Raw genomic sequence first — 72,089 nt, 5'->3', positions numbered from 1 at the left:
AAGAGCACCCCGTCACAGAGCTGTGGAGAGGACTGAATGAAAAGCAAAATACAGGCATGGCTCAGGGTGTGGCCTGGCACACAGTAGGTGCCACCTATTTACCATTATGTGTTTATTCTGAGATGCATGAGAAGAAAAAAGCCACCTGAACAGTGATTTCACAGACATGGGTATGGACAAGACTTAAGTGTTGATGTGCCTCTTTTTGAGGTAGATCTGAATACAGATATCACGCATGACCCCTTGCAGGAGAGACCTGCTCCTCACCTTTGTACACGGTAGACACACCAATCCTAAGTACAGACTTGTTCACGAGATATACTTCCTGACTCGCTAGGGGCTTTCTCTGTAAGAACTGACAGTTCTCCTGTAACCTATCTGTTGTATATACCTGTTTCTTGTGTTTGGAAATTCTTGAGCAAGAAGGAAGAGATGGAGAAAGCAATCTTCGCTAGGGATAAGCTCAGATGGCAAAATGCCAACCATCTGTGCATGAGAAGAAAAGCCCCATATCAAGCTTCAAATTGGTTTTAAGAAGTCATGACTTTCTTTACACAGCAAATCTGTGATCAATTTTACACAAAATATGGATTCGCAGTCACTTATTCAGAAATCGGGATGTATATTCCCCACAGGTTAGCCCACAATGGCCTATTCAATCCCAAATTGGACTCACATTACAAATGAACAGCATATGCACGAATTCAGGGTGCTGGGAACAGAGTGATGCTGCAAGAGGCACAAGACAGAGGCCAGTCCCTCCCTCCCCAACCCCGACCCCTTTCACGCGGTACAGCTGGTGCTAGGCAAATTTGAAAATAACACATAAATTCATCTTTGCCACACAGCCACCCACTTTTCTATACTTGTTTTATACTCTCTCTCCTCGAGTCCTTCTCAGCATTAGGCACTTCAAAGTCCCACTACGGTTGCTGGGTAAGTAGGAGGGTTAGCCTGACAAAGGAGATAGAGTGAGAAAATAGTATTCTAGGAGCTAAAAATAGCCTGTGTGAAAGGTATAGACTCCTGGAATATAATGACGTGTTTGGAGATCTACAAGGGGTTTCATGTAACTAGAACAGAAAGTACTCCAGGCTTCAGTGTTACTTCTCTTCCCCCCTAACCCTGATTTATTTTTTCTTTTTTTCTTATCCTCATCAAAACTTCATTTCACTCAATGTAGCTTCTCCCAACTAGGTTAAGGAAAGAAGATAATCTCACTGAACTACCTGTTAATACAATGCAAATGACTTAGAGCACACAGATTCTTTCAAGGGCTCACATCTTTAACTTGTGTATTTCTACAAGTGTACACACGTACACACACCACAGCACAGGTATTCTTTATTTTCTGATAATTTTCTTCAAGCTCTCCCATTATTCTACAGGCAGCTGTAATTTTTAAAGAATCCCTATTAAAGGGATGAATCTTTAAAGATTATTTAATTGGTACCTTTTCAGACAGTGCAATAATTGGGGGGAAAAATAAGCCTTTCTACAAACACACCACTGAGCTGCAGAGGACGGAAAAAAATCAACAGGCAAATTTCCTGTCTTTCCCACCAGTGCCCTTAAACCATTTCTGCTTTTCACTGCTTCCTCCTTTTCTTGCATTTCTGCATCTATAGACTCTAGCAGTGAGGCAGGGACACGTTGCTACCTGCAAGCAGCCAGAGCATCCAAAAAATGTGGGTGGCCTGCAAGTCCTTCTTGTCCTCCCAAGTATCTGACAAGAGAAGAGGTTCAGAGACCTACTGGCCCAACGTGCCATACACACACCTTTGAGTTTTTCCAGGAAGGCCCATGGTTTGTATCAGGGGTCAGACTTTTTCTATAAAAGGCCAAAGAGTAAGTATTTTAGGCTTTGCAAGCCATGTGGTCTCTGTCACAACTACTCATTTCTGCAAGTGCAGTGCGCAAGCAGCCATTGACCATACATAACCAAAGGAGCATGACTGTGTCCCAGTAAAACTTTATTTCCAAAAACAGGCAGCAGGCCAGATTTGGCACACAGGCCACAGTTTGCCAACCCCTGGATTGTACTGAACCACCTCTATGATAATACTGGCTTCACAGCCAACATGCTCATAAAAGAAGGCCACATATCATTTGGCTTTGTCCTATGAGCCATAAACTGTGTTAAACAATTTAGGATCCATACATTCACTGTACACACACACACACACACACACACACACACACACACACACACACACACACACACACACCTTACCATGAATTTTTCTTGCTTTTTATTTTTAATACATTTTTGCCATTTTATAATTTAAAAGAAAATGGGAAATAAGATAACACAATTCATAACACCAACTACGTAATTCTGTGTCAAGTCCTTATTTCTTTATGTGTATTTATCATCAGTGAACATTCATAATAATAACCAAAGGCTGCTGCTTCTTTTAGTTGACAATGACTAAATATGACTTTTTAATAATATTTACACCAGAAATCAGTACTAGTACTGACAGGATAAGAAGTGCAGATGTTTTAGGGTCAAAAAGAATGCCAACAGTTATAGCAGGAGATGACACAATGGCCTCAAGGGGCAAGAGTGAGGCTAAATGTCAGGCCTGTAGAGATAAGAACTACATGAAGCTCCTTTGGGCTGGGATCTCCAAATGCTCTCATCTTCCTCATAGCTCAATGTCATTTGCCTCTCCTACCAGTCCTCTGATTTAAAAATAAGTGACATTTCAAGGCAAAAAAAGAAAAAGACTGGTGACTTTAGGACCCTGAAGTCCCAAGGAACCAGGGATTAATTATGGATGTGAAGGCCACACTTTGGACAATAATCATGGTAAGAAGTGAGTTGAGCAGACACCTAGCAGCATAGTTACTCTGAAGAAAAAGTACTGACACACAGGAAACAAACCGACCAGTGAAGAGAAGATAATACTGATCAGCTTGCAGATCTGACCCCTCTTCTCTCAATGCCGGTTCATGTCTCCACGGGGATTTCCACTGTTTCCTCTCCTAGATTTCTGTTTAAACCCCACTACTTCTCGCATTCTCCTTTTCCCCTTCCCTGGTTGCTCCCAACTCCTTCTCCTCCAAATGACTCACATCTACCCCATCCTAATGCTCGGGCATCACCTCCTCTGCAAAACTGTCCTTGCAGCCAGGCTTCATGCAGCTTGTCTCCGCTCCTACATGCCACAGCAGACTGTGGATATGCCTCCTAGCCTCACTACCACTGTCCATCTTACCTATGCACAGCAGCTAACAATCCAGCAGCATCTTGTGCACACAACCCAGTCTGTCTCATGTATCCATGTAGCTGAAGGTGTGTGTGTCACATACGCGAATGTCAGTTAATAGCAAGAATAGGTGTCTGTGTGTGTGTGTGCCCATGCACGAAGGGGGAGTGAGTACTGCTGGATTAGAGCACTGAGCCCTAAAACCAAGAGCAGGACTTTGATTTCAGGTGTCCTCCCCTTGTTTTAATCCCTATTTTAATTTTTCAACTAATATCTGTCTGTATGTAAGTAATATCTAGAGTTGTGTTAAGGGTTAACAGCATTAACAGCTAAATGCATTTCTGAACTCTGTAGCTCTGAGGTTTGCCAGCCTGTCAGTTTTTAACTTTCCTATGTGAGTGAGAGACTGAATTAAGCCTCAGCCTGCCAGCATTTCCTGCCTGAGAGACAAAGTTGCTCCCTAGCCCGCATTGCAAAAGCCCCCTAACCACATCCCCCAACTCCGTGACCCAGTTTGCCCACCTGGTGAAGCCTCCCTACCCAAAGCCCCTTACTCACCTTTAACCACCTGGTAAAGACCCCAATTTAGATAACCCTGCCTGGATACAGACAAAGAGCCAAGAGAAAGGCTTGCTGCTTGCTCAAGAAAGGTATATAACTCCAGTTCTGCCTGCATTCGGGGCTCAGGTTTTTGGAATGGTAGTTCCCAAGAATGACGGCATAATAAATCATCTGACTTCTCCATTTCTCTGAGTGTTTCCATTTCCCATGGCGACTTCTTCCACAACAAAACCACAATAAAATCCCACTGTGCACCTATTAGAATGTCTAAGTAAAAATGAATGAAAATCTCAAGGGCTGGCAAGGATGTGGAGCAGCAGAAACTCTAAAACATCACTGGTGGGAAAGCCACATGGCTCAGCTGCACTGGAAAGAAGTTTAAGGTTCTTATATGAAGGTCACCACAGGCTCACCACAGGACTCAGCGATCACACCCCTAGTCTTTACCCTAAATAAAAAAAAGCTTGGGCAGCTGCACCAGCATGAGGGGGTGATGGTTGGGGTCTACTCTGACCCCCTGTCTGCTGAGCTGTGGCACCGACCCCAACGCCCACGATAAAATGAGATGAATAACCATAATTCCCCAACAAAGCCATGCGACTTCAGGCTATGCACATATGCAAAAAGTTAAGTAAATCCCAAGCTGCAAAATAAAATAAAATAAATGAATTAAAAAAATAAAAGTTTAGGGGTTCCAGTCAAGATGGTGGAGTAGTCAGTTCCTGGTGTTTCTCTCTCCCACAGAGTGACCAATTTGCAGCTTTTGAGGAGACTGGCAGAGGACACGAAATCTGTGCTGGATCAGACAGGAGTTGCACGCTGCGGGACCCCAGTTCAGGTTGCTCCCCATTCCATAGAGAGACTCTAAAGCTTCTGAGCCCACACGTCCTGAGTCTGCCGGCCAGGGAAGGCAGACAAGGCTAGGGAGGGACTTCTGGCGCAGGCTGGTCCAGCTGCCCTGAGAGACAGCCTTAGGGCTCCCAGACTTTAAGCCAGCTGAGCCGGTGAAGGCAAGCAGGGCAGGAATTCCAGCTTAGACCATCCCTATCTCTGAGTGACTTGAGAGACTCTGGGCTTCCATGCCCCAAGCCAGCTGAGCCAGTGAAGGCAGGAGGGGTGGGACTCCTGATCCAGGTCATCCCATCTCCGTGAGTGACTCAAGAGGCTCCCGGCTCCCATGCCCCAAGCCACACGACCCAGTGAATGCAGGTGGGGTGGGACTTCCGGCCAGGCCATCACATCTCTGTGAGTGACAAGAGAGGCTCCAGGCTCCCACATGCTGAGCCAGACAAGCTGGTGAAGGCAGGCGGGGTAGGACTTCCAGCCCAGGCCATCCAGTCTCCCTGAGTGAACTGAGAGGCTCCGGGCTCCCATGCCCTGAACCAGATGAGCCGGTGAAGGCAGGTGGCATGGGACTTCCAGCCCAGGACATCTGGTCTCTGTGAGTGACTTGAGAGGCTCCAGACTCCCATGCCCCCAGCCAGAAGAACCAGTGAAAGCAGGTGGGGCAGGACTTCCGGCCCAGGCCATCCGGTCACTGTGAGTGACTCCAGAGGCTCTGGGCTCCCATGCCCTGAGCTCACCCAGCCAGTGCAGGCAGGTGGGGCAGGGCTTCTGGTCCAGGCTAGCTTCTACTGTCCAGAAGCAGCAGTCCCTTCAGAATACAAGCCAGACATCAGTGTGAAATGAGTGGACTGTGATACCCCCAGCCACAATGACAACATACCAAAGGAAAGAAACTAGAAATATGAAAAATCAAGAAGGTACATTGCCACCAAAGGAAATTAATAACTTTCAAATGCTAGATCCCATAGAACAGGAAGTCTTTGAAATGACAGACAAGGAATTTAGAGTAACTATTCTAAGGAAACTAAATGAGATACAAGAAAACTCAGTGAACAACACAATGAAATGAGAAAAAATATACAGGATCTGAAAGAAAAAACGTACAAAGAAATCAATTCCTTGAAAAGGAATGTAGCTGAGCTTGTGGAGCTGAAGGATTCATACAACGAAATAAAAAACACAACAGAAAGTTTAACCAGCAGACTTGAACAAGCAGAAAAGAGAATTTCTGACTTTGATGACTGGCTGTTTGAATTATCACAAGCAGACCAGTAAAAAGAAAAAAGAATTTTAAAAATTGAAGAAAAGTTAAGAGAGACAACTGACAACCTTAAGCGCTCAAATATCTGAATCATGGGTATTCCAGAAGGGGAGGGAAAAAGAAATGGCATTGAAAACATATTCAATGAGATAACAGCAGAAAACTTATCATATATAGGGAAAGTCACAGATCCCCAGATTCGGAAAGCCCAAAGATCAGCAAACACATTCAACCCCAAAAGGTCCTATCCAAGACATGTGATAATCAAACTGACAAAATTCAAAGACAGAGAGAATCTTAAAAGCTGCAAGAGGGAAGTGGCAAGTCACCTATAAGGGAGCCCTAATCAGAATAACATCAGACTTTTCACCAGAAACTCTAAAAGCCTGAAAAGAATGGGATGATATATTCAAAATACTAAAGGACAAAAGTTGCCAGCCAAGAATACTTTACCCAGCAAGGCTATTCTTCCGAAATGAAGGACAAATAGTATACTTCTCAGACAAATAAAAACTGTGGGAGTTCACTACCACAAGACCAGCCCTACAAGAAATTCTCAAGGAAGTACTGGGTTTGATACCTCAAAAACAACCATCACTGCCATGAATACATAAGAAAGAACGATACTTACCAGCAAAACAAAAATGCTAACAAAAGAAAAAAAAAAGTTTATCTATCACCCCAAGAAACCAACAAACATGGAAGACAAAATTTGAAAAAAAGGAACAAAAGATACTTAAGACATCTAAACAGAAATCAGTATAATACTAGGAGTAAATCAACACCTTTCAATAATAACTCTGAATGTAAAGGGACTAAATTCCCCATTCAAAAGACACAGACTGACTGACTAGATTAAAAAGATGGACCCAATGATATGCTGTCTCCAAGAGACTCACTTGACCTGTAAAGACACACATAGACTAAGAGTAAAGGATGCAAAAAGATATACCATGCAAATAGAAATGGATAGTTTTGCCATTTCTTAGAAAAATGTCATTGGAATTTTGATGGGGATTGCATTGAATCTGTAGATCACTTTGGGTAATATGGAAATTTTCACAATGTTAATTCTTCCAATCAAAGAGCATGGATATCTTTCCATCTTCTTCTGTCTGCTTTAATCTCTCTCAACAGTGGTTTGTAGTTCTCTTCGTAGAGATTTTTCACATCCTTGGTCAGCTTTATTCCTAAATATTTTATTTTTTTGGTGGCTATTTTAAATGGGCTAGCTTTCTTGATTACTTTTTCTACATGTTCACTGGTGGAGTATAGAAATGCTACTGATTTTTGTGTGTTGATTTTCTGTCCTGAAACTATGCTGAAATCATTTATCATCTCTAGGAGTTTTTTTCCTAGAAGCTTTAGGCTGTTCAATATATAGGATCATATCATCTGCAAAAAGGGATGACTTGACTTCATCCTTTCCAAGCTGGATGCTCTTTATTTCCTTCTCTTCTCTGATTGCTCTGGCTAGTACTTCCAACGGTGTGTTGAATAGGAGTGATGAGAGTGGGCATCCCTTTCAGGATGATATTGGCAGTGGGCTTATCATATATGGTTTTAATTATGTTGAGATACTTTCTAGCTACGCCTAACTTGTAGAGAGTCTTTACCATGAAAAGATGTTGAATTTTGTCAAATGCTTTTTCAGCATCAATAGAGATGATCATGTGGTTTTTGTCTTTGCTTTTATTAACGTGGTGTATCCCATTCATTGATTTGTGTATATTGAACCAACCTTGCCTCCCTGGGATGAATCCCACTTGATCATAGTGGATGATTTTGTGCATGTGTTGCTGTATTCTGTTAGCTGGTATTTTATTGAGGATTTTTGCATCTGTATTCATCAAGGATATTGGCCCGTAGTTTTCTATTTTTGATGCATCTTTGTCTGGTTTTGGTATCAGGGTGATATTTGCCTGATAGAATGAGTTTGGGAGAATGGCCTCTGTTTCAATCTTTTGGAACAGTTTGTAGAGAGTTGGTATCAGTTCTTCTTTGAAGGTTTAGTAGAACTCTGCAGTGAATCCATCTGGTCCTGGGTTTTTCCTTGTTGGGAGCCTTCTGATAACAGCTTCAATCTCTTTTATTGTTATTGGTCTGCTCAGATTTTCTATATCTTCTTGGCTCCGTTTTGGTAGTTTGCATGTGTCCAGAAATTTATCCATTTCCTCCAGATTTTCAAATTTGTTATCAGATAGTTGTTTATAGTAGTCTCTAATGATTCCTTATATTTCTGAGGTATCAGTTGTAATATCATCTTTTTCATTTCTAATTTTTGTTATTTGGGTTTTCTCTCTTCTTAGTTAGCCTTGCTAAAGGTTTGTCAATTTTATCTTTTCAAACACCAACTTTTTGTTTCATTGATCTTTTGTATAATTTTTCAGGTGTCTATTTCATGTAGTTCTGCTCTGATCTTAATTATTTCTTTCCATCTACTAACTTTCGGTTTGGATTGTTCCTTTTTTTCTAATTCTTTAAGGTGAAGTGTTAGGTTTATTTGCCATCTTTCCATTCTTCTGAAGTAAGCATTTAACGTGATAAATATCACCCTTAGTACTGCTTTTGCAGTATCCCACAGGTTTTGTTATGTTGTGTCATTTTTATTAGTTTCAAGAAATTTTTGGATTTCCCGTTTAATTTCTTGCACCCATATATCATTAAGTGGAATGTTTTTTAATTTCCATGTGTTTGTATAGTTTCCTGAGTTTCATTTGGTATTGATTTCTAATTTTAATCCATTGTAATTGGAAAAAATACATGGAATAATTCCAATTTTTTGAATCTGTTGAGACTTGCTTTGTGACCTAACATGTGGTCTATCCTGGAGAATGTTCCATGTGCTGATGAGAAGAATGAATATTCTGAGGTTGTAGGGTGGAATATTCTGTACATATTTGGCAAATCCAATTGATCTAAAGTATTGTTTAGATCTTGTGTTTCTGTGTTGGTATTTTGCCTAAATGATCTGTTCAATACTGAGAGCGGGGTTTTCAGGTACCCTACTATTATGGTGTTAGTGTCTGTTCCTTTCTTTAGATCTAATAGTGTTTGCTTTATAAATCTGGCTGCTCTGACATTAGGTGCATATATATTTATGATATATGTTCTTGATGGATAGGTCCTTTTATCATTATATATTGGCCATCTTTATCACTTTTAATGGTTTTTGCTTTAAAGTCTATTTTATCTGATATAAGAATAGCTACTCCAGCTCGTTGGACCACACATAGCCAAAGCAATCCTGAGGCAAAAAAAAAAAAAAAATCTGGCGGCATAACAGTATGACTTTAAACTATATTACAAAGCTATAATAACCAAAACAGTATGGTACTGGCATAAAAATACACACACAGACCAATGGAATAGAACAGAGAACCCAGAAATCAATCCATACCCCTACAGCCATCTGATCTTTGACAAAGGCAGCAAAGCTACATACTGGGGAAGAGACTGCCTTTTCAACAAGTAGTGCTGGGAAAAGTGGATACTCATACATAGGAGAATGAAACTAGACCCATATCTTTCACCATATACCAAAGTCAACTCAAAATGGATTAAAGAATTAAATATACATCCTGAAACAATAAAACTCTTTAAAGAAAACATAGAAGAAACACTCCAGGAAGTAGGAGTGGGCACAGGATTCATTAATATGACCCCAAAAGCACAGGCAACTAAAAGTAAAATAAACAAATGGGATTATATCAAACTAAAAAGCTTCCGCACAGCAAAAGAAACAATTAACAGAGTAAAAAGACAACCAATAGAGTGGGAGAAAATATTTGCAATATATACATCTGACAAAGGATTAATATCCAAAATATACAAGGAACTCAAACAACTTTACAGGAAAAAACCAAATAACCCAATTAAAAAATGGGCAAAGGAGCTGAATAGGCATTTCTCAAAGGAAGATATACAAATGACCAACAGACACCTGAAAAAATGCTCAATAGCACTCAACATCTGGGAAATGCAAATCAAAACCACACTGAGATACCATCTCACTCCAGTTAGGATAGGTAACATCCAAAAGACTGAGAATGATAAGTGCTGAAGAGGTTGCAGAGAAAAAAGAACTCTCATCCACTGTTGGTGGGGCTGCAAAATAGTGTAGCCTTTATGGAAAATGATACAGAGGTTCCTCAAACAATTACAGATAGATCTACCATATGATCCAGTGTTCCACTGCTAGGAATATACCCACAGGAATGGAAATCATCATGCCAAAGGGATAACTGTACTCCAATATTTATTGCAGCTCTATATACAATAGCCAAAAGCTGGAAACAGCCTAAATGTCCATCATCTGATGAGTGGATAAGGACACTGTAGTACATGTAATAATGGAACACTACTCTGCTTAAAAGAAAAAAAATGAAATACTACCATTCACAACAACATGGATGGACTTAGAGAAAACTATATTAAGTGAAACAAGTCAGGCACAGAAAGAGAAATACCACATGTTCTCACTTATTTGTGGGAGCTAAAAATAAATAAATAAATAAACACACAAACAAATAAAGGGTAGGGGTGGGGGGAAGAAGACACAATAACCACAAAAATTCCTTGAACAATTTAAATCAAGTGAACAGATATGATGGGGGGGAGGGAGTGGCAGGGAATGGGTAAAGGGGCATGAAAATTAAGTACAATGTATTTTCAGAAGTAAAATAAAATTAAATTTAAAAAGAATATATATATAAATTTTAAAAACTAACAAACTGAAATGAAAATCCTATGAATTCTTCACTCTCATGTGGTCTCCAATAATAAAATACAATTTTAAAAAAAAGTTCATGTCCACACAGACACCTGTACACAAATGCTTACAGAGGCCTCAGTCATAATAGGCAAAACTAGAAGCAACCTAAATATGGTGTAAGAAATGAATGGATAAAATTCTGTTATACACTATGTAATGAAATACGACTCAAAGAAAAATAGACCTGATAAGTACACACACACGCACACTCACACATGGATCTCCCAGTGTTAGTAGAAATGTTTAAATGTACAATTCGGCATTGTCAGCTACAGGCAGGATGCTGTGCACCAGATCTCTAGAACTTATTCCTCTACCGTAATCAAAATGTCATACCTTTCCCACAGCAGTGCCCTATTTACCCATCCCCTACCCCTAACTACCACCATTCCACTCTTTGCTTTGATGAGTATGACTAGTTTAGGCATATGTCAGCGGGATCCTGCAGTATTTGTTGTTTTGTGACTGGTTTATTTCACTCAGCATGACGTCCTCAAGTTTGATCCATGCTGTTGCAAATGGCAGGTTTTCCTTCTTTTTGAAGGTTGAACCATATTCCATGGTACAGATAAAACCCGTTTTCACCATTTCTTACAAGGCTTTGCATGACCCACCAGCCATGCCCCAGCATGGCCACACCAACATGCCCGTTTCCTGGCCTGTCTCACTGCACCAGCCTCCCTGGCCCTTCTGTGCCAGGGTCTTCACACACCACACACGGCCTGATTGCTCTTCCCCTGACAACTTCAAAGATGTCACCGATCCCCCAATCTGCATTTGATTTATGACCTCCTACATCCCCCATCTACAAAACATTTTCTGTGATCTGTAACTTATTCACGTTTGAGATTAAAAAATTTCTCCCCCAGTTTGACTGCTGGTTCCCTGAGAGTAGGAACTGAGACTATTTTGCTCATTTCTGTGTCCCCAATGCCTAGTGCAGAGCCAAGCCTCAATGCACATTGGTCAAATAATATGCAGAAGCGTAACATCAATGACTGAATGAATCTCAGTTAGGCAACATTCAAGTGACCTTCAGAAAATTATTCTACCCAAGTCTGTGTTTTTCTCTAAAAAATGGGGATAATATACATCTTGCGGGCTTGTTGTAAAGATTAGAGCTAACAAATACACACAAAGAACGCAACTTTGAATTTGATACAGAGTAGACAGTTGCACAAATATCAAAAGAAAGAAAAATGGAGCTCTTGTGGAACATGGTCTTCACTCTTCCCGAATGCTGGCTCAAGGTTACTCCCTGGAGCAAAGTTGGGAAACCTCTGAATTAGCCCAGCCCCCTCACTTTATAGTTAGGAAACTCTAAGTTAGAAATAAAATGATTCTTCTTCCAAACTACCTCTCCAGTCCCAACTCTAATTCTGACCAACCAGCTACCACTCTGGTTGAGATTCTGTCCTGAAGACCAAAAGGAGAAAGCTGTAGCCTCTGTGGTCAAGTACAGAGGCTAAAGTGGGTCTGAGGCCTGACACATGAGCCCTGGCCCACACAGAGCCAGATGTCCTCTACATTTGGAGCATCACTACCTCCACACTCCTGCAACCTCTGCTCTTGCTGACCTTGAGTGAAGGGTGGGGCTAGAATGAGCATCAGGTCTAGGCTGAGTTCTGCTTCCTGACAGGACTGTTGTTATGGGCTGAATTGTGTTCCCTGTGAGGGTTAATTTTAGGTGTCAGCTTGACTGGATTAAGAAATACCTAGACAGCTGGTAAAGTGTTATTTCTGGGTGTGTCTGTGAGAGTGTTTCTGCAGGAGATTGGCGTGTGAGCTGGTGACCTGAGTGGGGAAGATCTGCCCTCATTGTGGGTAAGCACCATCCAATCTGCTTGGGGCCCAGATAGAACAAAGAAGGCAGAAGAAAGTGATTTCCTTTCTCTCTTCTAGAGCTGGGACATGCTTCTTCTCCTGCCCTTGCATATCACAACTCCAGGCTCTCTATCCTTTGGACTCTCTGATATACCCACAGTCCCTCAGGTTCTAAGGCCTTCAACCTTGGACTGAGAGTTGTACCATCATCTTCCCTGGTTCTGAGGCTCTCAGACTTGGACTCAGCCGTGCTACTGGAATGCCAAGGCCTCCAGCTTGCAGATGGCCTGTCATGGTACTTAGCCCCCATAATCACATGAGCCAATTCCCCTAATAAACGCCCTATCAAACCTATCTATCTATCTATCTATCTAGTCTATAGCTATTGGTTTTGTCTCTCTGGTAAATTCTGACTAATACCCCCCCAAGGAAGATATGCTGAAGTTGTAACCTCAGTACCTGTGTATGTGACCTTATTTGGAAATATAGCCATTGCAAATGTAATTAGTTAAGATGAGTCACACTGAAGGAGGGTGGGCTCTTAATCCAATATGATTGCTGTTCTTACAAGAAGAGACACAGAGACACACAGGGAAGACAGTCAATGTGACAACAGACAGAGACTGAGATGCTGCTGCTGCAAGCCAAAAACCCCAAGGACGGCCAGCCACCACTAAAAGCTAGGAAGGGGCAAGGAAGGAGTCTCCTCTGCAGATTTCAGAGGGAGCATGGCCTGTTCAATGCCTTGACTTTGGACATTTCGCCTCTAGAACTGAGATAACACATTTCTGCTAATTTAAGCCCTCCCTCCCCGCCCCGTGTGGGGTGCTTTGTTATGGCAGCCCCAGGAACTTAATCCACCTATGTTGCATGAGAGGGCTTCACAGGGGAGACCAGTGAGACTGTGATCAAGTTCAGAGCTTAATGTGGGACTATTTTCCAGCTTCACTAATCACAGTTCACACTCAAGGTATTTGTCACATGAGCTGCCTGTGCTATTATTTACAATGTATTTTTTTAGTTGTCTCACTTTTTAATGTTAAACAAATATATTTTAAAAGAAAGCTTTATACCCTTACTGTACATCAATCCTGGAGAGAATGTCTTGGTGGTTAATGGACTCATATATTATTAGAAAGACTGGGCAAAATGATAATACACTAAATTTGAAAAGTAAATCAAATAATCTTAAAAGAAATATTGTAGACAGCTATGTTAGAAAAAAAAAATGTTCCAACAGCAGCAACAGAAAAAAAAAGTTCCAACAGCAACAGAAACAGCATTTTTCCAACATAAAGCTTGTGCACACCCCTGGGGCCCAGATTTTGATCTCTAACACCATTCTCCAACTAAAATAAAAAAAGACCCTGTGAGGGTTGATTGCATGTTTTGGTGCAAGGGAAAAAAATGTCAGACAAGTAATATTAAGTATTAAAAACAGTGATTCAAAGAAAGGGTCAATTTAATAGAATATACATCACCCTTGTTATTTTTAATAATGGAATAGTGTTGCTATTTATGACTGTCTTGTTTCTTTGGTAAACACATGTCTATTTATCAGATACAGATGTGGACCAGCATGAGCAGAAAGGAGTGACTTGAAACCAGTGAGTCAGCTAAAAGAATCCCACTATAAAAAGCAACAGTGCTATGAACAAGAATGCTTGGATGGCAAGTGGAAAGTGCCACAACCATTGTAAGTGTGCTGACCTCACACAGTAATCAAGTAAAGAATATCCAGTCATGTTCCTGGACAACAAACTGGCCAAATGTCCTTAAAGGAAGAAACCAACTTTAGACTTTCTCCTTTTCTCAAAGAATGAAACCTTTGGATAACTCTATTAGTTATAAAGAGATGCTAATAAGACATATGCCCATGAGCTTCCCATTATGCTAACAGATCAGAGTAATGAATCATCATTAATGGACAATAAGGAGAGGCCATGTACAAAACTTAAAGACCACTTCATTCTTGGGAAAGGCACTAAGTCTCAAAAGTTAGTATCATTAGGGAAGGCAGAACATAGAAGTCCCAGGGTATCACAAGCACAGCTTCTTTGTAACAAAAAGAAACTCACTCTGACCACCAGTGGCTCAGGTTTGAATCAGCTTGGTCTGTACAACTATGTCCTGACCAAAAATCAATAATAGGTCACCACACAAAACCTGCCATCTCCAGGTGGGGTCAAGACAATATTCTCTTACTTGGGGTCTGGTAAAATTTCCAAAATTCCAGAGAGGCATAAAATATCAGTAACTGACCTCACAGTTGCTGAAACCTTAGGACAATGTAACTAATGTAACATTGGGAATGTGCAAGAATAAGAGTGAGGATCAAAAAGAAAACAAAGACGTGGTATCAACAACATTGTAACCGCTTTTGGTGTAAGGCCATTCATATGTTTTGTGATCGTTTATTTTTTTGTGAAACTATTTTGCATTTTGGGTCTCAGAACATTAAAGGGAATTAATATGTTAGAACTGAGAATTTAATTAAATGCCTAAAAGTGCTGGGTTAAGTTTGTAATGTTGGTTTTTACTGATTGGGAAATTTTTAATAAATTACTTATTAATTGTAAGTAAGTAGAAATATTTAGGGCAATGTTAACTATTTAAGATCTCAAAGAATGCTAATTATCTAATAAATTCTTAAGGTTAATAATTGGGATATTGCCTAAATTATGATTGATAGTGTGTAATCCTCTTGCACAAGTTCCCCTCAGACACTAAGAAATCCATCAGCACTGAAAATGGAAAACCAGAACTTTTCTAACACAGTAAAATAAATTCAGAGATGTCACAAAAATAAATGCTCATCTCTGCACCAGCTACAATCATCTGGCGAACCACACTTTGGGAAACACCCGCTACGCAGAAAGTTCCAGAACCTAAAACCGAATTAGGAGCTTTGACCTACGTCTTTAAATTTCTAGGCTGGAAGCGCCTCTTTCTGGAAGCTCCTAATGGATCCCTGAATTGGAGCCTAGGTCAGAGGTACAGAGTTATCCCCCAAACTCAGAAGCTTAAACGTTTAGCTCACAGTTTCTGAGGGAGGCAGTCTGGAGTGGCGCAGGTGTCTGGTTCTGGGTCGGCGAGTCTCACGAGGTGGCGGTCCAGTGCAGGCTGGGGCCGGGGTCACTCGGAGCTCAGCCTGGTGGCCGTGCTTCCTCACTGGCGGCTGTGGGGAGGCCTCAGAGCTTCATCGGCTGGGCCTCGCGCAGGGGCGTCCATCATGGCGGCCTCCCTCCGCCAAAGCGAGTGCGAAACGAGACCCGGCAGGCGGCGCCGCAGTGCCTCTCCACGGCCTCGTCTCGGAATCCTCCGCCTCTTCCCCACGGGGCGTTTGTGGTAGGGAGTGAGTCTCTCAGTCCGGCCGCACTCAAGGAGAGGGGACTGCGACTCCCCGTCTGGCAGGGAGGGGTACCAGGGAATTCCTGTACCTCTTTCTTTTGACAGTCCCGCAGCTCTCCCCGAGCAGGGGCTGGGGCGGAAGCCGGGGCTGTCCCCCTGCGCGTGGGACACAGGCGACTGCAGCCCGCTCCCGCGCTCAGACTTCCGTCAGAGAGCGCGTGCCGTCCGGGGCCGGGACGCTGTGTCCCGGCAGCCCTTATACGCCATCAGCTGGAGTGAAGACAGCGAAAGCGCCAGGCTGCCTGCCAGTGGCCTGCATTGTCACTTCTGCTCCTTTAGAACAGGTCCAGACCTCTCGCGTTTTATTCTTTCTCTCTCTGTCAGGACCGAGACCAGTGTGGAGGGGCCGCATCTGAGGACAGCACCCGCTCGTGCGCAGGCCGGGGGAGGCTTTCTGGAACGAGGCGGGAGGCCTTTCTGAGTTGGGGTCTCTTCTGCTGCCACCTGCCTTCCCACGAAAGCGGGATGGAGGCTGTGTCCCGGCCTCCGGGACCTCACTGCGTGGGAAGAAAGGCCAAGTTGCCGGGGACCCTCCCGCTGCCAGGTACGGGTGTCCTCGAGGAAGGGGGCGGGAGACTGGAGCACGAGAGAGCGACGGCGTCCCCGGCCGGGCTGCCACCCCGGTGTCCGGTGGGCCAGGCGGCGGGAGCCCGCGGCCCTGGTGAGCACGGGGACCGGCAGGGGTGTCCTGGCTGCCGCAGACGGAGGCCGGCTGGTGAACGCTGGCTGACTGCCCAGCACCCGGGCTTCTGGCCACTCGGGGCTGGGGGAGGCAGAGGCCGCAGGGAGGACGGCCACCTCACTTCTCTCCAGCCGGGCACGGTGGGGGCTGGGTCCGCTTAAGTTGGCCGGAGGGAAATGAAATGCAGCTTCCTGCACCCCGGAGTTTGTAGCTGGTCGCCCGGCTGGGCGGAGGGAGGGACGCCTGCAGCGGGAGCCGGAGGGCGGCACGGGGGCAGGGGTGGAGTGGCTTCCACGGGGGATCGCGGGGGGCGACGCCGTGAAGGGGGACTGTGCAGGGCGGTGAGGTGACAGGTCACACGAGGGAGGCCGACAGAAGGGCCGGCTTTGTCTCAAGGCGATGGGAAGCTGGGGTAGGGGTGACAGGGTCACGTGGGTTTCTATAGATCACTCCGGGGAGGACGAGCGGGGTGGGGGCGGGCTGGCTCAGACACTAGGGAGAGCAGTCTGCCCGCCACGCAGACAGAGAAGTGGGCTGCAAGTGTTGCCTCGGGGGCATGGAGGGCCGGGGTGGCTCTGAGAGGTGTTGAGGTCTCCTGCCCAACTGTGGGAGAACGGGGTGTCTCATACGGAGCAGGGGGAAGGGCCCCCAGGGGACAGAGAAAGCAAACCCAGCAGCAGCCCTGATGGGGCCTGAGCCCTGCGCCTTCCAGATGGCTCCTGCCCTTTTTAAAGGAGGGAAGCCATGACCGTTTCTCTGCATTTGATGAAAAGGAGAGGGAGGGTGTGGAGACCGACACATCTGCAGGTACAGTTTATCATGCCTGTGAAGTAGGAAATAAAGCCACTGTTGCAGCATAGGTAGCTAGAGCGTGGAGAAAAGTCTTGGAGTATTTGCCACGGGGACTAGAAAAGGAGAGACGGATACCATGAGTTTATAGCAGCAAGAATGTGCCCATTTGTGTATTTTTTTTTCCTAGCGGCTTTCAGCAGTTTGGGTGTATCAAAGAAAGCAGATGGATGGGTTTCTTCATCTGTTTCTTTATGTTTAACGGGGGGTTCTGGTAGGCAGAATACAGTTGGCTCCTGCTTTTTTATCCAATCTGACAGTCGCTGACTTTTAATTGGTGTGTTTAGCCCATTTACATTTTAATGTGATTATTGATGTGGTTGATTTAAATCTATCATCTTGCTCTTTGTTTTCTATTTGTCCCATCTGCTCTTTGTTACACTTTTTTTCTTTTCTGCCTTCTTTTGGACTAATTGAGTCTCTTTCATGATTCCATTCCATCTCCTTTGATGGCTTAGTAACCATAACTTGTGTTATTTCAGCTGTTGCTGTAGAGTTTACATGCACATCTTTAACTTCTCACTGTCTACCTTGAAGGGCTTTTTGTGCCACTTCAGCTGTGGTAGAGGACTTTTGTAGCACACTTCCGTTTCCCCCTCCCTGTATTGTCATCATACTTTTACTTCTGCATGTGTTATAAACCACATGCCACACTGTTTTTTAAGTTTAAACAGTCAATTATCTTTTAAGGACATTTACATAAGAAAACATGTCTTTTATCTTTATCCATGTAATTTGTCTTTCCAGTACATATATGTGGATTTCCATTTGAGATCATTTTTCATTTCTTGTATCATGGGCCTTCTGGTGATGAATTCTTTCAACTTTTGTATGTTGGAAAGTTTCTTTATTTTACCTTTACTTTGGAAAGTATTTTTGCTGGGTATAGAATTCTAGGTTGATAGTTTTTATTTCATTTAGTACTTTAAATTATTATTACTAGTTGCTGGTTTACTATGTGTCAAAGAGAAGTCTGATGTAATTCTTGTCTTTCTCTGCACACAATGTGTCTTTTCTCTGTCGACTTGTAAGGTTTTCTCTTTGTTATTGGTTTTAAGCTATTTGATTATGATGTACCTTGAAGTTCTTCATGTTTCTTGTGCTTAAAGTTTATGGAGCTACCTGGATCTGTAGGTTTTTAATTTCTGGAAGAAAGTGAGCCAAGATGCCGGGTACGATTCAGGCTTTATTAAAGAAAGAAATCTGCTGAGCTGTGCTCAGAATGGCAGGCAGCCCAGAACTGCCCTGAAAATGGGGGACAGCCCCAACTATGGGTTTGCGAGAGTTTATATTAGGTTTTGGGAGTGAAATGTCCAGTGGGGAGGGACCATTAGGTTGATGTAACTGGGTGGAGAACAGCGCTGATGCAGAAGCCAGAAAGTTGTTTTGAAGTCAGGAAGCTTCTCAAAGGGAAGTGGGGAGGGGCTTGGTGCTGGAGTGGAAGACGAGGCTGGCGGCTATTTTGTGCTGTGCTTATTGTGTGCACAATGGGGCCAGCCACCTCCAAAATCCAATTTCCATCCAGTTTGGAAAATTTTGGCCATTTTTATTTCTCAAATATTTTTTTCTGTTCCTTTTCTTCCCCATTTTATGGAGGCTACAACCATTCACTCATATTATGTTTATTTTTTTCAATCTTTTTTGCTTTTTTATTTTGGATAGTTTCTCTGGATGTCTTCAAGTTCACTACTTTTTCTTCTGAAAAATCTAACCTGCTGTTAGTATCATCTAGTATGTGAGGGATCTTCAAAAAGTTCATGGAAAGATTCATGTTATCTTTTAATTCTATTTTTCCATGAACTTTTTGAAGTACCCCTGTATTTTTTCTCTCAGGCTTTGCAGTTTTCATCTCTTGAAATTCTATTTGGGTCCTTTTTCATATCTTCCATGTCTTTGCTAAATATGCTAAGTCTTTCTTCTAAGTTCTACTACTACTTCCTCTTTTCCCTTTTTTTTTTTTTTGCATTGTTTCATTTTATTCCTCTGACTTCTTGATTATCTGGAATACAGTTATAAAATAACTGACAATGTGCTCATTTACTAATTCTATCACCTGTTATTTCTGGGTCAGTTTCAATTGATTTTTCTACTTATTATGTGTCATATTTTCCTGCTTCTTCATGTGCCTGGTAATTTTGGATTGGATGCCAAACAGTGTGAATTTTACTTTCTCAGGTGCAGGATATTTTTGTATTCATATAAATATCTTGAATTTTGTTCTGTGGTACAGTTAAGTTTTTTGGAACAGTTTGATCCCTCATATATTTCTTTGTTAAGCAGCACCACATCTGTCTTTAGCCTAGAGATAATTTTTCCCCAGTTACTGAGTCAAAACCCTCCTGGGTTCTCTATTCAAGGGTAACAGGAACTAATGTAGCTTGTGTGAACTTTGATTATTGTTTAATCTTTTTGGGTGGTTCTCTCTTGGCCTCAGGTAATTTCCTTACATGCTTATCTGATCAGCACTTAGCTGAAGATTTTAGGAGGACACTCTGAAGATCTTAGCACTCTTTCTCTATGCAGCTCTCTCATCTCTGATATGTGCTCTGCAAACCTTAGCCATCTTGGCCTTTTTGAATTCTCAACTCCATCTCCTCAAATAACGGAGACCACTGGGCTCCACCTGGATTCCTTCTCCCTATACCCATGGTCTGGAAATTCTCTCCAGGTTGTAAGCTAGGGGCCATCCTAGGAGTCACCTAATTTCTTTTCTGTTTCTTGGTGATCAGTACCCTCTGTTGCCTCCATGTCCGGTATCTTGAACACCATTTTAAAAAATATATTTTCCCAACTTTTCAGTTGTTTCAGTTAGGAAGGTAAATCTGGTCTTTGTTACCCTAGCTTGTCTGGGATTGGAAGTCCTGGGTGGATATCTCTAAGCTGACTATTCATAGGGTGGATATGATGGAACTGTAAGGTGTCAAGGGCATTGAGGGTTTTGGGAAAACTGTGGTTGAAGTGACACATTGTGGGGCTTTTGCTGTACTTTGAAAAAGGTAAGAAGGGGGCAGCACTCAGAGAATGGACTGGAGACTTTCAACATTCAAAGAACAAGGATGGCAGGAATAAGGCTAAGAAAAAGATAGCAGTTGAAGAGGTTGGGGTCAGATTTTGGCATGTTTATTTAAGATTCAGAGGTGAGGCATTTCAAGGTGACAAGTTGCAGGGTACGGCCATCAGCTCAAGTGGAGTATAAAGGATGGTTGTTGAAATTGAGTAAGAATTTGGAATGTGGAAGAATGAGTTATCTCTGCTTAGAGTTTCAGAAGGAGCTGTTTTCCTCTGGGGTTTGGGGAAAGAGAATCTCCTGTTAATCAAGACTGTGTTTTGTTTTTTTTTTTAAAAGATGACCGGTAAGGAGATCTTAACCCTTGACTTGTCAGCACCACACTCTCCAAAGTGAGCTAAATGGCCATCATTATATAGGGATCCAAACGTGTGGCCATGGTGTTATCAGCACCACACTCTCCCAAGTGAGCCACTGGCCAGCTGGCCCTAGACTGTGTTAATCAAGTTTATTTACAACTGAATAAAGTTTCCTGAGGGCATACTACAAATCACTGGGAGTACTGTCAGCAGCAGAAGCTGGTAGGATAAAAATGCATGGTAGTATAGAGAGGACAGCATATGAGAGGAGCCTTGATTGACAGGCCAAGCACCCCAGGGATAAGATTTGCTATGCTCCAGCTAACCAGCCTGCATGAGATGAGGTGCCAGCTGATGTGGGGGGTCTGAGGTTGGCAGGCAGGAGGTAGCCCACCTCCTAGAGGGCTCCGATGATTCTCACATGCTGGTATTTCTGCCCTTTTGCAGTCTCCTTCCACAACGAATGGGGCTGTGACAATGACAGAGTATGACTTCCAAGGCTAGGTTATGAAAGAAATTGTGACCTCGGCCTTGCTCCTTTTCAGATCACTGGGAGAAGCCAGCATCATGCTGTGAGGAAACTTAAGCAACTTGTGGACAGGCCACATGGGGAGGGACTGAGGCCCCCTGCCAGCCAGCACCACTCTGCCAGGCACATGAGTGAGCCACCTCTCTAGCCCCAGTCCAGCCCTGACTCAGCATTTTGATGGCCACCTCATGAGTAATCTTCCAGCTAGAATCATCCAGCTAAACCACTCCTGAATTTCTGGCCCATAGAAACTGAATGATATAATAAAGGTTTATTGTTGTTTTAAGCATCTAAATTTTGGGGCAATTCGTTATTCAGCAGTAGTGCAAAAAATTGCATATTTTGCAATTAGATGCCTTAATAACACCTAAAACCAGGCATGCATTTGTATCCAGTGAGCAGAGGCTGGAAGGACTCCAAGGAGAGTGCTGGTGGGAAGGCACGCTTGTTATCCTGAACTGCTGGTCACGTTGTGGGCCTGGGTCAGCAGCTTCTGAGTGCAGAAACTGTGCAGCTGCTGCTTCATCTGTGCCCTCCACATCTTGCACCGAGTGACTCCTGAAGCTCCCCTAACTGAAAATATAGAGAGTGTTACAAAGCCCCCATAGTACCTAAATGAGATGCCGTTACAAAGCTGTCCTTGAGGAGGACCATGTCAGGGAGCTAGGGGCAGAAGTATCTGGCATTTATAGCACTTACAGGCATTGAAGTGTCTGGGAGGTCCAGGATGCCTCTACACAGGGGAACCCAGAGTACTGAAAGAAGGTGGAGAAGGTCTCTTCACCAAGAGGTGGGCTTCTATTGTTTGCCTGGGACAGAGACTTTCTATGTGTGCTAGAAGTAACACATCTCAACCATGCACCAAGGCTCATGGGAAATCAGAAAAAGCCTCTAAATGTCCCTTCTCTTCTAGCACTATTTCTGCTAACAGGTGAAACCAAGGGAAAGAAAGAAAAAAATCCAAGAGATTCAAAAGTCTAGAGGAAACCATTGGGTTCAATGAGAGATGAGAGAAAATATTCTCTTTTTGACTTCAGATCAAGATGGTGGAATAGACAGTCCCTGGCATCTCCCTCTCCCCAAATCAACCAATTTATAACTGTTAAAAAGCAATGATTTCCAAGATCGTGCATCTAGAGCTCAGGGGAAGAGGAGGAGAGACCTATGGAGTTCATGAAGGCAGGAGAAGCCACAGAGAGAAAGAAAGGACCACTCTGACAATTTTGAGCCCCAGCCATTTCAAGCCTGGCCCTGGTGAGCACACGGAGCAGGAGCTGGCAAAAGCCACAGCTGTGCCCATATATGAAGTTACTTGGAGTGGCAGGGGAGAAGAGGGCCTTGGTGACCCCCAGGGCAGCAAGACCATGGACAGGGTTTCTGTGGACCCACATAGGAGCAAGAGGCCACAGACAACTGAAAAAAGCAGCCACTCACAGGCCTGTGAATCATCCCAAGGAACCAGTGCATGTCCTAACCCATGGGAAGGGTTTTGGAGTGTGGGTGCGGGGGAGACAGGCCCAACAGGGGAACATTGGGGCACATCCTGGACAGCTGATCTGCCACACAATAAGTGCAGGCCCACTCAGTGGAGACTGGTCAGGAACATAGAACTGCAAGGTGTGCAGTTTGCTGAAAACACTCAAGCTCAAACCAGAGTTTCCACACAACCCAGGTGTACCAGACCTCACAAGACCTGTAAGTGCTTACAAGGTCAACAATTAAAACCTGAGCTGCACAAAAAGCTTTCCTCAGGGAATAAGCAGCAAAGCAGCAATTTAGCTCAATCACAGGGCTCAAGTGCTGGTTCCCACAGGAAGTTCCCCCATTTTAGAAGTAAGCAAAGGACAACAAATTAGTTCCAGTGCAGAGTTTAAGAGGTGGGAATAGCGAATAATCTAAGACATAACTGGAAGAAAGAACAAAGTACCCACGGATCATAGACAAAGTTGTGAAATTAACCAGTAAAGGTCTAACACCCATAAGACCTACAAGGACTGGAAGCCCCCCCAGCTCCCAAGCCAGGGTGGAGGGAGGGCAAGGGCCTTAGCAATGCTCCCCTGATGTTTGCATCCAGCCTAGCAATGGCTACCAGGCCACTGCTGGAAGTAGCCCAGTGTCTCAAGCTGGGGTGGTGGGTTGCTGAGGGCCTCAGCCACGCAACCCCGACATTTGCATCTAGCCCAGCGATGGCCACCAGGATGCTGCTGGAAGCACCCTGAGCTCCTGAGCTGGGGTGGTGGGGGGCCGAGGACCTCAGCCACAGCCATCTGATGTCTGCATCCAGCCTAGCGATGACCACTGAGCCACTGCCAGAAGCCCCCAGGGCTCCCCTGCTGGCATGGGGGGGTGCCAAGGCCCTTGGCCACACCCCCTTTCCTCTTTCTCTCACCCTATCTCCCTCCCCTTTCCCCTTCCTCCCCCCTAACTGCTCTGCAATGTCTTCGAATGTAAAAAAAAAAATAAAAACAAACAAAACAATGTGAGATGGTGGTTTGAAGATGCAGGATTGACTGCATTATGGGTCGTGTCATTAAACTCACAAATATCATGACACTTCAACACCATGCTAAGATGACTTCTCTTTTCACCAGGTTGAGGGAATGGCACCCAGAGCCGTGGTATCATGGAGGGGAGCCTGGGCTCCACCACATGGCCCTTGTCAAGGCCTAGCTCGCCCACAGTGGGTGTAGCTGGCCGTGTGTACTTCCCCCTACTCTTCCATCCTGGAGAAATCATTTTGAAAAAGCACAGACAAAAATAATAGCCTTTTAATCTTTCAGGAGCTCATCAAAGAGAGTTAGGTGGGGATGGTGAAAGGGCGTTCCCCAGAGGAGCCTAAGTGTGAGGCACTGATTGTAGATCCGAGGCTCAGCCCCAGCCAGCTCTTCCCGAGGGTGGGGAGAGCCCCATGCACTTTCAGGAGGGGACTGGGGAAGTACATGACAATCAGGGTGTATGGATGCTCAGAGTACATACAGCATGGTAGCGGAGGTCTAAGATGCAGATATTAACTTCAGTCTTCTTGGTGGACAACCTCTGTTCTTGTCCTTGGTCACCAAGATCCCCAGATCAGGCAGGAATGACACCCTCAAGCCTCCTCACTTTCCAGTGGGTGATGGGTGCAGCCTCCCTGTCTCAGCACGAGAGGACTTTTCTACACCTGTCTGTCGTAATATGGGCCAGGGATACGCTGTTGCTGTCTCTCCACCTCCTGTAGGCTCTGATGGCATCTGGTAGCTGCTTGCTGGTATGACTTCAGAGAAGTCATTTATTTTCTCTAACCTGAGTGTCATCTTCAGTGGGATTCATAATTATAGCAAGATCACATTGAGGGGAGGACCTGCACCACATGGGAAAGTGCCTTTTCCAGCATCTGGCACAGAACTGCTGTTCAACAGAGGTTTGTCTCCATCAGCTATTGGTAATCACTGAACAGAGCCTGAAACTCAGTTTAAGTCTAAGTAAGTCCACAGCACACCTGCCTCTTGTTCAGAAGTCAATGCCCTCAGGCAGCACAAAGCAGGCCACCTGGCCCGTGACCTTCCTCTGCCCGGTGATCTTCCCTCTGGAAGGCGCAGTCTTGCTCAGCTCTGTGTCCTGCTGAAATGCACTCCTCTGATTCTATAGCCCTTAAAAAAAGTGTTCTCAGCAAATTTGAAGTTTGAATGATGCATGGAGAGGACATACTACCCCCAATGTCTGAAGTGGAACAGCGAAAGGAAGAGGTTGTTCCTAGACCGAAAGTCCCTGCCCTGGTGCCTCGCCCAGCCTGCCCTGCAAGGTCACACAATTCACGTGCATGGAGGCCCCCATGGCATGTCCTCAGCACTGGGGGCAGGTGACCATGACGGGCTTGGAGCTCTCACCAAATAAATTCTCTCTCAGAAATCCAACTCCACTGCTCCAGACAAACAGGCCCAGGTGCACTCTCTGCCCCAGTGGTCTGGTGTGACAGGTGCCGGCTGTGCCACCCACGTGCTGGGACACCAGGAACACACGACTGCTCACGGGTCACCGTTTATTGAGTTGAGAATTCACACAAGGTAACATCATACAGTAAATCATTTCCAGGGCTTAATAAAAATGATTGTCACTCACTGTGCTTCACAAAAATTTCTTTTAATGAATAAATAATTTGATGAAATCAAAAATATTTACAATATAAACACATGGAAAAGCTTTGGATCTGTGAATCTGATTGTTTTGCATTTTGGAACTGAGTCTTCCCAAGCTTTTCCTCTGGAAACAATACAAATCTGATAGAAACAACAACTTATACAACATATCTTTGTTCATTACATGTTTATCTGTTAGTCCTGGAAAGCTACATAAGCTTGTATTATGCAATGTGTTACAGTACAATTATTAACTAAAATAATATATTATCATAATGCCAAGTAGCATTCTCCACGGAACAAAAACATACACTCAGCTGTAACAATAACAAAAGGTCACGGGCCACAAAATAATACCCCAAAGGTACAAACTCCTTCATAAGAATATAGTTGTGCTCTTCAATTTCCCAGCCGTCTACGCTGCTCTAACAAGCCGGTGACCAGGAGTACAGTATTTGACAACCGTATGCTGTGTGTGTGTCAGGCAGCAGCACTACTGGGAACTGGGCAGTGCAAGCAGTTTTATAAACATTTTCTTGGGCTCTTAAAAAGAGCCAATTATGCAAAGCAGAATAAGCATATTGAGAAGTCTTCATCTCATCCGCACAAATACCATGGAACGTCTTGGCTTTGTGGTATGAAAGCACTTGTTTGCGGAGCTGTTTACGCCATCAGCCAGAATTCAAGTATTCCAGGGCCACCTCATAGCAGAACTTGTACTGATCCTGGAAAACAGGCAGAATGTCAGCTCTATAATATCTGAATGCTGTTTCTATTCAAGCAATTATGCCAGATGAAGGTCTTAATTGGAAGAAATCAAACTGATAAGGATTTGAGTTAGAAATGAATCGGAAAGTCACAGTTCTGAACCACAGACATATTCACTGGAGATGCTCTGTTGCAAGGCCTGGTAAAAGGCATTTTGATATTTATGCTTATTAGGATCCCTGGAAAGTTCTAGACAACTGGAACACATATAGATGTTTGTCCATGCACAGAGGTTTACTGTATATCAACATCCTGAGCTTTGTGTGGCAAAATCAAGGGTGGAAGGAAAGATAACGGGGCCTTGAGGAGAGGCCTTCGTGATCTGCTCTTCCAGGACCCTCGGTGCCCGGGTGAGGCTTCACTCTAGCCCAGCTCTGCCTTTGATTTTCAGTGAACAGGATATCCTCAATTTCTGTTTTTTTTTTTTTTTTGAAACAGTTGATTGTACATATCTGTGGGGCACAGAGTTGAACATCAATACCTGTGTGCAATATGTGATGCTCAAATCAGGATTTCCTTGATCTCATGAGTGTAGTAAGCATCTTTTGAGTGTTAAGCCCCTTGACCTGGTGAGGAGGACAGGCAAGCAACCCAGTGATGACACGAGGCAGAATGCCCCAGCGTGTGTGGGGGGCAGAAGAGGACAGAGCAGATCCTCTTACGGAGGACAGGAGCAGGGAGACAGAATCTTCCCCAGAGGACAGAACAGAGGTGTGGTGCTGGGGTAGGTGTCTATATGCCTTGGTTTGCCCTGGATGGTCCCAGTTTCTGCCTGATGTCCTGGCATAATTATTAGTAGCATCCTCTTTTACTCTCAAAAGTGTCCCTGTTTAGCTGGTAAAGTATATGGTCATCCTAACTGTGGTTAAACAGGCATTCCAGGGACAGGCAATGAGACAAGGTGAGGCAGAGAAGGGAAAATGTTCGAAATCCTCTGGGAACCATAGACCAGTTCTTCATCGGGCAGTGAATTCATTTTCCTCGGGCACAGCCCCATGTGAGGTCCTGGTCTAGGTGGGGTCTCAGGTGGCAGGGGAGGGCCCTCTGCACCTGTGTGTTTGCAGTGTGCAGATGGACCCGAACCTGGGTGCAGCCGCTGAACAAGCAGAGGGACATGAGGCTTGAGGATGCCTGCGTCCGCCCCTGGCAGGAGCTCAGGCTGGCACAGGGCTCAGCAACTCTAGGCTGTCCCCCAGCTTCTGTAAGAGACTGACTTTCACGGTGTGTGAGGTTCAGCACCACCGCTTCCGTGGCCACAACCAGGGAAATGCACCTTGTATTTTGGGTTTTGCCAAATGAATTAAAAGTTAATTTCTACTTTTTTAAATATGTACTTCCTAATCAGTCATTGAAACTTCCTGTTCTTCACCTGCATTCTCTTCTCTAAATACACTAATAGTCCAACCTATTTGTATAAGTACCGCGCGCTAACCGATTGCGCCACTGGAGCTCAGGTCCAACCTATTTGAAGCAAGAGCCATGGTTTATTCCTCTTCATAGCACAGAACCTGACATGTTGTTGAGAGGCAAATGTTGGCTGCACATATAAATGTTGAAAACCACAGGTTTAGCAGCATTTGATTCCTCTCAATAAACATTTAAGGTGGGAGACTGTGGATATTAAGATGCATTCTCAGTCCTCTGGGAGCTTACAATGTAGAGGTGGACATAAAGTAAACAGATCACTTCAATGTATGGAAGGTGCCACAAGGTTAAAAGTCAAGGGCAGCAACGCCCACTAGGAAGGCTAAAATAAAAAGACCACAGCAATTATTGGTGAGCACGTGGGGAAATCAGAATGCTCATACACTGCTCATGGGAATGTGAAATAGTGCAGCCACTGTGCAAAACAGTCTGACAGTTCCACAATAAATTAAACATAGTTACCATATGACCCAGCACTATGCTAGAGAAGAGAAATGAAAACTCATGTCTACATGAAAACTTGTAAATAAGTGTTTGTAGTGCATTATTCATAACAGCCAAAAAGGGTAAACAACTCAAATGTCCATCAATTGACAATGGATAAACAAAATGTAGTATAGCCATACAGTGGAATATTATTTGGCTATAAAAAGAACGAAGTACTAAAACGTTCTACAAAATGGATGAATCTGAAAACATGGATGAATTATGTAAGTGAAAGAAGTCAGATGCAAAAGGTCACACATTGCATGACTCCCTTTATATGACATGTTCAGAATATGCAAATCTATAAAGACCAAAAGTAGATTGATGGTTGCTAAGGACTTGTAGAAGGGGTCATGGGAAGTGACCACTAATAGCTATGGGGTTTCTTTTGGAGGGGGTGGAAATGTTATAACTATAGATTGTGGGACGGTTGTGTAAGTCTGTGAATATACTGAAAATCACTGAACTGTATACTTTAAAAGGGCAAATTTGTTAGTATGTGAATTATATCTCAATAAAGCTGTTATAAAAAAAATCACTCGCAGAAACATACTGCTGATTCCATGCTGTGCCTTCTACCTCTATGTCAGCCAAAGGTTCAGTTTATATACAAAACATGAATCCAGCTGCTCTCGATCGCACTTGCTTCCTGAGGAGTCAGGGTGTGAGTGCCCCACACCGAGCACTAGGGGTCTAAGGGCCTACTCACCAGCCCTGAGATGCTGGCCAGTCAGTGCCCCCTGTTATAAAACAAGGGGTTGGGTCATCTCTGAAGTTCCCTTCCAGCTTTGTCAATCTAGAATTCGATTTCAGTACTTGGTTTGCTTTTAAAGCAGTGACATAGGAGAGAACTGTTCTTTACACTCTCTCATCTTGCAAGCAACACGTATTCTAACCAGTCTACCATTTTTCTCAACTAGACCACAGGTCAATATGTGTAGTTGTTTTTTTTCTTTTTTTTGTCTTTGTCTTTTTCGTGACCGGTACTCAGCCAGTGAGTACACCGGCCATTCCTATATAGGATCCGAACCCGCGGCGGGAGCGTCGCCAAGCTCCCAGCGCCGCACTCTCCCGAGTATGCCACGGGCTGGGCTCGTTTTTTTCTTTTTAATTCATGAAGTGAAAAAGTTTTTACTTGCCTTAGGCAAAGTTATATTTCTGATTCACATTCCAATATTTATTTCAGGATTTGATACTTTTATTTTCGGAATATTTAAAAGAAGTAATTTGAATTTCAAAATTCTAAAATGCCATGTTGTCAGATCACCAGTCTGACATATTGGCTACAGAGTGCTCCAGTAATTTCTTCTGTTTTTGTGACTCACAGGGACAATTTTTTCCCAATCCCTTACCGCATAAAAATGATTTTGTACAAGCTTAATTGTGCAATTAATTTCAGTGACTACTCAGAACCATCCTTTTAACATAGTAAAATGCATTTGGTGGGGAAACGTGGCTGCTGGCCTCAGGCCACAACACAGGCTAGAAACTCAGAAGGGATTTTAGGCTTCGCTGCTAAGGAGCTGCTGCCTGAAAGTCACCAAAGTTCCCTGTCTCAGGCATGACTGTAATTTTCAAAATGAATTCTCCCTCTCTCATCTTATCCTTCTGAAGCAAGCTGCCAATCCCCGTAGATTCTGTGATGACTGGTTTTTGAATCAGAAAAATAAGGGGAAGGACAAGGAAGACCATAATTGCTGTGTCCCCTCCCCCAAGCACCTGGGTAAATGCCTGAAATCTTCTTACGTCAGCAACTGACTACACTTGATCACCAGGTACAGTTCTGTCTTCTGCAGTTTCCTCTCTTAGCTCACTGGCTTTTGAATGGTATAATTAAGCCACATGAGCTATCCCTGTGCTTCAGGGGAAAGAAGACGTTTATGCCTTGGTCCTGAGTGCTCCCAATTTGAGTGACATCAGCTGGCTTCAGGCATGAAGGGCTGTGAGCAGAGACTCAGGAGAGGAGCCCAGCCCGATCCTCACATGCTTGTGCAGGACCCTAAGAGGGCAACCCACTATTCCTCTTCAAGACCTCTGACACTGTCCCCACTGGGCCACGCTTCTTGTCCCTACGAAGGGGAAGACAGTAAAATCTGAAAGGGAACTTAAAACTGAGTTTATACTTGAAAAGTCCCTAGCTCACTCAGCGAGGGAGTCATGAGGCCAGAATAGCAGCAGGCAGCTTTAGGAGCCTCCCCCAAAGGGCTCCTTTGTCAGCGGAACTCGGGGGCCTGGCAGTCAGTGTGGGCACTTCAAACGCGCCACATCAAGTGCCTAAGAAGATTCAAAGAGAACAGTTACCCACCTACCTGGGGCAAAGCTTCCCTCCCTGAGGCACCTGCTTTTTGAAACTAAGACAAGTTTCACAATTTTGGCTGGATCCTGCAATGACAGATTCTCCAGGCTGGAAAAATCCTTCTGATTGATGCCCTGCAAGGAGGGCATCAGTCAGAAGTGGTCCCCACTTCTTGGGTCAATGTTCCCAACCAGGTCATGAGGTGACCTGCCACTCTGTGCCAAGGAGACCAGTAACTTCACATCACCACTCAACGAGACAGATGTAGTCTGACACTGAAGGAATTGGTCCTTTCATCTGTATCTTCAAAAAATGCACGTGGAACTTCCTTCAGCAAATCCCCATGCAAAGCCCATGTCCAGTTCCCTATCCAGCAGCCGACAGCGTGTAGCTGCAGCCTGCTCTAGGCTGGAGAGAGCAGCAGGGGAGCTGAGGCTGGATATGGGTCTGGCTGCAGAGAAGGAGGGTCCAGTCATTCAGCCAGTATTTACTGGGCATCTCCTTGGAGCCAGGCACTCTGCTGGTGCCAAGGGTGGGAGGCAGGCTGGGCACCTGGGCCCTGCCTCAAGGAGGCCAGAGTCTGAGGGCAGGGGATGGAATGGGGCATTAACAAGGACTACTCCAAACCCTTGCTCAAGATTTCAGGAAGACTGACCATGGGAGAATTTGAAGTGCCAGGAGTGTGGATGGCAGGGCTGCTCTGGAACCTGAATTCACCTTGGATCCCCACCTGACTCCTCCACCTCCACCCCAGCATGTGCTGAGTACACACGCATGCACACACACACCGCAGCCCATCAAAAAGCCTGTGAATTCCACACACTTTCACAGGTGGAGCTGTAGAGGGGATCACATCAGTTAGTGGACTGTGTTGTCTGCACAACGGGGAGAACCGTAGGCCCCACACCACGTGCCATTTTGGAGGTGAATACATTGTCCAGTACATCATTTTCTGTATAATGAAGAAGGAAGTAAGGCCCAATCCGGGCAGCCAGCTCTAAGTTACGGAATGGGGGACCTGGAAAGTGTGAGCTTGAGAGAACGGAGGCCTGGGTGTGGAGGGGGTGGAGAGGGGTGCAGGCAGGCTGGGGACACCACCCAGGAAGGGAGGAAGGGGAGGCCTGCTGACCCCTCTGCTGAGCTGCTCAGCCAGCCCCCAGGCTTGGCTCCACACCCAGAGCCTCCGGCTTTGGGGGTCTGGGGCACAGCTATCGATTCTAGTTAGATCCTAAATTCCTAACCTCAGGTACATGTGAGGATCACCTGCGGGCTTTAACCTTCTGCTGTTGAAGCCAAGCTCCAGATCAACCAGGTCAGAGTGGCTGCTGGGCCTAGGGGTCGGAACTGTTTTAAAGCTCCCAGGTGACTTCACTGTGCAGCCAAGTTTGAGAACCACTGAGGAGGACACGGTTTACTGACGTCACCAGGCCCATGGTGGTGGGAGGGCTATTCTCAAAGGGGTCTGAGATTAAGCCGCATACTGGTTGGGTCCTTTCTCCGGACATGAGAGGCCACACTGGTTTGTGACCCTTTACCCTGGATTTCTCCTGGAACTCTGCGGGCTTGCCAGGCAGCCAATAGCAAATCAACCCAGTGAGGATTTCTGAACGTAACGTTCATATGGGGCCCTTCCCGCCTTCGGACTCCGACACATTCTGTGATTACATATTTGCCTACATTCTATCTGGAATTTTCATCTGACGGCTTTGTGTAAGCTGCTGAATTCTTCCCTTTGTCTTTTCTACCCATGACAAACCCTAAGAGCCCTGTTGGAGTGTACCCTCTAGGCTGTTAAGACAGCTTGTGGGGGGATCCCTGTGGGCTGGTCAGAATCTATGGTGTGGAGCTGGGATCGTGATTCACACCTGGCTTGTGCTAGTTACAAATTGAGGACTTCCAGCCCTCTGAAGTCCACTTGTTGCAAAGTGTATCGACCCATGGAAAATATGTGGATGGAATTACAACTCTAGACCAGTGTCCTCATCTGTGAGGGCGTGACAGCAGCGATTTCCCACTTCTGTGAAGGTGACTCACTGTGAGGTCACTCGCGGGATCATGTTCTGTAAACAGAACAGCCCTGTAGGCACCTACGATCAAGCAGCATTTTTTTTTTATGTTACTTTTTAAAAAAACAACAGCTTTATTGAGATATATTTCACATACCATAAAATTAACCCTTTCAAAGGCTACCATTGTTAAAATTCACGAGGACATTGTTTTGGACTGGCTTCCTGCACTAGGCACAGCAGACCAGACCAGAATGGAGTCACTCATGCCAAGGGATATGTAATCAAATGGAACTTTCAAACGGGCCAGTTTTCCACAAAAGAGGAGATTCACAGTAACCAGTCAAAGGGGCTGGTTTTCCTGAGCCGGCACGATAGGGAAGTCCCGTCTGGTTTAACCCTACAAGGGTGGTAGCTGAAAAGACAGAGCTGCTTTTTGTTCTGTTTCTGCCTCTGCTCTGCCTATAAAGCCCATCCCCTCTGCTCGGCTCATTGGAACACCCATTCTACTTTATAGAATGACATACTGCCCAATTCCAGGATTGCTAAGAAAGGCCAATTAGATCTTTAATTTGTTGCAATTTTGTCTTTTGACACAGTAGGGTGGTTTTCAGTATATTTATAGAGCTGTACACAATCTGATTAGAACATTTTCATCACCCAAAAAGAAACCCTGTGCCTATTAGCAGTCAGTCCCTCTGCCCCTGCCCTGGCCCCTGTCAGCCACTAATCTTCCTGTCTCCATGGAACTGCCTGTTCTGAACATCTCATGTGCATGGAATTGTACAATATGTGGCCTTCTGGGACTGGCTTAATATTCTTATCCCCTCTTTACAGATGAGGAAAACTGAGGTTCAGGAAGGACTCAGGCTTTGCATCCCTGACGAGTTATGAGCTCTGTGAGGGAGAAACCGTGTCTCCTACTTCTTCTGCTCCCACTACACACCCCACAAAGTACTGCGCACAGAGCAGAGGCTGGGAGGTAAGTGTTGAATGGAGTTAAGAGAAGACACTGTTGATCATCCCAGTGAGATGTTAGTAGGTAGAATTTTACTATCTTAGAGATCAGACCAGACTTTCTCTTAGATGGGAAATGGTCTTTTCTTGTGAAAATACCATGGTAAGTGAGCTTTAGGGGAAGCCAAGATGTCCAAGGGCATGTGCTTGGCAGAAATTTGTTTAGCTCCTGAGAAGGAGACACAGGAAGAGAAGGCGTGGGCTGTAGTGATGGGCTGTTGGGACAAAAAAGGGAGAAGGAGAGGGGACCCAGCAGCATGGAAAAGGCGGAGGTAGAAGAAGCCAAAGCCTGAGCAAATCAGCCTGCAGGAGGGTGGTGACAGGACACTACAATAGGGCAATGTCACCCCATGTTTTGTTTCAAGCATGCCTTACTTTGCAGGCTGTGCCCTTTATGAATGAACGTTTCGAGGGAGTGTGTTGTTGTCTGGCGGATGCAGACTTTCTGGTCTGGGTGTCCACAGAGCAGAGTCAGGAGTCAAAGGTGACCATGAGGCTGTGCATGCCCATGCCTGAACTTCTCTCTGGGGATTTGGGCTCATCGTATTTGGATTACAGGAGTTGGGAGGCCCCAGCTGACACGTAGTTCAAAAACAGATGGTTATTTAAGGTGTGCATCTGCCCGAAGAGGCAGCTTTGCCAGACTTGCCGAGAGCACTGGGGGATGATGAGGCCAGGTGGTCACTTCCTAGGCAAGGCTAGGCTGGCAGAGGGGAGCCTTCCAAAGTTTCTGCCACCTCCCAGGGGATGCTGTGTTTCTCTAGGCAAGTTCTGTCCCCAAAGGCTGTTTCTCTGTTGAGTCAGAGCCCTGGGAACTTCAAAAGCCAAGTGAGGAAGATGAAGGGGAAAGGACGGCTGCTGGCGTGAAGCAGCGCGGTCCTGCGGCATCACAGCTCCAAAGGCTCTCAGGCACTGGGGACGCCACCCGAATCGAACCAGGCAAGTTGCAGGGAATCTCAGACTGTGCCGGCCTTGTCTGCCCTCTGGAGACCCAGTTCTCTGATGGGGACTTGAGGCTGGTTGAAGAGATGTATAACCTAGAAGCTGGGCTGAAAAAGTGTCAGGAAAAAATGTGGCTACCTCACTGGATAAAAAAAACAATCTAGTCTCGGGTTATAAATTATTTTGTCTCCTGGCAATCTCCTGGCTTTTCTCCAGAGCCCCCAAAACTAAAAATTTGAAGAAATAAATCTTTACGGTCTACTGGGTCTCCCTTGAGAGTGCCATGCTTCAAAATATGTGGATGAATTTTCAAATTCGGAAGCAGTTTAGAAAAATCAGAGCTGTAAAGGGAGAGGCACAGAGACGCAGGCCCCTCTCTGTGCACTCATCCCATACTGGCAGGGCCAGCTCAGAGGCGCGCCCAGGCTTTGTGACACACAGCACTCTGAAGACACGGCTGAGACAACTCAGCGCCCACTCTTTCCAGCTGCTGAGACGGCGTCCTGTGCTTAGGACAGACTCAGGTCTCACGTGGACTGTTATGCCCAAGTTAATTAATTCCCTCGGCCAACATCTACATGTATGATACCAACTAAACAGAAATCGTACTTACAGGCGAAACAACAAGACCTCCTATTCAATTCTGGAAGGAAGCTTCAAACCTACTGACAAGAGAGCACTGTGACATTTTTTCTCTGGTCACCATATATTATCTATTATTCTGCTAACAGTCACCGTGACAGACTTATCAGACAGTTTTCTTAGAAAATTGCAAAACTTTCCTACGTTTCTCATCCACTGACCTTATCCTAGAACTGTGCTGATATTTGGAGGTCGGGTATGCAGACGCTCCTTTCCGCATTAGAACTGCAGGTCACTAGAGAAGCGTCTGCACTGTCAGAACAGTGGGCGGTGGCCACGAGCCCCCTTCTGGTTCAATCACCTAAGTCTCCATTCATCGCATGAAGACCCACTCCTCTCCTGTAGTCTGCTCCACTGATTTGGAAAGAGCCCTATTGTTTCTGCCCATAAAAATTCGTGAGTGGTAAAAGCCGCAGCCAGAGCCATTAGAGGAAAGGCCTGGAAGGGTCTATATCTAATCTGCTTCATTCAGGCTGTAGGGAGAGGAAAATGACACTTTTTATCAAGGTCAGCACTGCCTAAATGCCAACCACAGTGTGGAAGCCGCACACCTGTGCTGACTCAGTGAGGTCAAATACCAAACGAAGTCACAGGATTTTAACTGATGCATTCATTTCCATCCTCTGCCAGCCTTCTTATCTGTCCTTAACTCAGGCCACCACTGACAGCCACCGCATGATTCTTTTCTCAACTGCCCCCAACCCAGAAGATGGAGAATTCCATGGTGACAGAACTCTTACCCATGCACGTGGGTCCCAGGGAGGAAGACAGTTTGCAGCGGGTTCTAGCTAAGCCCACACACCCAACACACCAGTCGGCCTTTCAGCCCATCCACAGGAAACCTGCCACTACAGGCAGGACGCCCGGAGCCTCACATCAGCGCCAGCTGTCAGCCTCCTCCTTCTCTGCTCTGACAGGCCACTGAGGCGTCATGCCCTGTAGACACCTGCAGTATCAATAACCACCTCTCTCCCCTTTGCAGTTTCCAAAACACTTCCACACTGGGTCACCTCAGTAAACTAATATTTCCCCTCGTTTACAAAACTAAAACCCAAGGAAGTTAAGCGATATGCCCAAGGACACTTACATTGCAAAGTACATGTGTTTGAGGTCACCTAACTTGAATTAGTAGCAGAGCTGAGACTAGAATTCGGGTTCTCATGGGCTTTCTGTAGGGCAGGAGTTTGGGGAGCACGGTCCTTTTTGCTACAGAAGCCAGTGTGAGAACTGTGGATGGCTCTCAGAGTATGCCCGGCCAGACAGGCGTTCTTCTGCCAAATTCCCCGGCCAGCACCGTGCTTCTTGAGAATGGAACAGCTCGTCCAGCACAGACATGTGTCTGGGGAAGGCAGATGCTCTGGAGAGTGGCTGCTGCGTCGGACTCGCTGTGGCCCAGGAGCTGGTTGTCATGGGTCACTGCTGTTAGCCAGCCCGAAGCACTGCTGTAATGACTCCTCAAGTCGCACAAGGGGACCATGGCTACTTCCTCACCTTCAGCTTAATCTCCACTCTCTCGAGTCCCTTTATGTTTTAACCTTAACCCCTCTGCTGCAGTGTCGCGGCCTGGGAGGCCGTCTCTTCCTCCCTCCCCCACCCAGGCCCTTCCCCCAACCTTGCATTATCCCTGTTTCCTTCAGATACTTCCTCGCTCACAGAGAAGTACAAGACCTGATCTAAAAGCTTCCTCCTTTTAAGCGATTCTACTATTCTTAAGTCACAGTGGTTGACATTTCAACAGCTCCACATAAAAAGAGATTTCATGAAATACTCTAAGAAAATAATTGCTCAGGGTCTTTTGTTTCTCAGCTCCTCTAACCCTCTTCTCAGATACGGCCACCTTAATTAAATGCAATATTCTGGGTGTCAAACTAAAATTCACAGCTTTGATAAATATTAGGCAATTATGCTATTTATAAAATATATAACTTGAAAATCTGGCATTTCACGTGCTGTGATTATTTCTTCTCTGTGAGGACTGAGTGCTTAGCCATGTGGAAGGCACTGCCAGGACAGGAAGTTAATGGGGATGTTCACTTGTGAGTTTCACCTGTTTCCACACTTCCAATGGACGGAGACAAAGCCTGCTGGTGGGAAAGCAAAGCGAGAGGGGGAGGCGAGGAGGGGAGCAGGCCACAGCCTCGAGACTGCGTTTGGCCTGAGGCATGAGCCTCTTCCACTATGAAGTGGTGTCATCGTGAATCTGGGAGCTGGCAGAGCCCGATGGGGAGGGGGCTGCCCCGAGGGGCACGGGGGGCATCCTACCAGGAGGTCCACCATGTTGGGCTTGTTGTTCCTCAGTGTCTTCACGGCGTGGAAGACGTCCACGGTTCTCTGGTGCCGGAGCATCTCGCACACGATGCTGATGGCACAGAACGTCCCACTGCGGCCTCCCCCATTCCTGTCAGGGGAGAAATCAGATGGTTGGGCTCCGTTTGTCGCATCCTGCACATAGGCTGGGGACACATGCCATCTGAACCCTGCAGAAGTGGCAATGGCAAAGGGCCCCGAGGCCGGACAAATGCCCACCCGGGCCACTTCTGCTCATCAGGGCCAGCGGTGTGCACGAGCCAGGGCATGGGCCCTGTTCCCTGACTGCAGCCCTGGGCTCTGTCACCGCAGGCAGCGCCTCCCCCGTTTTTATAGAGAGCGCCCACAGTGGGAAATTTTCAGTGGACGCACACCTCATCTAGGGCCTGCCAGGAAAACTGGTGATGAGTGTGGGTCGTGTTCAAGACACTCCCAGCCCTTAAAAAACTCCATCAGTATTTCATTATTTATCTTTAAAACATGTGGGCTCTTTTTGAATAAAACCTTTTATTTTGAACTAACTTTAAATGTGCAGATGCACAGTTAACTTGTATATCCAACTTCCCCGATGAGAACATTTTACATATCCTAGTACATTATCAAAACTAGGAGAGGAACACTGGTCCTATGCCATTAACTAAACTAAAACCCTTAGACAAATGTCACCAGTTTCTCCACTAATATCCCTTTTCTATTCCAGAATCCAATCCAGGGTCCCATCTTGCATTCAGTTGTCTCATCTCCTTGGTCTCCTCTAGTCTGTGACAGTTTGGTTGGGATGTCCTCAGTCTTTCCTTGTCTTTCTTGACCTTGACAGTTTTGGGTGGCTGGCTGTTACAGGGATTGAACCCTGGAACTTGGGGTTGTGAGCACCATGCTCTAACCAGTGGAGCTAACTGGTCAGCCCACGACCTTGACACTTCTGAAGAGCACGGGTCAGTTATTTTGTAGGATATAAAAGAGAAGGTAGAACAGAGGGAGAGAGTAGCTGTGGTTCCCAGCCACAATTCGAGAGGTCACTACAAAGTACAAAGTGTAGACTGTCCCCTCATTTGGGTTTGTCTAATGTTTTCTCATGATAGGAATGTCAGGCATGTTGGCAAGAAAACAATAGAACGGTGCATCCTGTGAGGGGCTCAAGACGTCGATCTGTCTTGTTCACTTGTTAGGATGGAGCCTGCCAGACTTTTTCACTGTAAGGTTATTATCTTTCTCTTTGTAGTTAATAAATATCTAGGGGGAAGATACTTTGGGACTATGTGAATATCTTGTTCCTCCTCAAAGTTTCACCCACTGATTTTTGCATCGATTGGTGGGTCTTGCCTGCAATGATTAATTATCACTATGCTGATCTTCTATTTTCCTCTTTCCTCCAGCATTCTACCAAAAGAGCTGTCTCTTCTCCCCTATTTAAAATTTTGTTTGCTTATTTATTATTACTTATATCAGTGTGGACTTACACATATTAGTTTTATTCTGTGAGCTAAAATCCAATAGTATAAATATTCATCTTGTTCAAATGGTTCCAGCTTTGGCCATCAAGAGTTTCACTGGCTCTTGTATTCTTTTGACAAGCCTCTATCCTTTCTTGAGCATTTTGTTACTGTCTGGAACCACAAGATGTTCCATGCTCATCCTAAATTTTCCCTGCACCAGCTCTGGAATCACCCTCTTCTCCAAGGAGATAAGGAACCTTATTTTTTTCTTTAACAAACACAATATCAATATCATACTTAAACAAATATTACTACTTTAATGTAGTCAAATTTCTAGTCAGTGTTCAAATTTCCTAGATTGTTTCTTACAGTTGCTTTTTTTAAAAAAATCCACATTTAAGCAAAGTTCACCCATGGCATTTGGTTGGGATGTCCTGCAAATTTATTTTGTCTATAGGTTCCTCTTTGCTCTCTTTTTTCTTGGGAATTTATTTGTTGTTGAGAAAATGGGCTCCTCTTCCTGTAGAGTCCCACATTCTGTATTTTTCTTATTCATGGCATCTCTCTGATATTATTTAACCTGTTGCTCTCTAACGCTGAACTTCCTGTAAATTGGTAGTTCTAGGACTTGAAAAGAATTCAGTATTTATTTATTTTTATTGAAACAAGGATACCTTATAAGTGTGCTTTCATTGCAAGCAAGCGCAAGATATCTGGCTGTCCCTTGTTTTGTGATTTGGGATTGGTCATTGTGTTCAGATGTCAGTTTGATCAGTCCATTATAAAGTTCCAAAATCAGTTTTTAAATAAAGAACAGCCACATGCCACATAACGTTTCAGTCAATGACAGACCACATATATGATGGTGATCCCATAAGATTATATGGCTATACCATCTCGGTTTGTGTAAGCACACTCTGTGATGTGTGCACAACAACACATTTCTCAGAACGTATCCGTGTCATTAAGTGATGCATGACCGTATAACACACCTACAGTAATGTCCACGAATGGTAAGCAGATTAGTTAATTTTTACAAATGTATATGCCACATGAGCACCATTCAGATCAAGATATAGACTATGGTCAGCCCCCCAGAGGCCTCCCTGCTGCTCCCTCCCCACCAATACCATCGGTACCACCAAATATAACCTCTCTTCTCACGTCTAGCGTCACACACATCTTTTGGCTGTTCTTGAACGTTATATAAACGGGATCAGATAGTATATAGTGTTTTGATTCTGGCTTATTTCACTGCATATCGTCTGTGTGAGAATCACCCATGTTTTTGTATCAGTAGTTTACTGTTTTATGTTGCTAAGAAGAATTCCACTGAATGAATATACTGCTGTATGATTTATTCATCCAATAATTGATGAACGTTTGGGCTATTTTCAGTGTTTAGATATTGTGAGTGAACCTGCTATCCACCTGTTATGAGGCAGATGACTCACTCTGCAGTCGTGTCTAGCAAGGGAAGGGCCCAGTCACGGCACGCACAGCTCTGCTCCGCGCCGGCAGGGGCAGGTGCGTCAGGCAGCTCTGAAGCTGCGTGCGACACTCACTTCCTACCGACACTGGGGAGGGTTCCCGACACTCCACAGTCAGCAACACTGGTGTCGTCTGCTTGTTTGTCTTTAAAATTTCAGCCATTCTGATGAGTATGCGGTGACACTGATCCTCTTTTAATGTGTATTTTCCTAAACACTAATGATGTTGAGTAACTTTTCTATGCTTATTGGCTATTTGGAATTGTTTTTAATGAAATGCCTGCCGTGTTTTTTGCTCATTTAAAAAACTGGGTTGTCTGTTTTTTTTTTTTTCCCTGTTGAGTGGCAGTAGTTCTTGGACATTCCGGCCGAGTCCTTTGTCAGATCACTGTATGTATCGCAACACTCTCCTCCACTGTCTTGCTTTTTTACTCACTTTTTAATGCCTTTTGATGAATAGAAGTGCTTGGCTTTAATGAAATCCAGTTCATCGATATTTTCCTTTATGGTTAGCGTTGTGTGTCCTGTTTAATAAGTCTCTGCTCACCTCATGGTCATGAAGATTTTCTGCTCTGTTTCCATCTAGAAGCCTTGTTGTTTCACTTTGCCACATTTTGGCCGAAGTTCCATCTGGAAGGGACTTCTGTAGATAGTGTGAGGAGGGAGCATGATGTATTCAGACAGTGTTCCCCACTGCCCTGCGGCAGCTGCGCTGCATTGGGGTCTTTGTAGTAAATCAGGTGACACTGAGGCATGGCTCTGTTCCTGGACTTTTCTGCTCGTTAGTCTGTCTTCTATCCTTGCACTAAATCACACCGCTCTCCACTCAGCTCTCCACCTAATGCTACCAGCAGCTGTGGGCAATCATTGTCTACAACCACTATTTTCATCAAGAGCTTTAAAGTGATGATATCTTAATTCTATCCATTTATTCTGGTTTTATGAGTTGGGAGATATGTATAAAGAAAAAAAATTCCCTATTTGTGTGCCTTGAGTACCTGTGGCTCAAGGAACAATTGAGTTCTTAGCACCTGCAGGAACTCTCTGCCCACAGCCATTAGGTGGCGCTGCACTATGCTGAATGTGATGCTCTTGCTTCCAAGAGCAATGTTAGGGTTCTAAGCATTCTATATTGGCCAACACCGGGGGAGGCCAATTTAAACTAACTTTGTTTCTCACAGCTAAAAAAAAAAAAAAAAAAAATCTTAGATTTAGATTTCTAAATGTAAACATTTTCATCAGGCCTGGGTCTCACGCCCACTCTGATGCCAAGAGAGCAGGAGGCAGCCCCACAGTAACCGCAGGGGCTTTAGAGTGGGGGAATGGTTCCCAAAGAAAAATCAAGGTTCTCTCACCAGGAAAAGGGGAAGAGATCCTGGGCAGGCAACAGATCAACAGATGCCCACCACTGTCCACTACAGCTAAAGAACACCCCTTGTTTTGGATATTATGTGGAGCAGCGATGTAATTATTTAGTTCTAGAATCCCAGCTGTCTCTTGGGAGAGTGTTGTTTACGGGATGCGGTGACTTCAAACGTCTTTGTATATTCCCCATAGGCCTTTCCTGGTCCCTCAACTTCCTCTAGTCACTAGGGACTTAGCCCTGTGGGTTAAAGCATCGGCCCTTGTGAGAAAGCTACTAATTGCACGGGGTCTAGCTCCACGCGCTGGGGGTCTCCAGACACAGGCAGGGATATCTGCAAATTACTTTTAGTATTTTAGAAAAACAGATCTAATACAAACTAATTAAAATGTCAGATTTCCTTGCTGGGATTGTGTCATCTCAGTGAGGTGAACCTCTTATCTTATTCTGATCAGAGGTGATACCTGGACTTACAGAAGTAAAAATGGAATGGGGATGTGAACTGTTCATTCTTTTCGGCATTTTCTTGGTACAGATTTTTTAATGCACTGAGTCTATGAGAAGAAAGGGGGAAAAGAGGAATGGGGTGGGGGGTCAGTGAACTGCTTTTTACAGAACAAAGGTTGAGGATGAGTGTGAGTAGGTTCCTGAGACTCTTTCCAAGGGAGTGTCAGTTTCCTGCAGGATGAGACACTACCGTGGTTTTGATTTGGCGCGAGGCAGGGGAGAGTTCTGGCGTGCATGAGATGGGGCGCCGAGTGGAGAGAAACCGTGCCCTTAGCCAAGTTTGCCACTTTAACTTGGGTTAGTCTGTCCAGAGTGAAACTTCATTTTGTCTTCAATTTGGGAGTGATCTCATTGTGTGCTTCCAATGACACTCCACTGAAACGCGCCATACGCTTATACTTTAAATTTCCACAAATTCTCTAAACACCTTCACTAGCTACCATGACTTTTTAATTGTCTATTCCATTAAGCCAATTCCAGCTGGCTGATTAGCTATACATATCATCGCCAGTGAGAAAGTGCAGGTGAGAGTGCTTTGAAAAGCATGCCACTAGCTATTCAGTGGCTCTCGGCTTTGGCTGCACACCAAAATAATCTAGGAGTTTTAAAAAAACACTGATGTCTGGGTCCCACTCCCAGAGATTTTGATTTAATTGGTTTGGGTGTAGCCTGGGTATGGGTTTTTTTTAAAGCTCCCCAAATGACTCTCAATGTACGAGTAAGGTTGGGAACCATCTGTAGCAGAGACTCTCACATTTTAGCATCTGCTAAACCTGCTGGTGGTGAGGCCACACTCTGGAGACCCTGGCTGTAAAAATCCTCCTAATATACACATTCCCTGGCAAAAATTTAAAAACCACAAAGGAAAAAAAAGGGCCAGTTCCTTTGCAATCTGTGACGTGATTTCCAATAGAATAATCAAGTAACGTCATGATAAACTAGCTTTGGCTGAGTGGGAGGGAGTTCTGGCTTGTAGCACTGGCTGATTTCTGAGGTATAAATACTTCCTTCCGGCATGGATGATTAAATGAGCAGCTAAGAAAATTCCCCCAAACTTAACAATTGGCTGTCAAGAGCCAGTAGGAGCTCACTGAACCCACCCAGGTGTCTTATTTTTGGGGTGTGGTCCCGATCATAGGTTCGGTGTTTATTTTCAGCACCGCACTCTCCCGAGTGAGCCACGGGCCGGCCCCTTCGGTGTTTATTTTTACAGCAGTGACACACCGTCCAAATGCAAAATGTGTATATCTTGTTTCCTGAAAAGCCAGTCAAACCCTCAGCATGTGTACTGATCATCCCTTCACCCAGACCTACTTGTCTCTTCTCCATTTACAGTGAAACAAAAGCCAGCAGCACAGGAGGTCAGAGCCGAGCGTGGGGCCTGGCCTCCCGTGCAGAGCAGTCTATCGCTCACTTACAAGCAGTGCACCGCCGTGCGGCCTTCGCCACCGTTGTATTCCTCCTGCCACTTGTCCACTTGGCGGATGAGCTTCAAGAAGGAGCGCTTGGACACCGGTGTGTCCCGGTACATTGGCCAGCCCAGGAACTGGAACTGCTGTACCATCCGATATCCATCCTGAGGCTACAGAGAACCAGACAACAAGCAGGGAGAGGAAAGAAAACAGGCAATACTCACTCTGTTGAATTCCAGTGGGCTGATTCCACCTACTCGATCTTCTCACCAACACAGGTCATTACTAAAGGAGAGTCCTGCCTACAAATAACAAAGGTAGCTGCTACTGGCCTGCAGAGTTAGGGTTTTTAATCTTGAGCTGTTATTAAAAAACAGGCATTTTTATGTGACAGGCCAGACAAATAAGAGTGAAGCAGAATGCTTACCATTTTGCAAAATCCTAGTGAAAAATCACACACAACAAAAGCATCGACCATACTGTGCATTAAGTGGTTAAATGGCTTTACCTTAATTGGAGGTAAATTAAAGGTAAAAAATAAATTATAATCTGGAGATGTTTGCGAGCTTGGTGTGATACTGTGTTTTTTGTGAGTACACGGTATTGCTTATTGATGTGAATCTTGCTAAGATAGCAATAATTAATTAATCTTTAGTCATAACTAAATGGAATTGCAAAATTCAGAAAAGCATTACTTAGCTTACATTGGAAAAGCAACAGCAGCTTTAATCTGGTGATGGCGAACCACGTGACTAAGTCTTCCATGGCCTTCAGCAGCATTTGGCGCAGGTGATTGCTGTCTTCTGTCACTCAGCTGTCCTGCTCCTGCTCCCTCCCCAGCCTGTCCTCCTCTGCCTCAGCCTCCTTTTCTCCCAGAGCTCTCGCTGATGGGAGCCCCAGCCTCAGTCCCAGGTCCCTTTCTCTTCTCTCTCACTGGATGATTTCATTTAGTCTCAAGGCTTTAAACATCACCAATATTCCAGTAAGTCATTAATTTATAGACCCATGAGAGGTTCACGCCTCTTTCATGCATTCATCCTTATATATCCAGAGGCCTGATATTCCAACTTCGGGGTGTCATAGCCACCTCAAACCTAGTATGTCCAAAACTGAACTCCTAATCCTCTCTCCATGTGTCCTGCCCCCTCCATCCTGTCCTGCCCACAGCCTTTCACTACTCAGTGAATGCCAGTCCCTTCGTTCCTGTTCTCAGGACAAAAGTCTCAAGAGTCACCCTTGACTTTCTGGATCCTATTGGCTCTATCTTCAGAATATATGTGGATACTTCAGAAGGTTCATGGAAAAACAGAATTAAAAGATAATATGAATCCTCCCACGAACTTTTTGAAGTGTCCGAGTATCAGAATCTCTCTACTTCTTATCACCTCCACCTGTCACCACTCTCCTCCTATGAGGAGTCTATTCTCAACACAGAAGCCAGAGAGCTCCTTTTAAAATGTAAGTTATACCAAGTGATTCTTCTTCTCAATACTCTGAAGTGGCTATTTCCTTCAAGGCAAAAGCCCGCTGCGAGGGTGGCCACAGGGCCCTGCAGGACCTCTGCTCCACGCCTGCCCCTTCTTTCCGACCACTCTGTCAGCCACTCTGGGCTACACAGTGGCTCCCGCCTCCTCACTGCTCCCGGGGCCCATGCTGCTGACCACCGACCACCGGTGCTTCTGCTGGAAAGCTGCCTCCCCAGAGCCAGGGGCTGTTGCCTCACTTCCTCAGGCCGTGCCCCCACTGCACCTCTACTGACAATGCAGCCCTGCCCTCCCTCCTGTGCATGGCCCCAGCACTTTCTCATACCCCTACCTTTCTTGTCCTACAGCATTTATCACTTTCTATATTTAATACGCTATCTATTATATCTGCTATATCTACTATTTATCATCTGTCTTCTGCCAAAGATTCTTTGCTTGGCCAAGCTTTAGTCAGACTCCTGAACCTTCTCCTAGGTCCTTCTGAGTGCTTCCTTGTAAAATCCAGTTTTACCAAGAAACCCACGAAGTTGATTTAGCAAGAATCTCTCCCCATCCTCGATACCTGATCACCCTCAATATCCGATCAGGTCCCTCATCCTCTACCACCCCCCACGTGACGTCTGATCACCCTGGCCTATTTTTAGCAAGAACCCTGTTAGGTTGGTTTAGCCAGAATCGCCCTGATGCATTCTCCCTGATGTTTTCTTAGTAATTTTCCATCCACTGACTCCCACCCTGCTCCTTGGCTATAAATCTCCATTTGTCCGTGCTATATTCAGAGTTGAGCCCCATCTCTCTCCCCCACTGCGAGACTCCATGACAGTGTTCCCCATACCCATCGCAATGGTCCAGAATAAAGTCTTCCTTAGTGTGCTTTAACAAGTATCAATGAATAACTTTCTTCTTTAACACTTCTCCCATTAGAATGTAAGCCCCATAAGGTCACAGATCTTTGTTTTGCTCAATAATGTATTCCATAGACCTAGAACAGTGTCTCGCATGAAACCGCGATAACAAGCAATACTGGCCCAGACTCTTACTCTGGCTGCATTATAAATATGGAATATCCTGCTGATAATGTCCTCTTCTAAATCGGCAGAAACAAACTCCACTTGGATGGGGCCATGCCTGTGTACTCCGTTTTCTGGCCAGTACTGTGGACACAACTGAATTCAAAACACAGAAACACAAGGTGAATGAGAACAGTGAATTCACTCTTAACAGTTTGGAGACAATCAGTATCAACATTTGGTAATTCTTAAGACTTCATGGATTCTCTGCATTTTCTTTTCCTTGTAGCAGCAGACTTTAGGACTTTGCTGTTGGCTGATCCTTCACCTCCACCTGTCCTTCTAGGACGTTTTTCCTCCTTTTCTCAGAAAGCATGTTTTAGCCACGAACAAGTCTGCTTTGCAAGGAGGTCATGGGATGCCTTCAGCACATCACTTCTGCACATCTAAAAGAGCTCTTACCAGCCCCTGGGGGGATGCCCCAGGTGCCATTAAACGAGTTGAGGTACTTAAAATGACACATACCTTTTAACTCCTAAAACTTCATCCTCCCCTGACTGGGCTTGCATGTTCATTTATAATCACTTTTGGGAATAAGGCTATTTTGTAACAAGATAAGAACTGGCAACAGTGTTGGGTTGCTTTCTTGTGTTCTGGTCTAAACCCTCCCAGCTCAGATACAGGAAACCCAGTTTAATAAGAGTAAATGCTTTGCTGTTTTGCCTGGAGGTGACTTTAATTAGAAACACAATTTCCTGAACTCTCAAACCCAGTATTGGTGATACGGGGTAACCAGAACTTTTGCATGAACGTAACACACACTTCAGTATAGCTGGAGTGGTTCTGAGCAACGAGACGCTTCTGTTCACCACCACCTACACAATTCCTAAACTTGGACACAGTCAGGTAGGAAGAACTCCTAAGATCTTTTCTCTTCAGAAACCATTCTTAGGGCTGGCCCGATGCTCACTCGGGAGAGTGCGGCGCTAGCGCCCAGCCTGTGGGTTCGGATCCTATAAAGGGATGGCCAGTGTGCTCAGTGGAGCAGACAACACCGTGCCGTGAGTTGTGATCCTCTTACCAGTCAAAAGAAACAAACAGCAAAAAAACCCATTCTTAAATCCCTGAAACCTTAACAGGCATTTAAAGTTTGAAATTAAACTTCCTTTGGGACTTGGTATTCCAGTGATTTTTTTTTGCAGTAGCGTTTGTTTACCTTTTGTTTGAGGGACAGATGCTTTGTGGTGATGCACCAGGGGAACTACTTCATTATTTTATAACCTGTTTCTGCTGGACTGAGAGCAGATGAAAAACATATCACCTCATTGTAAGCATAATGATGCACCACGAAAGGAGAATCTACTGATTTTCTTCTTTTTATGATTTTTATTATCCAAAGGATCTAAAATCTCATAGTCAAATGTTGCCAAGGGTTTATTTACATCCAAGATTGCAAGGTAGTTTTCAGTTAAGAATGGGTCAACTGGAACAGCAATCTCTCTCTCCATTACAAAAAAGCTAAAGATTTGGACTTTATGATTATGAATGAAGGTAGGATGACTAGGAAGTACTTTTTATGTTAGTCTATAGTATGTTAGAAATTACATTTATTTATTTTTATATAATGCTTCTGTGAAATTGATCCTTCCTCACTAGCATTTCCTGGTGACAAGTTATAAAACTGCCTTGTTACACGACAGCGTGCTGATGTTTATTTTCTTTTTGATACCCAAAGGTACACGCGTTAAAATTAACAGGCATACGATGGGAAGCCGGGATGGTAATCAGAGCTGTAACGCGTGCATCGGAACAGTTCGGCCCGTTTTCAGCTGCCCGAGCTAGCTTTGCTTTCTGCTTGCTCTCTCAGCTCAAGCTCCTGGAGATCAAAAGCTTGTCACACCAAAGAACCATGAATGGCCCAGGCTGGCACATGGCTCTTGGCATTCTGCACTCTGCCCAAGTAAACCATGTAGAAAATGGCTTAAATGGTGCATAACACATCCATGAGCTGGACCTATAAATACTTAAAATACTTGAGTGCCATTCTTGTACAATTGCAAAGCCTTTAAGTTCAAATGCTCAGTTTAGTGTTCGCTAAAAGACTGAATCCCAGGAGCCTCTTTTCTCGCACTCTGAAAATCAGCTCTGTCTGCTGAATAGAGCTGGAGTCTTTTTGTCTCTCCTACCACCACTCAGCAAGGCTTGGTTTGAGTCCAGATAGTTCAGGTTTAGAATGCAGCTTTAGAATTCAAATGCAGATGTTCAAAAAGAACACACTAGAACCACTGACGTCTTGTTCACTGATATGAACAAAAATGGTATATCACGACATTTCAGGACTCACATTAGGAAAAAACAGAAAGATTCTAAGTAGGAAACAAGTCCCTTATCCTGTATTGTCTGTGACTAACGAATCTTGAATGAGTGAAATGTAACCCATGGCACCGTAGGTTGCAAAATTGGGATGCCTGGTTCTATCTAGAATTGTGTCTTCGAGGCTCCCTGATTCGAGGTGTCTGCCTCTTTTCACAGATGGCAGCAGCCTCCCTTCTGAGAGGATCAGTGGAGGACAGTTCTAAAATGTTTAAGCATCTTGAGCCAAAAGGCCTAGATGGGAACAAGGATTAGCATTATTATTTCATTAACTGGCTTTCAGGCAAATGCCTTAACAATGTAATGTAGTGCCTAAACATAATTAAAAACCTTTAAGCACTTCATAGAATTGAATGTCCACACTGTTTATGGCAGAATGGTGACAGCAAAATGGATTTTAGGGAGGTAATATCTTGTCCAGTTTGGATGCTGAAATATTCGTACCTTCCTTTTTTTTTTTTTTTTTTTTTTTTTTTTAAGAATTTGTTTTTACTGCATAGGAAATTAATTCAACTGTAGAACAAATTTATTCTTAAAACATGCTAAATTCAAACTTTCCACAATGCCCTCTGTCATGGTGGTGAAGTCTATGACTGGCCCAGCTATACCCCAAAGCAGTAAATTCAGCTTCTACAGGGCCACTGTGTGAACGGTCACCCGATAACTCCCCTTTAGAAAATGCTTCTATGCCGTGACTAATATTGAGTCATCACTGTCCAGTTCTTCCTCTTTTTATGTTTAAGAGGAGCTATGTAAAGCCCCATTTATCACATTCTGAGCTTCTCTTATCTCCAGGTCTCAGTTCTATTTCTTTTTAACAGCTTTACCAAAGAGTTGCAAAACTAACCACTGTCCCTTAAAGTCACTTGCCTGTCCCTTCTGTCTCTCACCATGATGATCCCTACCTGCAGGCTGAAGGGGAGCCCTGCTAGGCAGAACACAGAGGCCCCAGGGCTGGGATCAGGACCAAATCAGAGGGCCCTTTTTCCACTACGCTCTGGTTCGCTTGCCCTGCCTTTGGCTCTGCAACGTTTGGATTCCTGTCGAGCACTGACTCTGTCTATGACCTTGTACCCCTCCAGTGGGTATTTCCAGCCTTTGGGAACAGCAGAATTTCTGACTCTGTCTTCCCTGTTACTTCTACTGTTTATGATTTCAACAGACTTTCTGCTCTAACCCCTAATTCGACCTGACTTTTAACCCATGTTTTGTGACATCTCCAGACCTCAATCTTCTTTTTAAAAAAAAAAATTTTTTATTTTATTTTATTTTGTCAATATACAATATGGTTGATTATTGTGGCCAATTACCGAAACAGACCTCAATCTTCAATTGGCATATGAGGCCTGGCAGGACACCGGCCCTTGTCAATGTGCAAGCATAGACTCGACCCTGTGGCACTGGCTCAGGTGGCAAGAGATCCCGGTCTCACCTGGGCAGGATCCACGTCATTCAGCATCACCACAGACGTGCAGTGATAATCCAGGTCCAGCCTCCAAAAGTCTTTGACTGTGTTTGGCAAAGGGTGCTGGGTGACTATGAAAGCTGAAGGCTGCTTATAGCTGTGCAAACACAAACAAGGAAGGTCCAAAGATACCCAGGAAAATTAGAAGGGAGGAAGCTAAGTTATTTTGTGCATGTGGAAACTTGTGGCACAAAACGCTGAACATATTTAACAGTTGTTGGGTTCTGTCACCATTTTCAGCACCACCAAAGGCTAAATATAAACTTATCTGCCGAATAACAATGATAAAATATTCTTACTTTGATACCAAGAAAACTTAGTATGTATCTTACCAATTTTAAAATATTTTTCATAGAAAGGCAATATCACCTCTATACATAATTATTTTAAAGATGAAAATTTAACTTTAAAAATTATGTATAATTATAAGTTTTGCTTTTTCTAAGACTTGTTCGCTTGCCATTTGTTGTGTGACGGTGTCACTTATTTCTGCCACATGGCTCTGGAGAGCTTCAAACAAGTTTAAGTACCATGTATGATGTCAAACCAACAGAATTAAAATTTCCATATCAGCACTGAAAATACCCATTCTCTTTTTCCACCGAGTAGCAGGAAGTAAACAGGCCTCAGGAAGTAACGAGTTGTGCTTCCCCATGTTAATTACTGCCTAATGCAGGAAGAAAGGGAAAAAAATAATGCTGTAGGCCACATTATCCCATTTCCTTGCCACAGGGACTTAAGAACTGTCTCTTGCTCTCCCGTTAGCAGGTTAAACTGTAAGTGCTCAGACAGTGGCTGCGACATGTTTCATTTATCAGCACTTCTGGACCGGTGGTCTCCAAGAGACCAAGAACGTCAGCCCTGACACAGAAACATGTGGGTTCTGACATCTATTTTTTTAAATGCAAACTATTTTTCAAAAAAAACAGGGGCAGATGAGCAGCAGGAGGAGCCTGGTGCCATCTTGCCCCCATCTTCCCAGCGGCTCTGCTGTGTCCTTTGGGGAGGGGGCGGCTTACGTCCATCAGGGCGGCGTTGATGTAGTTGCTGCTCTCACCATCAATGGTGATGAGGAAGGGCAGGCAGCGGTCCGCGGGCAGGATGTCCATGCACTGGTTTTTCTCATGGTTCCGGGACAAGAGGGCAATGCTGCAGTCTTCCACATGCAGCGTTGTTGTCACCATGTTTAGGGTCTATGGGACAAAGGACGGAGGAAAGGCATTTGACGAACAGAACGGCTTGACAGCACATTTGTTTCATGTTCTGCATTTGAAAGATGCAAGTTTCCTGCAGCTGACTGCAGGATGGTCCCCTCTGCCAGCCTTTCCTGCTCCCACTCCCCCAAACCCCACCGTTAGATTTACATTTCTCTTTCCTCTCCTTGGATTTTGTCCACAGAGAGTGCCCATCAGACACAGAGGCCAGAGGCAGAGGCCTAAGGGCCACTATGGGTCCCTAGGATTAAAAGCTGGATGGCTGGGGATTTGGGAGGGAAGAGGCTGGAAAAGAGCTTGGCCTAGAGTCAAGTCAGGTACATTTAGGCAAAATGTGCATGTGAGGGGTGCAATGAAGAGTTAACACCCAGAAAGACTTCTTGATATGTATTCCTCTGGTTTGACTGCACCATGGTTATGCTGTGAACTAACAGCCATAGTGCTGGGGACCCCTTGGTGTCTGGTTTCAAAGGTGGGGTAGAAATGGCTCGGTTAGACTAGTGCCCCTCGGGGACATTTGGCAATGTCTGCACTCATTCTTGGTGTGGTGGTGGTGCTACAGGTATCTAGTGGCTACAGCCCAGGGATGCCACTGGACATCCTACAGGACAGCCCTGCAACAAAGAATGATCCAGCCCCAGACATCAATGGTGCTAAGGTTGAAGAACCCTGTGTTGGCTCAAGGGTTCAAGAGGTGACTCTGAGATACTTCTTACGGTGCAAAGTCACAGCCAGTCGCCTCGCCCTTCAGCATGACTTACCCGGAATTCCTCCTTAATCTGGCTTGAGTTTGTCTGTGGGTCCAGTTTGTTCATGTCGTAATACAGAGACCTAACTTGGGAAGCAGGGACAGAGGTGTCTCCACAAAGACAGGCTTCCAGGATTGCATCATGGATAAACACATACTGCTCCTGGAGAAGCGCATGGGACTAGTTAGTGACAGAGAAATCAAGGCAACCCGAGAGGACTAGAGAGGAGGGAGACAGTACCAGTTTTAGCCCCGCATCAGCAGAATAATGGATACAACATATTCTTGACAGAGAAACAAAGTGCGAGGACCTGACTGCCGGACACTGGCTTTCTAGTGTCAGTAATCTCGGTCCTCACGTGGGACAGCCGCAGTCATCTGATGGGCTGTGTGTGGCAGAATAAGGGGAGGAAGAGACGAACGGCCCAAAGCAGAATATTCTGCAGATCGACACCAACTGGACACTGATGCAAACCAGCTCAGGCACTGGGGTGCTATAAGACCTGCTTCTAAAACGCCTCTGTAATTCTAATCCCTCTGATTTGGAGCTCAATATTGCATATGAGGGACGAGCAGAATCTTATCTGTCTATAATGAAAAGAGGATTTGCTGACCAAATTCGTAGTGCAAAGAAGGTCCAGGGAAACTGGACACCACTATGAACACAAGCAGTTCTGAACACTTAGAACTACCTACTTTAAAACATTAATGCATGTGACAATGACAAAAGCTCTTACGAGCCCAGAGAAGAGCTCCCGCACAGACGTACGTACAAAAAGTCCCCAGTTTAAAAAGGGCCTTCTCATTCTGATTGGCACTGACTTTCCCTACAATTAATTAAAGTTTTACCATATTTATTGTAGAGCTTTAGTTACATGACATGTTTAAAAAATGTACTATTACTGTTAATTTAACTTCTATAAATAACCAGGACCTTTAATTTTCAATAGTCCATTCCTACTAAGCGACACCTCAAAAAAGAGGAAGAAAGAAGAAAATGGGTGTGGCAACGTTAGATCAACTGCAAAGTACATTAATAAATTATTATCATTTTTATATTTAAAACACAGTAGACTCATTCTAAAGATGAGAGACCATTTTAACGCTTTCTCAGTTCTTGTTATTTTTATGTTAGCTAAAAAATAGGATTAGGTTTCTGAGTGGCTTTTGTAAACACTAATGCACAATCTAAACATAAGGGCTTCTTATTTATTCTTTATTCTACTCCATAAATCATTTTCCAGGTAGTGGGTATAATGCCTACTTAAAATGATCAAATATTAGTTTAAATATGAATGTCCTAGGAGCAGGATGTACTATTTCTCAAAAATTTGAATTCCTGATACACCTTGAATGTCAATTTATAGAGTTACTAGTTGTGACAGAGTATTTGTACGAAACAGGCAAAGTCCCATGATGCCAGGCTGCTGGGGAATTTTTAGGGAAAGGAAGCTACTGTTCTTCCCGGCACCCCTGGAGAAGAATAAAATGTACAGAGATTACCCTGAAGCCACTTGGCAAATACCTGGCTATTCTCAGGAGTGGTCTTGCTCTGGTTACCAGCCAGTATAAAAGATATAGCAGAAGGAAACGGTATAGAAACCTCGAATGCTTAATGTAGAGACTCTACTGCGCCCCTGACACAGGAAAATGCAAATTTAGGCTGATGATGCTGATGCTGGTACATGGAGTTTGTCTGGCAGCAAACGCCTGGCCTTTGCTGTTTGTTTGTGAAAGGAAAAACAAAAAGGAGAAAGGGAGGGAGGGAGGGAGAAAACAGGGACTGCCGGCTACATCACTTTTCTTCTGGGGTGTTCTGGAGAGGTCACTGCTGGGATTTCTTCTGCCGTGGCTCTGGGGGGTGGGATCAGGACGGATGGGAGCCAGTACCTCTGTCTGCACCACGTTCACCCTCCGCGATGGCAGCTCCCGGACACAGTTGTAGATGTCCACCACCCCCTCCCTCCTGGCCATGTCCAACATGATGTCTATGATCCACAAAATATAAAAAATAGCAAATGTTTACCAAGGTGACTGAATATGAGACTAATATTAGAATCCTCTATATTTTTATTTAGTAACAACAAACTGAAACACTAATTATTTTTTTCATTTACAACAGGACAAAAAGATGTAAGTTACTCAGGAATAAATCTATAAAAAATCAATAATAGATAAAAATCCAAACCTTCATTGAGAATAAAAATAGTGAGATAAAAATAATTTATGAGCTATACCATGTTCATGAATTGGAAGACTCAATATTGTAAAGCATCAGCTCTCCCCAAGTTAACAGATAGAATCCATGCAATTTCAACCAAAACATAATTAGAGTTTGAGGAACTTAACAAGTCTGAAATGAAGAAGGGCAAAGGTCCCCAAACAGCCATAACACTCCTGAAGAATAAGGTGGAAAAATCTGTCCTATCAGATAGCAAGAGTTATTAAAAACTATAGTAACCAAACAGGGTAGTACTACTGAAAGAATTGGGTATAAAGTAGAATAGAAATCGATATATGACAGAGGTGGAATCTCTTATTCCTGGGGAAAAGACAAACAGTGCTAGAAAAACTGTCCATATAGGAATAAAATGGAAACAGATTCTTACTCTATGCCATACACCAAAATCAATTTCTACTGAATTATAAGCCTAAATGTGAAAACCCAAATTAAAAATTTTTTACCAAAAAATATGGGGGATTATTTTTCTGATCTCAGAGTAAGGAAATATTTTTAAATAAGACACACAGAGCATCAATTATATATTTTTAAAAAGGCTAAATAATTTATTAAAAAGCTAGATAATTTATACTACATTCAAGAACTGGTGTCCATCAAAATGTACCAGAAAGAAAGTGAAAAGTTAAGCCATAATCTTATTCTTGTAATGAAAAGAAAAGCTACCAAACAGAATAAGGACAAAAGATAAAAACAGGCATTTCTTAGAAAAGTAAAAAGCCAAATCACACAGTAGAAGACACTGGCGGCCATTTAATAAAGGAGAAAGATCTAGATTATATACAGAACTTCCACAAATCACAATAAAAAGATAATAACTCAAAAGAAAAATTGGTGAAAGTGAAGAATAGGAATTTCACAGGAGAGGAAAAAATTGATCATAAACATACAAAAATATGTGCAAGCTTAATATTAATCTGGGAAAGGCATATCAGGGTCATAGTTGTGGAGTATGCATAAAGTAAATGTATATCACAGGGCCTGGTTTTCCAAAGCCTTGCAGTTTCAAATATTGACCTTGCAAAGGACAGGAAATTTTCCCCAGGCTATAGTCTCTGTTGTAAGATAAAGAATTGTAATACAGCAAGGTTGCTGGCTCAAAGACAGGTTACTGACTGATATGTAAAGATACTGGGAAATTGCTATAAGAAGAGAATGTTTGCTAAAATCAAGCTTTTCTTGCAAATTGCGTTATAGAATGTCACCTTGCCTGTCTTACTGAATGTTACCAGCTTCTATTGTTAAACTTGTTAAACTCTACTTAGCAAAAACCCCACCTATGTTCTCTTCCTGTAACTTCCTGGTCTGGAGAATAAATGTGGGAAGAGAACCCAAGGAAGGCATGCCTCTCTCTTGAGGGTTCCGGGAGATTAACCCCTTTTCTGGGCTTCTCACTGCTAAGAGATGGGCTTTGAGTAATCTTTGGCAGCTCCATCATCCAGGGGAAAAGGGGTGACAAATCCATGGGAGGCAAAGCAACAATAGTGAAATTCCATTTTATACCCATCAGATTGGCAAAAATTAAGAAGTCTGCTAACGACACTGGCAGGATGGAGATCATACATCGTTAATGGGAGTCTGAATGGGTACAGCCACCAGGGAACATACCTTGACATCATCTTGCAAGGTTAACATTACAACACCCTACAACCCAGCAGTTATATTCCCAGGTATATATCCTAGAATAGTACTTTTAAACTTCTCTCATGAAAAGAATAACTTGCATATGTTGTAAAAATAAAGCTTTCTAGGCCTTGTCTCTGGAGATTCAGATTGCTTAGGCTTATAAGGAATTTGCATATTTAAAAAGCAGCCATTGCAATTCTTGTCACTAGAGAAGTTTGGGAAACAGCTTAAAGCCCTGTAACTCAAAGAAGTAAGGTTGGTTCTCACACAAGTGGCAATGGCACCACCTGCAAAAGCAGATACTCAGGCACCACCTCGACCTCCTGAAGGTGAATCTATTTATACATCACATTTGAGAACCTCTGGCTTAGAGGAGTGTTTTGCAGAGTGTGGGCTGGGTCCCTCAGTCATACACTCACAATTGTTTTAAAAAAAAAGACAATAGAAAAAGAAGCATTAGAATGGATTTTAGGTCAAAAGGCGAGGGTTGCATTGTGCAATAACTACGTCACAATGCAAAATATGTTTCGCATACATTCTAAGAGTCTATAAAACACATTCCTAGATAAATTCCTCCCAGTGGGCATCAGGAGACATGTACAGAAATGTCTTTAGCAGCCCTGTAGTCAAAAGAGTAAGAGAGAACATGGAAACAACCCAAGTGTCCACTGAGCAGACAACAGATAAATCTCCACACAATGGAAAGTTACATTGCAGTGAAAATGAACAAACTATAGCACGCGCAGTAATGAATCTTAGAAACACACACTGTCAAGTGGCAAAAAGCAAGTCACAGAAGACTGCTACGATGCAATTTATAAAACTGGAAAACATGCAAAAGGGAATTGTTTAAGAATACATACACATGTGACAAATTATTATAATACAGTGCAAAAGAAAACTTTACATAAAAACTCAGGATATTGTTGACCTCTGTCCTGGAGCCAGAGGAATAAAATGGGGAAGCAGCAAACAGATGCAAAGATTCTAGGGATATTCTGTTTTTAAGCTGGAGAGTTGATTATTGTCATGATACGCAATTTATGTAGGTGACATATATTTTTTGCTTATATCAAATATTATCTAATAATTTCAAAAAAAAAAAAGATTATTAAAGGGAAGGCCTGGATATCCCAGAAGCATTGTTGGCTCTCTGAGGTTTCCCTTATGGAGAACAGTTCATCTTTGGTATGTATGAGAGCAGGATGATGGTTAACAGACTTCAGGGAAGCAAGCCTATATGTCATTAAAGATTTAACCATTCTGGAAATACACCCATGGGAGAAGGTCCTCTGAACTGAAAAACATTACAAAGCCCCCTCCTCAGAAGGCACCATATGCTTCATACCAGTAACATTCTCATCCCTAAAACTAGACGTTGGGTCCTGAAAGCCAAGCCTCAGCCTGGTGCACAGCCTGGCCCTGACACTTAGGGTGCAGTTGTCACTTCCCCTCTCCGGCCCAAACTTGTGGACCCCATTCTCTTTCATTCTTGGATACCTACAGCTAGATCCAAAACAAAATTCAGGATTGTCACATCAAGATGGAGAGAGCACCAGGCAAGTAATTAATTCTCCAAGGCCATGGCTAGTCCATACGGTAACCTTTGTGCAAATTAGAAAGAGAGCCTCTTCCTCAAGACACTTACTATCACCTGTTAGAAAACTGCCACAAAAATATACAAATCTACGAGGTTTATGTTATGAATGAGCACTGTATGTTAATGCACAACCCGAACAACTGTATGTAGTGGACCTGTTTGAATCAGTGTGTGTGTACATATGTGTGTGTTCTTACGTGTTGTTCAAAATGCCTGTTACATGATCAAAATATATGCTTTGTGCCTGCTGCACACACTGAAAGTCCTTAGGGAACACATTCATAATGAACATTTCAAAACTCATGGTAAACATGGCCTACAAGGTGAATATTCTATGAGGTATGCATGCTGACACAAGCATGTGAACTTTTTTTTCAGGAAACTAATACCATTTACTCATTTAACAGACTTCAACATTCATATATACTGTAAAGCCCATGAGGTGCATTTTCTCAAAGATTTCAGTTCTAGCTACTCCTCCCTACCCTTATCTGTTCCTCATGGTACTGTCAACATGCCTTCCCGATGTGACAGTTCATCTGCACAAATCGAAAACTTCTAATTGATGCTCTCTGATCATCTGAACCAAAGAAGAAATGCTCCCATTAGTCACAACTACAAAACTCACCACTCGCTTTCTATCCCGGTCAGGTGAATCTACCTGCTGAACTTCAAATACAGTTTTCCCTCCCAAATTAATGTCTCTGCTCAGCCTGATCCATATGCATGCAGTGAGAGAGACCTTTTTGTCTGCCAAAAAGTAGACTTCAATTCCTTTCAGTCTTGGTTCAAAATTCCTTTTTGATTATTTCTTCTTAGTTGTAATAAAAACTGAGAGACATTTGCAGACCCACATGGTCAAAATCCCAAGGTACACAAGTTGATTATGTTTCTATATGTCTTACTTATTCTTTAACAATCAAGTTACATATCTCATCCCATATCTAACATTAACCTTTATCCTAGACAATGACTATATTTGTCAATCAACACATTACATAAAAGGATACGAACAGAATAATAAGTAATGAGCATGTAGCTCGGTTCCTTTGTTCTCATAAATAAATTCAGGAAACATCTCCTTTCCTCCAGTATTTACCAATTTTCTAAGAAAAGCCTTTCCAAATTTCTGTTGTGATTCACATCTCTGTTTTCCTTTACTGCTTTAAAGAAGTCACACAGGCACTATAAACATGGCTTCTGCTAACCAGTGGAATAGCTCAGTTTTGCCTGTACTCCTTGGTGACATTTCCAAAGTGTAAAGTTCATCACTACAGATAGAACACTACTGCCATACTCAAAATGAGAATCTTGAATTGTTTCAATGCCCCGGAACAAAGAGAGTGAGATTCATCCTATAGATGAACTTTACAAGAAAACTGTTGTATGAAATAAAAATGAGTCTGCAGTAAAAGACTTCCTTGGTATTTATTTCAGATGATACAAAACAGGAGGAGGCAAAAATGATTTTCAGAGTTTTTCAGAACTGTCAAAAATTGGTTTGGAATGGGTTTTGACCTTTTCTAACCCTCATAAAGCTATGATACCCACAAAAAGCCTTGGAAATTTGAAACTGATATTTTGCCAGGAGCAAAAGAGTACCCAAACCATTCACTCTTTGTTACAGAGGTAATGTGATTAGTGGTGGAAAAAGCCAATCAAATACAATTTTAGTTTTACCTAAATGTAACCATTTTCTCTAGTTAATAATAAGAAGATAAATGTTATTTAAAATATTTTTTAACAGTTCAGAGCCTCCTATTTCAGTATATACAATCATTTTATGATTAAATAGTTTTCTGTTTGAAGTTGTTTATGAGTCTGTGCAAATGATTTTACAAAAGACCACACTCTAGATTGATGGCTATACTGTAATTATTCTTCTGTGTTTTCATCAACAACTTGTTTAAAAAAGATTTCCTCAAATTAAAGTAGCAAATGATGGATAAGTTAGTTCTTATTTAATCCTAGGTTTTCCATCCTGCTAATCTTCCAGGGATGCTTGGAGAAGGAGAGAGTAGAAAACAGTTCTAGCAGAAGAATACGTTGCCAGCATCCTGCTGAGGACTGAAATAGCAGGACAGGAAGAGGTGTGATGAGGGAAGAAATGAACTGGGTCTTTTTATTTTAAAAAGACAAGAAAGAAAACAAAAGTTCTAACTTGAAATTATTTCTATTCCCCCAAACAAAACAACATTAAAATAAACAATCCTCCTCCTTTCGTAAAGAGTAGTTTACCTCTCTGCTGAATTATCTCTATATTTTGTTATCAAATTACCACCATTTTAGAGTCAATTTTTCCCTAAAAGTAGTTTTTGTGTGGGATCAACTCCATTTTCCCACCAAAGCCAGAAGACTTTGCAACGTTTCTTCTCTAACCCTTTCGAACATTAAGCCTGAAGTAGTATGAGAAAGCTCAATTTTCTGACTTAAAAAATGAAAAAAAAGCAATGTGGATTTTCTTTTGTTGTTTTCCTGGAAGCCAGGAAATCAATCAATTATTTATTGAAGATGTACTGATTCATAGTCATTTATTCCAACATTCTTGGAGGCCTATCATCTGTGCCATATCCCTTCAAGAGTAGACTTTTATGTTTATTTATGAATGGCTACCCAAAACTCTGCAAATGAACTTTGGTATCTTGATTTCACAGCACTCAGTTGGAAAAAATTCCAGATATCCTCTATCTCCAGAGTCCACAAACATGAGGAGGGGGTGGGGTTGCACAGCCCCCAGGAGCCCCTTGATATTTAATCCACTTCCCACACCTGTCCTACCCCCCTAGATTCTGACACTCAGGTATGGTGGCAGGAGGATGGGGGTATTGCCAGGAATCAGGGTAATGGGGAGTTTTATAAAGCTCCCCTGCCGATTTGGAGACCACCCTCATTCTACCTGGTAAGGAATCCCCGAACTGCAAACGTGTACACACATATACTACTAATTTAACACCTGGAGAAAGTGTGCTGTGTGACTGATACAACACAGCATACATTTGGTTGTCTGGTCCTACTCTTTCTTTTTTCAAAATTTGCCCTTATTTTGAGCTATCATTTTCTTGGATAAAATAACAATACAACCATCACAAAATAAGGATTATTATATAGCTAATTCCTCACTAAACTTTTGAAAATAAATAGCAGTTCATTGATGTACATTTCCCTCATTCTTAATTCTGCTTATTTGCCTCAGAAACTTTTTATTACTGACAAGCATGCTTCCTTGAATATTGCTTAGAAATGGCTTAAGAACTATGGAATATATTGAATAATATTAATAAAGGAGAGCATTCACTTGCCATCTAGTGTTCAGTTTAGCTTAAAATACTCATTATTCTTTCCCTGTTGAAAATTAACTAAAAATTTTCATAAGGATCCAGAGAGAAAATAATTCTAATGCATTATTGATATAATAAACAGTACAAAATATCTTAGCTTTTTTCATCCTTTCTGAAGTCGAATTCTTAGTGAAGAATCAAGTCTTCCAAAATTGGAAACAATCTTTCTTCGGTCTAATGCTCATTTGAATTTTCAGGCACTTTCTTATTAATACCTGTGGCAAAAGCACCTGGTGGGTCATACATAGTAGGGAACACACCTGAGCAGGCATGAGGAAGTGGTGACGCTCAGCTTTGACTTGGATGTCCAGGAATATGGATTTTGAGGAAAGCCATTTATGATGATCAGGTCTATGCTTTGAATGACATGATTGGACAGTCAGTTGGACCACACTGGGAATACTGGGAGGTGCGGGGCTCTGAAACTAGATCTTCTTGCAGGGTAGGGAAAGGTAGGGAGAATAAATGGTGTTTATGGCAAAGGATAATACATTCAGGCAAGAAGACCCCATCAAAAAGGAGCAACAGACACACAGAGGGGAGCCCGGGGGGAGGGGGTGGTGATAAATAATCACACTTTTTCCCAGACTGCCACCCTTCCCTCCAAGTTGGGAATTATTGGGAATCAATTAAGTAAAATACCAGAGTGTTACTACTGTTTTGAATGTCACCCCCCAAAATTCACTGAAGCTTGATACTGATTGTAACAGTGTTAAAAGGTGGGGGACTTTAAGAGATGCTTGGATCACGAGGACTCTGCCCTCATGAATGAATTAAGCCATTCATGGATTAATGAGTTAATGGTTTGATGGGTTATCAGGGAGTAGACTAGGAGCTTTATAAGAAGAAAAAAGTGTGTTGAAATGTGTTCTTGCTTGGCCCTCGCTATGTGATACGCTGCATGGCCATGGGACTCTGTAGAAAGAGGGAAGAAGGCCCTCACCACATGCTCCCTCTTGACCTTGGATTTCCCAGACCCCCAAACTGTAAGAAATAAACTTCCCTTTCTTTATAAATTACCCAGTTTCAGGTATTTTGCTATAAGCAACAGAAAACTAATACAAGGGGTCTTCAAAAAGTTCATGGAGGGATTCATGTTACCTTTCAATTAAATTTTTCCACAAAGTTTTTAAAGTACCATCATGTACGTGTTGATATAACATGGATACGAGATAGAAAATAAATGCAAGGTGGCTACAAGATAAGCAGTGTTCTCAGCTACGCATGAATACGTTGAGGTCTTAGGGCGCCAATAAGCGATAGTCTGTCTTCTCTTTCAGGTTCTCAACTAAGAGATAGATACGCACTGATTTTAGACAAGTGAAGACCATAATCTCAGATTTATTACCCGTAAAGATAATTGAACAAAAAAGGCTTAGATTTGTGGAAGCTCCCCATTACACTCATTCCTATTTTTCTTCATTTAAGCTCTTTTTTCAACATCTTTTGGAGCTATAATTCATGTGGTAAAATCCACGCATTTAAAGTGTACAATTCAATGGTTTTTAGTATATACCCAGAGTTGAGCAACCATCACTACAATCTAAATTTAGAACATTTTCATTACCTCAAAGAGAGATGCCACATCCATTAGCAGTCATTCCCTCATTTCTCACCCCCACCCCCACCCTGCCCAGACCTCAGCAGCTGCTAATCTACTTCTGGCTTTTATAGATTTGCTTGTTTTGGACATTTCACATAACTGGAATCATACAACATGTGGTGTGTTGTAACTGGCTCACTTTTACTTAGTACAATGTTCCCAAAGTTCATCCATGTTGTAACATGCATCACAGTTGATTTCTTTTTATTGCCAGATATTACACTGGAGACATATATATATCATATATATATCACATGTATATGATATATGTGTGTGATATATATATATATATATGTGATATATAAGTGATATATATATCACGTTTTTAAATCCCTTCATCAGTTAATTGGAACTATGGGTTGTTTCCACTATTGCATTATTACAAATGATGCTTCTATGAACATTCATGTACAAGTTTTGTGTGGACATATGAGTATGTTTTCATATGTGCTAGGTATATTCCTGAGTATGTAACTAAAAGTGTTATTACTGGGTCATATGGTAACTCTATGTTTAACTATTTGAGGAACTGTCAGACTGTTTTCTAAAGAGGCCATATTATTTTACATTCCCATCAGCAATGTATAAGAAATCCAATTTCTCCATATCCTTGCCAACATTTGTTATTTTCCATGTTAGTTTTTGTTTTATCTTTTTCTTATTGCAACTCTAGTAGGTATAAAATGGTATCTCATTGTGGTTTGGGTTTGCATTTTTCTAATGGATGATGATGTTAACATATTTCCCTGTGCTTTATGACCATTTGTATATCATCTTAAGAAAAATGTCTACTCAAATTCTTTGCACATTTTTAACTAGGTTATTTGTCTTTTAATTATTGTGTTGTAAGAGTTCTTTATATATTGTGGAGACCAGCCCTTTATCAGATATATGATTTGCAAAAATTTTCTCCCATGTTTGGGGTGCCTTTTCATTTTCTGATAGTGTCCACTGGTGCACAAACATTTTAATTTAATTACGTTCAGTTTACTTATTTTTATTTTTGTCACTTGTGCTTTTGGTGTCATATCTAAGACATAACTGCCTAACCCAAGGTCATGAATATTTATGCCTATGTTTTCTTCTATGAATTTCATAATTTTAGCTCTTACATTTGGTCTCTGATCCATTTTGAGTTAATTTTTATATATGGTAGAAGGCAGGGGCTTGACTTTATTCTTTAGCATGTGGATATCCAGTTGTTCCAGCATCATTTTTCAAAAAAACTATTCTTTCTCCATTGAATGGTTTTGACACCCTTGTTGAAAATCAATTGACCATAAATGTAATGAGGGTTTATTTCAAAACTCCTTATGCCAGTGCTGCACTGTCCTGATTACTGCAGTTCTGTAGCAAGTCTACGCTTAAATTAAATTTAGTCATCCTCTCCATTTACTGGGAGATCCAAGCACTCTCTACCCCAACCTAGGGCAGGTTAATTTACCTCTGGCTGCAGAAAAAGGTATTTGTATTCTGAGGACAATGCCCAGAAGAAGTTGATCAAATATCCTCAGTTCCGTTTGCAAATGTCATCAACTCAGTCAGTTGTGGCTGTTCTCATGGAAAGGAGTGACAGCTGACAAAGACTTGACCCAACTCCAGCCAGGCTCCTCAGAACCCTCTTCTGGACTGAGCCTCAACTTGAGCTCCCACTTGCCCCCTCACTAGTCCTTCACTCTCCTTTTAAAACACCCCCTCACCTCTGTATAAATTGAAGTTGAGTTTAGTTCATGTTGGACTCTTTTCCCTATTACAATGGTTACTACTGATTAAAATCTGTCCTTATCACTCTAACTAGTATCTGGTTTTGTCTATCTTTGATAGAGGGCAGAAGAGGGAGGGACTGGAGAGGAGGTCCTTTCCTCTCTATGGAAGCATCAACAGTGTAGGATAAGCATTCCTCCCAATGTAGATAATGTGAAAGAGAACAAAAAAAGAGAGATCTCACTAAATATCATAACAACAACAACAGCAACAAAACATTAGTACATACAAACTTCGTTTCTCATGTAAACTCAGAATGGTAAACATATAAAGACATTACCGTAGAATAACAGAGAGGGGAGAGACATTCCAGGCAGAGTGGGCCATATCAAGGAATATATAATGCCAAACGATCACATAGCATGTCTGTTCAGCAGACTAAAACAGTGGCACTAGCTCAACATTAGGAAATCCCACCAGCAACTAGCAAGGTCCTAGGCAAGGAATGGAATCCAGGGCAAATTTTAGGTATATTATTAAGAGTCAGGCACTGCAATAAAAGGGCATCTGGTTGCTTGGTATGGGCATGAGTTGGGATTTGATCTGCTCATTTATCACTGGGGTCAAACAGGTTATAATGGAACCAGATGCAAAGTAACTAGGTACTGAGCCTTGTGTCCTCTTTAAGTCTCCCTGCATGGGGTTAGTAAAGTGCCTGGAGACAATACAGGATTAAGCCTACATTCGGGGTCAAGAGGCCTCAGCCATGGGGAGAAGAATCTGACGAGCCTGGGAAGCAGACACAGTGACCAGCCTTTAGGCAGCAGAGATGGACTGAGGAAGAGAAAGCCAGCAGGAAAGGGGGCAGGGGGAGGGTCTCAGCCAAGGACGGTGTTGGCAATGAGTAAGCCAAGCCTCTACCAGGGAAACGGCAGCATCGGAAACATCTTGGAAGCACAAACCAGAGGATGTGCACGTGGGCAAGGGCAAGGGCAAGGATGGAAGGTGGAATAAAAGAGAAATAAAAAACCAATTCAAACTGATGGCAGTAGTGCCAAGACGGGGAACAGGGGGACAAGAGCTTAGGTGGAGACGTATCTAACTGTTTGCTGCCTGTGGGATATCCATGTCACTAACGACAGACCTGAAGCTCGAGGTTGGGGGTGCAGGATTTAGAGGTGATGTGACTGTTCAAGCCACCAACATGATGATGCCAGGGGAAAGAATTTAAAAGGAGAAAGGAATAATGGGAAAGACTGCATTAGCTGTACTTCATTTTATTTTTTTTTTCTTTTAAGATTCTTCAAGGCATCTGCCCTCTCATATGAAACTGACAGTAACAAGACATGAAGAGTTATAATTTTTAAACCATTCATTCTTTGATACATGCCATTTCTAATATATTGTTTTACAGTAGGTTTTACTTGAATTTTAAAAGAAGATATATAAATTTTTAGGAAAGTAAAGAATTTTCAACTCTGAACTAAAGCCAACTGGTATTCAAATTTTTATATTTGGTACATACTTAACAGTTACACATTTTAGAGAATGCCTCATTTTAATTCTAATGTATTTTAATAAGGAATGAAAGAAAATATCACCCAGTATATTTTTTTTCTTAAATTACCCCTACTGCTTGATTACTCCTCCACAATCAAAATCATGTCTTAAATATGAATGATACACAAGACTCCATCCTGAATGTCTAACAGAGAGATTTTAGCTGCTTGTTTAAAACGACATACCTAGCTATTCAGTAATCACTTTATAATAACCCCTTTCATTTCCAAATCTACTTAGCCATCAGGCAGCAGTGAGGAAAAGGCAGGCAGCAGTTTTTACAACTGCACATTAGTTTTACATTTCATGACAAGCTAATTCTAGAGAGTCCTAAGGAGAGACAAGCACGAGTCCTCGTGATTTTCTTTCCTTTGCATGAAGGAAAGAGGTGTCTAGCTACTAAATGAAAGATAAAATAGTACAGACATATACTTTTTACTTTACCCTCATGTCACGTCAGTGACACTCTGCCCCAGTTGCACCCCAGGTGCCATGATACAAATCCAAGTCAACAAAAATAACTAGGTCTGATAATCACTCCTCAGCTCAAGCCAAAGAGTTCTACTGTAGGGATTTTGACTTCCAACCACAGTGGACCTCATCATAATATGACAGACAGCTTTCTATATGAAGTACAGGGTTTAAATGGTACATAAACATAATGCACAGCATTGTTTATATATTGTACAAGGCAGAAAATATAACTGCACTATGTTAGAAATGACAAATATGGTTGGCCTTTTTTTTTTTTAGTCACACAAAGTGCATTCAATGCATACTAACTCAAGGTCATACCTTTAATGATGCCTCTAATTAAATTCAAAACCCCACCAAAAGTGTCCTGCGTGTGACTATATAACACCAAAGAGCTGGAAGTGTAAAATGGCTTTCAAGGCATTATTTAATACAATCTATGATCCACACCTAAGCAATACTTTACGCTCTTGTTTTAAGCTTTTAAGGTTGCCACGAAAATCACTTGGTAAAATGATAAACCATCGTATAAATCTTCTCAGATTTTAGCAGCTCCATCCTTGCCAGGGAAGCCAGGCACAGATGTTGTTTATAATGCTGTACAAAAATAAATGGGATATGCTATGTCATACATCAGTCCGAAGAAGATGTAGCAGGATGTTCTTGCTATCACTGCAGTCTATTGCTGCTGACAAACTGCATTAATTCAAACTCATTATCACCCACAATGTTAGCTAAAATCGAGAATGTGAGACAAGACTTTACTGAACCCAAGTGACAACAGTGCATGGTCATATAAATCTATGCTAACGCAATGCCATCAATTAATGCTACCCGACTAAATGGGAGAATTAATTTTTTTCTAAACACAGATTCTGATAAGTTTTAATCAACCCGAGCCAAGGAATGGAGAATTAAATCAATTTCAGCAAGTTAACTCTCAAATGCAGGAACTGATAAATGTACAATATTCTCAAGATCAACTGGTGCAATGAACTTCGAGCAGCTCAGTGCATTCACGCCCAGAACAAACAGAAATAGCTCTTAATAAGCAATTATGCATTAACTGTTTTAATCATCAGGCAACAAGACAGAATAGAACACAGACGTGAAAAATGAAAAACCTGAGATTAAAAGGTAACAAATGAAAAAAAAATTCCCTTTTACTTTTTGACTGAACCTTCTTTTTCTAATTTCCCACATAAAAATACATATCACTGTTCTCATGCAAATCTGTGGTTCTGTTTCTTTAAATCTTGCCACTACTGATGACCTTGAACTACACACTATCCCTTTAACTTCAAGTCAGCTTTTGGTTGATTTGCTACATAATTCTAATAACAACACACATACTGCTAGCCCAATGCAACCTCACACTTAATTGTACTCAACTATAACATGGGAAGTATGGCTTCCTGACGCTGGACCCTGGGTAATCACCCAGATACAAAAATAATTCTGAATGGGAAGACTGTGGCGGGGGTGGGGTGGGGGGTGAAGACAGCAAGATGCATGCTGGGCTGCTCCATATTAAAACACATGGTGCTTTTTCCCAGCAAGCATGGCAGCCAGCACTACTCACCATCCACATGCTAGATCACATTGCACCCAGCGTTACTGCTGAAACCTGGAGGCTTGAGATGGTCACCCAGAGAGTAAAGGAGTGACAGCAGCGGGTGGCAGAGACACCATATCATCACTCACTAGGGCTCCAACAGTGAGAGGAAGTTGAACTGACCAATGAGATGGGGCAGAAGCCAGAGCCTAAAGAGGCAGCACGTGACAGTCCCCACGGTGGATGCATCCAGTTCTCCACTTACAGGGAAATTATCCATGAAAGGTTTCATTTCTTCCATCTCATAAAAATTATGACTTCTTCAGTAAAGCCAAGAATGAAAAAATTTTAAGTGACTAATCCTAACTTGTTCTACCAGTGAGCAATACGTCCTGAAAAGAATTTTGTTTTTTAAATTGCAGTCTTCAATTATTATTTTTGACTAGGGTCTGGGTGTCTATGGCTATAAGAAGGTCTTTTTAATAATCTCAAAGTCTCAAGAACTTCTCCAGCCTATCTAAATTACCTATCACCTCTAAAAATCTATCCTGGGAAATAATAAATATGGACCTATAATTTTAGAGATGAGAAATAAGTTCAAGAGATCTATTAATCCAACATGGTGACTATAGTTAATAACAATGTATTGTATTCTTGAAAATTGCTAAGAGGGTAGATTTTAAGAGTTATAACAAAAAATTAATGTATGTGAGGTAATGGATATGTTATTTAGCTTGATTTAGTCATTTCACAATGCATACATGTTTCAAAACATTGTGTTGTATATTTTTTAAAAATAAAACTATGAAAAAAAGATCTAATGATGTATCAAATACCCGATTTTAAATAACACAGTCCCATGTTGCTTAATGACAGGGATACATTTTAAGAAATGTGTCATTAGGTGACTTCACTGTACGTACACAAACCTAGATGGTACAGCCTACAACACACCTAGGCTATATGGTTTAGACTACTGCTTCTAGGCTACAAACCTGTACAGCATGTGACTGCAGTGAATATTGTAGGCAGCTGTGACACAATGGCTACGACGTCACCAGAGACCACCATCACATATGCGGTCTGTTGCTGACCAAAATGTCATTATGTGGGGCATGACTCTGTGGAAGATAACATCTACCTTTATTGAATACTCATTACGTACCAAGCAGTATTCTAAGCAGGTATACCTATGTGTTGTAAAGCAAGACTATTAAGTATAAAAGGAATGATTCTAAAATTACATTGAAAACTTTGTAGAAATATAAGATTAAGATGAAACCTCTTTTAATTTAAACAAGAAAATAGAACTGAACAAATACGTACTGTTGAGGAGTGACCTACGGTAATTTGCAAAAACTCCCAGAACTTCTTATGAGGCTTCATTGCCTCATGGTTTATACGCTTACAAAATAATGTATAAGATTTAATGGGTATTTGCAACACCAACAACTGCATTTTATTAATTTCAAAGGTTGGTTTCTAAACAATAAATCTGGTATATTCTAATAATGTAAGTATTATAAAGCTGCTATTTACAGAATTATGAATTTGATAATTACTTCTGAGTTGCCCAAAATCATAAAATGTATCATGTTTTCTCTAACATAATTCTGGCTAAAAAAAAATAAACTAGAAAAAAAACCTTCCAGTTATTTATTAATATTAAGACCTGATCAAGATGTTACAAAGACATGTTTTACCATGGATTATGTTCCTAGAACTAACTCTAACAAATATCCTAATTCTGGCTATGTGCGTAACTTCAATCATCTTGCAGTTTCCCAGAATTAAAAGGGGGCAGGCAGAGACTCGCAGAATGGAAATCTGGAGACTGACTAAATGACTACTGGAAATACTACTAACACTGTGACTATATGTGATTAAAAATAGGGGCTACCTGCTAAAAACCCATAGAGCTAACTAAAGAAAAACCAGTAACAATAAAAAATTAAAAAGTAGATAAAAATCCCCAGAACGCTAGTGTGTTTTTAAAACTATGTAGGCTCTTTTCTTCCTCCTATCCTTCCAGCTGTTTGCTTTTTGCTAAAACCAATGAAAATTTGATAAATGTGACAATTAACTTCATTCTGAATTCCAGCTACGTAATCCATTCTGGGGGTGGGTCCAAAGATGACAGCAGTAAAGCACAGTGGAGACAATACCAGAGTCTGGCTGAAGACAGTGCAGCACATCTCTCTTTCTGTCCTAAAAGCTTCACAAGTGGTATCTGGGGAGAAATCTTCAGTCATTCAATGAGTAATAATCGAGCATGAATCACGAATTAAGAAGGAATATAAAAATGAAAAAGACAAGGAGCTCAGGGTCCATGACATCAATCATACGTATAAGAATCAATACATTATAAGAATTTCAAAAGTAGAACCGTGTTCAAGGTCCAATGATGACACACAAAAAAGGAGGAATAAAGGAAAAGCACTGACAGATAAACATCAGTGATCTGGAGCTAATGTGCATCAAGACGCCTCCACCTCCGCACCCTTCCAGACTCTTCTCAGATGTGCGGGTTTCTCCACCCCAGACCTCTTCTTCCTCAGAGCAGAACACTACCACTTAATCCAGTCATCCCTCAAAGGGCATCCCACAATTAACTCAAGAAAACTAAGTCATTCAAAAGTTTTACAAATCTGAATTGGGTTGAGGGGGGAAAAAAGTAATCAGAGAATTAGAACCTAAAAGATTTGTGAAACTATGATATTACAGAAAGAATACTTACAGAGGTGGAGAATCCAGTGTTTTATTCTCATATATATAAAACTCATTTCTCAAAATAAGAAATTTAGTAACTCAAGGACATGTATATTTTTCAATAATTGCAGTTAATGAAATACACGCTTCTCACACTTAAGCAGTTGAATCAGCAACAGGAAAAACAACGGTATGCTGCCTCAGTAATTAAACAGTAATATCACGTCTAAAAAGGAAAGAGAAGATTTTCAAACCTCTCAGGAAGCCATTACCTGAGGCATGAAATATTTTTCCTCATAAGCACATTTCTGAGAGCCTAGAAACCTAGTAAAGATGTAAGAAACTAATTTTCTACTAAGAAGATGAGACAGGGATGTGATAACTCTAACTAATGGAGGTGTTAAATATGGGAGGATACAAAGCTACTACAAGAAAAAGCATCTGGACTTTGCAAAAGCCTTTCTCTATTCTGAGAAGACAGCCTTAAAAACAGGACTTTCCCCCTCATCCTAGATGTTTTATTCAACTTCATATATTACTTATACACAAAGCCCACATTTTGTCCAGATCATTCATTTCTGCATGGAAGACTCACTCCCCTTTAAGGTATGATTTCTTTCTTAAAAAAAGGAACTCATAAACCTAGTTCAGAACCAAAGAAAATTCGTCAAGCATAAACCCTAGGGTTGATAGACACCCACTAAAGGGCAACTTTCCTGCATTTTAAAGTCATACACCCGCAGACATAACAAGAACTACATCTACATTATCAGTTGTAAATGTGGCAATCTTTGAACCAGGACAGCACATACGCGATTTAGATACACCCACGGTAAGTGTGCACTCAGGCCAGGCATCTACATAACTCTTCAGTGCTGCCAGAGCTCAGGTAACAGCGGAAGAAACAAGGGAAAGTCGGGGAGTGCAAAGACTACACCTAGGTGCTCAGTGGGAATTGGTCTTAAATCTAACCATGGCTAACAACACCCCCGAGAAAGCGTAACTTAAGTCTGTGGGTAGCCGAGTGCACACACACTACATTCTGTCCACAGAAATTCATTGTGTGATGCACTCCAAATAACTGAGTAATTTAGGAACAAAGCGTTTTCCACTTACCATTTTTGCTCCTTAGCAATCCTACTCTCTTGAGGAACTTACATAGCTGGAAACTAAACAGAAAAGGAAGTCTGTGACCTACAGCCTGGGTTCCCGCTGCTTTAGTGTTAAAAAGGAATTAGGAACAATTTAGTGCAACTTCCTACCCATGCATATAAATCCCTCTAAAAAATCTCTAAAAGGTTACTTTGCCTTTTATCTCAGTATGCACTGCCTTAGGGCATCCAGTTTTCTATTTGGGGCAAATCTAAGTGTGGAATATTTTTTCTTGTGTGTCAGAATAGCCCCCTTGAATCAATCCATTTTTCCTTTAAAGCCAAACAAAATAACTTTTATCCTTCTCTACCCAGAGGTATCCTGACATATTTAAAGGGCTATCATGATCCCCCAAGCCTTCCTTTCCCACAGGCACAAGCCCTGGCTGTGTCAACCTTCAGCGTGATATGGCTATTCAACCTGAAATATCCTTTTTTTCCCCTCTTTTGCTGTATTTCAACAATATCTGGACTATTTAATTCCATTTTGGTACCTCATTCCTACTGAGACACGGATGCTTTCTCAAAGATACCCATGGAGGTATAATAGATATATTAAGATTCCAAAATCATTTCAAGTAGTTTGTTTATTTCCTCACTTACCTTGAACCTCGTTTTATTTTATTAAAACAGCTTTGTTGAAGTATAATCGAGACAGAAAAACCTGCACGTAGTTGATGTATACAATTTGATGAGCTCGGGGATA

At 42.8% G+C, this 72,089-nt stretch overlaps 1 protein-coding gene and 1 long non-coding RNA gene across 3 annotated transcripts; one reads left to right on the top strand and one right to left on the bottom strand.

The window, feature by feature from the left end:
- The first annotated feature begins 15,859 nt into the window (after positions 1-15,859).
- Positions 15,860-44,037, top strand: LOC134361992 (uncharacterized). Of its 2 annotated transcripts, XR_010021513.1 has the most exons (3): positions 15,860-16,436; positions 33,252-33,396; positions 43,454-44,037. It is a non-coding gene; the product is annotated as an uncharacterized LOC134361992 (long non-coding RNA). The 2 variants fall into 2 exon arrangements; XR_010021512.1 differs by lacking the exons at positions 33,252-33,396; positions 43,454-44,037 and adding an exon at positions 21,335-21,613.
- Positions 25,419-51,983, bottom strand: LOC134361991 (receptor-type tyrosine-protein phosphatase mu-like). Its single transcript, XM_063077271.1, has 8 exons — positions 51,838-51,983; positions 50,882-51,055; positions 50,232-50,233; positions 49,830-49,959; positions 46,055-46,180; positions 43,537-43,700; positions 37,278-37,413; positions 25,419-26,158 (listed from the first exon to the last, which is right to left on the bottom strand). The coding sequence occupies exons 1-8, from the start codon at positions 51,889-51,891 to the stop codon at positions 26,105-26,107; spliced, it is 840 nt and encodes a 279-aa protein (XP_062933341.1). The 5' UTR covers positions 51,892-51,983; the 3' UTR covers positions 25,419-26,104.
- Between the last annotated feature and the right edge of the window lie 20,106 nt (positions 51,984-72,089).

Source organism: Cynocephalus volans, chromosome 13, assembly GCF_027409185.1.
Source record: "Cynocephalus volans isolate mCynVol1 chromosome 13, mCynVol1.pri, whole genome shotgun sequence".
Lineage (NCBI taxonomy): Eukaryota > Metazoa > Chordata > Mammalia > Dermoptera > Cynocephalidae > Cynocephalus > Cynocephalus volans.
The sequence above is the reverse complement of the archived record's forward strand: the minus strand, read 5'-3'. Positions and strand labels throughout refer to the sequence as shown.

Excerpts from the sequence above, each read along its gene's own strand:
- LOC134361991 (XM_063077271.1), bottom strand. The coding sequence starts at position 51,891 with ATGAACAAACTGGACCCACAGACAAACTCAAGCCAGATTAAGGAGGAA. Across the intron at positions 46,181-49,829 it reads ATGACGTGGATCCTGCCCAG|TTGTGTCCACAGTACTGGCC; the intron begins GTGAGACCGGGA and ends TTTTGAATTCAG. Across the intron at positions 37,414-43,536 it reads CGCACGGCGGTGCACTGCTT|GAATGGGGGAGGCCGCAGTG; the intron begins GTAAGTGAGCGA and ends CTCCCCTGACAG.